Raw genomic sequence first — 72,089 nt, 5'->3', positions numbered from 1 at the left:
CCCACAACATAAGTCATACTCATCTAAGCAGATAGGACCCTGGCCTGTAAGGTCGGTACATCCAACTTATAAAACTTTGCAAATGTGGACGGCGAGGCCCAGCCGGAATCGGAGCGATCGGAGGGAATGCATAGAGGAGGAGGTTGGGCCAGTCGTGGGCCAACGCGTCCTTGACCTTCGAATTATAGGCTGGGCAGTGAGAGTTGTCTTTGGAGGCGAAAAGGTCTACCTCGGCCTTGCCAAAGATTCTCCAGATCATTCGAACCGTCTGCGGGTGGAGCATCCACTCTTCTGAGGGGACGTTGCTCCGTGATAACATATCCGCTCCTCGGTTCAATCTGCCCGGCAAATGTGCTGCTCTCAGCGAGCGCAAGTTGAGCTGAGCCCACTCCAGAAGTCGCTCTACCATAAGGAAGAGGCGCTTCGAGGAGAGACCTCCCTGGTGATTTACGTAGGACACCACTGACATGTTGTCTGAGCGGATCAGCACATGTCGTCCCTTTAGCTCTGGCAGGAAAAACTGGCAGGCTCGACACACTGCTAGCATCTCTAAGCAGTTGATGTGGAGGTTCTGCTCCGCCTTCGACCAAAGGCCAAAGGTCGGTTTGCCTTCGCACAGCGCCTCCCCAACCCATGTTGGAGGCGTCTGTCGTGACAACTTTCCTGCTGCAGACCATCCCTATGGTCACACCCCTTCTGAACCATTGTGGGTTCTTCCAGGGGGCTAGGGCTGTTACACAGGCCTGGCTCACCCTGATATGTAGGCGACCTTGTCGCCATGCGTGGGGCGGAACCCGTGGTTTCAACCAGCGCTGAAGTGGCCGCATGCGAAGCAGGCCCAACTGTAGCACCGGCGATGCTGCGGCCATGAGGCCCAGCATCCTCTGAAACGCTTTGACGGGGCGAGCGGTGCCGCTCTGGAAGGAGGCTGCGAGCTTTTGAATGGCCAGAGCGCGTTCCGGCGCTAGCACAGCTCTCATCTGAGCGGAGTCCAAAACTGTTCCCAGAAACGACACCCGTTGGCTGGGAAACAGCGCGCTCTTGGCAAAATTGACCCTGAGCCCCAGGCATTCTAAGTGGCTGAGGAGGAGGGCTCTGTGTGAGAGTAGTTGTACCTCTGACTGGGCCAGAATGAGCCAGTCGTCGAGGTAATTGAGAATGCGGATTCCCATCTGCCTGAGAGGGGAAAGAGCCGCGTCCATGCACTTCGTAAAAGTGCGTGGAGCCAGGGACAGTCCAAAGGGAAGGGCCGTGTACTGATAAGCCACTCCCTCGAATGATAAGGCGAATCTCAAGAATCGTCTGTGATGGGGGGCTATCTGGACGTGAAAGTATGCGTCTTTCAGGTCCAGGGAACAGAACCAGTCCTCTGAGCGAATTTGCGAGAGGATCTGCTTCAGTGTGATCATCCTGAACGACCTCCTCATGAGGGAGCGATTCAAGCGTCTGAGATCGAGGATGGGCCGGAGGCCGCCATCCTTCTTGGGAACGAGGAAGTAACGGCTGTAAAAGCCTGATTCGCTCTGAGCTGGAGGAACCATTTCTATGGCTTCCTTTTCCAGCAGCGTCATCACTTCTGAACGTAGAACGTGAGCGTTCTTGCCGTCTACAGAAGTGGAGACCACGCCGCTGAAGCGCGGGGGTCTGCGAGCGAATTGGAGTGAGTAACCTCGTTCTATTATCCGTACAACCCATTCTGACACTCCGGGGATGGCCCTCCAGGCCTCGGCCCGCGTGGCAAGGGGCTGGATAAACTCGAGCGATCGACTGCACGGAGGCAGGACGCTCGTGATGGAAGGAAGAGGAAATTGGTCTCTCTTTGAGAATGTTTGTGTTTTATTTTGCCTGTTATAACAACGGACGGTTGCAAGGACGCTTGTACGGGCCCTGTGTTTGCAACAGACACAATGTGCTCTGCACCCGGCGATGAGCGGAGTGACAAGAGGTTTTTTAAGAGAGGCTGCTTGGCGGGCGGTCCGGCAGCGGCGGGACTCGGCCCTCTCCTCTTCCTGGCCTGCAGATCAGGAAGATGCTGGAGGCGCAAGGTCCAACACAATCCCCTGGCGCTGCGGATGGGGGTAGCGTCTGGCCGATCGAGAACGGCCTCGCGTCTGCGGAGCCTTGGCAGGCTGAGAGGCGGAGGCAGGAGGCGGGGGCTTCGCAGGCTGCTTAGTCGGCACAGGCTTGGGGCGACTAGCGGCAGCAGAAGAGCTTGATCGCTTGGGCAGGAAGTGTCGCATGGCTTGCGACGCCTTCTGTGCTTCCGTGAAGCGTTCAGCAAAACCCTCCACCGCAGGTCCAAAGAGGCCGCTAGATGAAATCGGTGCATCAAGGAAGGAGACCTTGTCTGCGTCCTTGATCTCCATCAGTGTGGGCCACAGGTGGCGCTCGAGCACCACTAGGCTGGCCATGGACCGTCCAATCGCCTGGGCGGTGGTCTTCGTGGCGCGCAGAGCCAGGTCTGTTGCACTTCTCAGCTCCCTGAGAGTTGCAGGATCAGGTTCAGACTCGTCCATAGCAGCGAGGAGTTTGGCCTGATAGACCTGTAGAACCGCCATAGAGTGAAGCGCCGACGCCGCCTGTCCAGCTGAAGCATAGGAGCGTCCAGCGAGTGCTGAAGTGGTCCTGCATGGCTTGGACGGATGGGCGGCTTTAGCCTTCCAGCCGATGGCATTGGGTGGGCAGAGATGGGCAGCCACTGATTCATCCAGTTGAGGCATTTTCCCGTACCCCTTTTCTTCAGCGCCGTCAATTGTAGTGAGGGCGGATGAAGAGGAAGTGCGGAGGCGGGCGGAGTAGGGGGCGCGCCACGATTTCGTCAGCTCGTCGTGAACTTCAGGGAAGAACGGCGAGGGTCGCTGTAGAGGGGTCTGACGGTGCCCCGGCAGGAACCACTCACCAAGACGGCTGCGAGAGGGCTCCTCTGGTGGAGACCAATCCAGTCCCAGCTCTTCAACCGCTCTGGAGAGGACACGGAAGAGCTCGGCGTCCATCCCAGCTGTAGCGGTGCTGGGCGCTGAAGAATGCGGGAGGGCGGAGTCTACAGCAGAGCCCGACAGCTCCTCCGCATCAGAAGCTACCAATGACATGCTGTCATCGGCCAGCTCTTCGTCACTTTTCCCGAACAAGACCAGATCGCTCGCGGCAGCGGAGGGACGCTGGTCGGGCTGGGAAAAAAGGAAGGGAGAATGCTCTCTCTGTGGCGAAAGCGAGGCACGCGGGACTCGAGCCGGCGTGAGCTCGCTCTCAGCCAAGCACTGAAATCCTCTGCCCCGCCGCTTTTTCCTCACAGGTGCCTGGGAGGAAGAAAACGGGAGGGCGCGAGAGGCGGGATCGCTCTCTGAAAAGAAAGCGATCCGCGAGCGCAGAGAGGCGAGACTGAAATGCTCGCAGTGCGAGCATTCAGTGTCAGCGAGCGCGGCATCTGCATGGGATTTCCCCAAGCAGGAAACGCACTCGCTGTGGCCGTCATCAGAGTGCAGGGGAGCCCTGCACGAGCCGCAATGTCGGCCAGGCATTTGAAACAACGCCTGTAAATTTGCTCTTTTAGAGTGCGTGAATTCGCCGGATGGCGGCCGCGAACAGACCGGGGCTTCTGCGGGGCTGGAGCGCGATGAGCATCGTCTCAGCAGGCAGGAGGTCTCTGGCTCAGCTGCGAGGCGTGTCAACGGCGATGGCGGCTTCTTGGGATCAGCGAAGGCGAGATGTCGTCGCTGAAGGAGAAGAAATCTGAGGATCCTATGGCGAGACGGCTGATTATATAGCCAGATAACCCCGCCCATTCTGGCGGGATCTGGCGGGCTCCATCGCCATAGGCTCGTGCAGCTCCACTGCCGACACATTGGTTCGTTTTTAACACACTGCACGAACCAATGATCGTGCAGTTTCACTGCGTGATTGAATAAGGCTTCAGTAAAGGAGAAAAAAGGCTTTTTCCCATAGCGTCTTTAGCAAGACGCAGTGTGAGTGGAGTATCGATAGGGAACAAAAACTAAACTAAAAGGCAGGAGATAAAAAAAACAAAGAACTAGATAGCACAAAACTAATCAAAAAGGAAAAACCCTAATATAAAAAGTATAAAATAAATGCAAAGGAAACTATGCAAGACTAGACTTGACAACAGCACAAAAAGGATCACAATCAACAGAGACGAAAACCAGGTTAACTCAGCAGAGCAGAGATTTGATCTGGCACAGGACAGAAAACAAGAGGGGAATATAAAGGGAGACTAATGATCTAAAACAGGTGTTAACCCAAAACAAGATAATCAGCCAACAAGAGGTGTGGGGTAACAATAGACAATAGAGCACATGGCTAACACAAATACCAACTGACAGACATGTGCTCCAGACAAACCAGGACACAACGCAAACAAACGCGGTAGCGCGGTCTCGTGTTGTTTCCACCAGCATGGCAATTTTTTTCATCACTAATTGATGGATGTATAAAATATAAAAATAAGGTGAAACCTAAAACAGGCCCGAGGCCCGGGCCGCGTCTGAACTGAACTATGACGTGAAAATTGGCCCGAAGCCCGCCCCTAGGGGCGTAAAGAAGTCTGGGTCCGTCGGGCCCGGGCTGAAATGCAGGGCTCTAGTTGCAAACATTCACACATACCACAACGCTCTCGCTGAAGAGCAGAAGCTAACATGCTAATATGCTTCCTGGTTATAATAAGATGCTTAATATGCTTCCTGGTTCATGATGTCTCACTTGTCTATTGGACTGATTCCACATGTGATTCAGAACATGGTCATGCAGAGGTGTTTCCAAAAGCATTTTGATGCAGCTCGAGTTCCTGAAGGGGAATCACCCTTTGCCCTACATACTTACATAAATACAGCTTCATATCTATTATTTGGGCAGTGCACTGCAAGTTTGAACCAATTTACACAGCTCTTTTAAATTTGTGTATGAATTAAACACAGATGTTAATTTGATAATTAATATTAATTTGAATGAGCAGATGTGTTAGAAAAGAAACCAACAGCAATTATGTCCATCCTTGAGTCACTGCTCTGTTTCTAAATGTCTCTGTTACATCATTCACTTTTTACAGGTTAATTAACATGCAGAATATGTTTCTCAACCTGCTGGACTGATCATTCATTCATTCATTATATTAATTGTGAAAATCAGGATTTAAAATAAATGGCATAATAAACACATTCTGAATAGTAATACATTTAGAACAATATTCCCAAAAATCAAAATGCCTAATTATTTTATTTATTTATTTTCCCCACCATTTAATACATTTGTTATATCATGTTCAAGTAGCTGTATTCTGGATGTGATACCTAAGATCAGCATCTAAACAAATTAAATAAACTTAAATAAATTAAATGAGTAAAATATTACTCATTTGAACTGACAAAAAAATCTCATATCTCAATCTCAATACATACACTGTGTGAGTATATATCATATGATCCTTCAGGATTCATTCTAATATGCTGATTTAACACTTAAGAAACATACATATACATGCATGCATACACAAATATATATATATGTATATATGTGACCACTCTGCTGCGTAGAGTTTGTGTCATAAAAATATTAAATTATTTGTATATATGTCATGTATGTATATACACTATGTCTGTTTCTATTTACATGTGTATATAAGTTTAATTTAAATTACTTTAATGTGTTATAATGAGTTTGCACTGGACAGTCCAGCTGCATTTTCCGAATTCTGGTGGCAGTTGAGAGAGAGTAGAGTTACCGTGACAACTGCAGCACATCCTCAGACAACAAAGAGGACCGCTTGGGCAACCACTAACTCTTGTCTCTGTCTCTCTCATTCACTATCAAGGTTAGTTAAAAGTATTAATGTGTTAATAATTTGTTTAAACTGATCATTTGTGTAATTGTGTAATTTTAATACCTTTTTTCATAGAGAAGTTTATCCAAATCATTTGTGTTGTTTTACTTACCTGAAATACTTACCTGGGTAGTTGATCTGAGATATGTATGAGTAAATCCAGATGTGTGGAAGATCTACAACATTTCTGTATATATGATTATCTATTTATTAGTTTACTGTGATTTGATTTAAGTATATATGTGTTAATGACTACTGTGATTCAAAGTGACAAATGAAATACAATGTTTATTAAAGACAAGGATCGATTGGGCAACCACTAACTGTCTCTATCTCTCTCATTCACTGTCAAGAGAGTACTACATATACATACATACAAACATACATACATACATACATATATATATATATATATATATATATATATATATATATTTACATGGAGCGATCACATTCTCAGATGTCCTGGTGATTGATGGACGTCTCTTTTGGGATTATGTTGGGGCTGAAGCTCAGAGACCCAGTCGATCAGCAGCAGTAACTCAGCGGTTTGCTGTGAGATCAGCAGGTAATGAGTAATGCTTCTCTCTTTAGGTAATGAAACACAGCCGCCCCCTCAGGCTCCGGTCAGCACATTTGTTTGGCGTGTTCATTACTAACACTATCACTCTGGTGTTCCTCTGGATATTTTTCACAGGAACACTGTTTTTCGGAGAGTGCTGTCATGAGAAACACTGTATGTGCATCCCACAGTGACAGCAAATTAACAACTTTAATGATGCCGTGTCTCACAGTTTGTCGAATGCATATTTCTCTCTTTACTTTCTCTGTTTTGCTGGTTCCTCTCAGCTGGAGGTGTCTGACTCTGAAGTGATTTTCTACTTGTCCGAGCCTCTGGAGTGCACATACACCAGCTCACTGAAGCTACAGTCACGACTACTCTGTCTCAAGAAGACACCTGACACTCCCATGATGCCCAGGGGCTTTAAAGGCTACGCTACAATAACAGACACAAGAGAGACATCGTCAAGACAAGTGGTCCTCAAACTTTTCAGGCATCTACACAAATCAGACCATCCAAGTACCACCAAGTCACAGTGTTTCCCGTATTTGTATTTCAGAAATGTTAGATCGTGCCAACATCCTGACAACAGCACCAAAATATTAGATCTGACCCCAGATGTCAGATCCTGTCAGAAAATAACATTTTCGTCAGGTATCAAAATTCTGTTTAACACCACGCTTTATCTAGTACCCAAAATCTGTCTTTAATGCATTTTGTCTAGCACCCAAAACTGTATTAAAAATCTTTTATCAGTCCAAGAGGCAGACAGAAGAAGCCGGAGAACAGCAGAAAGCGGGAAGAAAGAGTCTGAGCACTGAAACAAAAGCAACTATGATTATCCTATAAATCCTACTCGTTTTACTGTCACCTCCTGCTTTCTGCTCTTCCCTGGCTTTACTATCAGCAGGATATCAGCCACAATCTAACAGAAGTGAACAGTTGACCTGTTTTAATTCAAGGTTTAATTCAGACTCAGAAATTCTAATTCAAATAATTTACTCGTTCCAAACCCAAATTTGAATCATTGGAACACAAATCATGTGTTTAATGTTCACTCCTCGTTTTATATCATCCATTGAAAGTCCATGCAACCAAAGTGTAATGCATCAAAAAGTACAAAAATGCATCATAAAAGTAATCCATATGAATCAAACATGTGAAATTGTCCACAAACATGAAAAAATTTAGTTACATGATGGACAAGTTCTTTATATGGTAAATATTTCCCTTTTTTTATCAAATCTAAACAATAGTTTTTCACATGCAACATTGAATTCAAACGATAATATTGAGTGAGATGAATGTATATACTGTATTCATCATATGGACATGAATGTTAAATGTGGCTTGTTAAAAAGAGGTCTGCTGTTATTTTCTCAGCAATCAGACTTATAATGTTTACCTGGCTGATATTATAATTGACAATACAATTGCGTAGACTTTGAGGGAGGGATAGAGCTAGTAAACCAGTAAAGTTCTGCACAGACAAGAACAAGAAGATTTCTTCAGAAAATGTGAAACTCTTTAATGATTGCCATATGCCATCTGTTAACACCCATTTATTAGACACATATGGCTCTGTAAAGGGTTGTTTGTGCTGAAATCTTTGCTGCAGATGTCTGGACATAATTTGAGATTGTCTGAATAATTGCCTGTGGTTATGCTATGGAATACAGTGAGACAGATTCCTTATGGCATGTGAGTAATACCCACTGGCCTGAGACCCTGTCAAATACATCACCATACGTTCTGTAGGAGATCTAGAGACCAGAGTCTTGATCAGCAGATGCTCATTTTGCTATGTTATGTTAACCTTTATGTAGTTATATAATGTCTTACTCCAATTGCTTGTCTTATTTAAGTAGCCAACATGTGCACGTATTATTCTGTAAGGTCAGTATAATAGCGGACTGAAGGATGAAGGTCTGGAATCAATGGCAGATTTCATTGGCCAGTGCCCGCCCATGAGGCTGTTTGTCAAACAACCAATCACAGTTCGTTTCGTTCAGCGTCACGTTTCAGGGCGTGGAAATGTCGCCACAATAACAGACTGGTGTGTAAAACTCAGACGTATTTTAAAGATTCTATGCCGCAAACTTTAAATATTTCACATACTTTTGAAAATACAGCGTTTATATGATCCTGATAAGCATTTGTCGTCACAGTTGTAAACTCGACGGCTTTCTTATTTCATGAAGGGGTTTGGCGTCACGGCATCTTTGTTTCCAGGTGTAACATTAAAGAGCACGACACACACGTATAACAGAAATCCTGTATAATTCAACCAATCTGACGACGACTTCGAAACTCCTGAAGTGTTTCCACTTTTGTGTGCCATATGCATCAGACGTTTAGCCAACGTTCTGTGGGCGTGACGTCTGAGGCTGAGACTACTGTTCCCCAAACAATGCTATTAAATGGCTTCAGAAGATTTAAAGTATAGCTTGCCTGTGTCATATGAACTATGTTTAATGTACTTCAGTGTGCTTTATGAGTCTTGACAGTATTGTTTTGGTTGATATTAAACTAAGGAAACAAATCTTCTAAACACCTTCTTTGGTCTGCCATGAAATTTCAAATGACATCAGTTTGGAATTTTGAGTAAAATTATAGAAGTTTCAGGGGTGAATTTAAAGTTTTCAAATAATCATGTCACCACAGAGAATATTTGCTTTAGTATTTATCTTTGAACAGTCATTAATTAAATTCCCGGGTGTATGACTGTCTCTGTGCTTTATTTGTATTACTTGCCAAACTAAACTCCTGAGGCTGGATTGAGAAAACGAAATGAGTTACTGAGGGGAAATCTTGCCAGTCCAGCATATTCTAATGAGTCTCACATCAGTGATAATGTACTGTAGATTCCCCACAGGACCAGAAAGCCTTCAGAGACCCAGAAATGACTACTTCACTGCCTCTGCAGACCTCATTTTCCCTTAACACTGATATGCTTTCTTCAAATAAAGAAGCCAGTTTACAAACTCATCTGTATCTGTAACACTGTACCATGTAACAGAAATATGACTTTGAAATGCTGGGTTGAGACTGGACACATCCACACAGCAGCAGAATACGATTGTCAGTCCTTAATACAGCTACATCCACACAGATTTCACTTCATACTTCAAGTTTATTTTTATTAAGTATACTTAAAGTTCAAATATATTTTTAAGTCTAAATCCAAGGCACTTGCATAGTGTGAAAAAAATAAAAAGCCTTTATTCACATGGCTTTAGAATTTAAAAACAATACATTTGTGCACCGACGCGTTGCGGCTAACTCGCCTTCATCAGGGTGTCAATTTACAAACACACACAGAGTTCATTTAAGTCAGGGGTCTGCAACCTTCAACGTCAAAAGAGCCATTTTGGCCCTTTTCCCACTGAATAAAATTCACGTGGAGCCACAAAATATTTGATGCCCAAATAAAGATAACACGGCATAGCTAAAGTTTTATATTCAGTTGTTACAGGGCAGGGGAGTAGCAATCATTTCAGAAGTGAGGGGGACAGAAATATCAAATGAAGTAATAATAATTATTATTATAATATTAATTTATGTATGTATAATTGACAAAAAAAATATTATCTCTTACTTTTAATTGGGTAAGAAATAAAATACACTGCTAGACAATAACCAATAATTTGTCTTCTATAATATTTTTGATCATTTTATATTATGATTGTACAATCAGTACACTACAAACACTTTTTCATTTTTTATCACAGAATAAGGCAGAAAATATCTTTGATAGCTTCTGTACTGGAGTTAATGCTGTCAAGTATCACTGTATCATTCATATTTATTACCTGGAGGAGACTTGAAAAACACACAACCCATATCGGCTTCACGTTTCATCAGTTAAGTTTTATGCTTGTTATTCAGCTTAGCCAGAGAGTATAGAAGACCAAGAGGCGAAACTCTGGTGCTTTTAGGTGGCGCTTCGGTAGCATGGCCGCCATGTTGGGGTGAAAATTCCAACTGGACAACGTTACAGATATACAGAAATAGACAGAATAACAACGAAAGAGAAGTCAAAGTGGAATAAAAGAATGCAATGTTGGGCAATCCACTGCAAAAATGATCAGTGTGACAGTAAAAATCTTGCCTTTCATCGTTTTCCCAAAGACCATGACAGGTAATTATTCACAAAAGCGTAAAAATATTGTGAGTTTGGAAATAGGAGGTAGCGCTGTATTATGCACCTGCTAACTTTAACTGTTTTTAGTCTAGTAGTAAACAATTCCTTTTAGGAAGTTCATTTATTATTTACTATTACTCCAGTAGGTCTGAAATATTGTACATTTTAATCCCTGGAACATACTACAAACATGATGATCTCTAGAGCATGATGCATTGCTGTCATAATTATATAAATCATTTTGGAGAAAGTGGCTGGACGTGTTTGTTTTGTTTGTTTGTTTACAGTCTACTTTTAACAGACATTAAGACAATACTGTAAAACCTGTTTACTGTCAAGCTGTTATATTCCTCTTATATTTATTGTCCAACATTACTCATTTTTCTGTCATTAGTTTAATTTAATATGCTTATTCAGTGTTTATAATGCTAATACTTTAACTTAGAATAATTTCAACCAAAACTGACATGGTTTCTAGAAAGCAAAGCTTTGTGAAAAAATAAACTAGTGATTGTACATTATTGTTGTCATCATTCAGGTTGTACCCTTGAACCCTCTGGCTTCGAGTATGAATGAAACATACAGCGCGTGAGAGTGTTCAGTGCTCCGTGATGATCATATCGTTCTGGATATGACTAAAACGTATCAAAAACAACGTGGCTATCTTTTCTCTTTTAATTTAAATCTAGATTTATTCACATTGGCTCTTGAAAACCTCTACTTTAACACATTTGACGAGAAAAAGTGCAGGGAAGAGTTTAGGTTGTATTAAAAGTTAGGGGGGACACCTCCCCCGCGTATTGTACACCCACGCTACAGGGAGCCACCGCAGAGGGATGAAAGAGCCTCATGCAGCTCGGGAGCCGCGGGTTGCCGACCCCTGATTTAATCAATCATTTCATCACATGACGTAGTTAGTCGCTCAAATATATTTAGACTTTTTCTAAGTATAAGTCAAGTATACTTAAATGCCATTTTAAGTATATTTCTGAGAAGTACATAAAAAGTATACTTTCCTATTTTTAGTTTAAAAGAAGTATACTAATAGCACAGTTGAACAAACTTCTTTTTCGTAAGGGTGTCCCGGAGAGAAATGGGGAGTAAGTGCAGAGGCAGAGGCACTTCCTTCAGGTTTATTCATTTCACTTTTGATTTGAAAGGGCCTTTACAGCTGTCAAAAATACATTTGTTTTTTGTAAACAAAAACTAAACCAGCAAGCCCAGCCCAGGTGACAAAATGTAACAGAAAAGCAAAGAAATGCATTACTTTTCATAAAACGTAATTAAGGACATTTTGCTGGTCCTCTCTAGTTAAAAATGCTTATAAATCTTTTTTTAAATCTAGTGTTCTGCAGGTTTCTGTGATGGGTAAGTAGGGGTTGGGTTAGGTGATAGAAAATATCTTTAACATGATAGAAAATCAATGGAAGTCTATGCAATATCCTCACTAAGATAGCAAAGCAAACTCATGTGTGTGTGTGTGTGTGTATGTGTCCTCAATAAAGTGCACTCTATAAAGGTGATTTCGAACTCAGCTCACATCTCTTTGATATTCTGGACACTATATTATATTATATTGTTGCTGAAATAAATTGTCATGAGATATCAATATGTCAGTATAGATGTCTTAATGGGAGTGCACATAATTATAAATATATTTCTCAAACTGATAAATAGCATAATAATGTGGCCACGACAGAAAGGTAAGTGCATCATTTTATAGTCAATTATAGAGGAGTCCACTTACTACAGTTACCACATCTGAGGTACCTTTTTCAAGTATTTTGTTTCAAGACATGTGAACTTCGTCCTTCCCATTCCAGGCCTCCATTGCTCCACATGCAATTCCAAAGTGTCACACACAGAGAGATAAAGATGAAGTACATATGTGCCTATATTACCTGAGTCTGTAGAAGAGTGTCGGGCCATAGCATCTCACCTCACAGTCAATATGAAAGTATAACTACTGCAAAAATAACAAGATTACAACCTCGCTACTGGGAAAAGATAGGTTGCTCTTCAGTAGGGAAATGCTTTTATTGATTATTATGAAAAAGTTGCAGGGTATGGCTGAAAATAAGTTTCTGTGTGTTTGTCTCTGCGTGTAAGTGTCTGTACAGTAAGTGTGTGCACACGGGAGAAAAAAGAGCAGAGATATTTTTTGAAATTGTTCATCATTTTGACGTTTGTCTTTGTGGTTTTTGGTTCTTTTGCTCTGGTGGGCTGCAAGGGCCTTTGAAATAAATGAAATAATTTGGTGAAGTGATAGAGAACTGTAACTGTGGTCATGGCCTGCCTGAACTTCTTTAGATGTGCAATCACTGGAAAAATAATTGTGCAACTTACAACATCAGTCAACCAATCAGAATCGAGCACTCAATGGCTCTGTGGGTGGTTAAAAAAAAATAAATGGTCCCACTTTATATTGTGTCCCTGATACCTGTGTACTTACATAGCAACTAGATATGTATGTAGTATGTAACCACAGTGTAAGTACACATTGGTACATAATATCTACAGCGCTAATGTTTGTTTAACTACACGTAACAACCCTCAAAATGGCATGTGTAAGTACAAATGTGTAACAGGACATTAGTAACAACACTTTTTTCACTTCACTAAGTACTTGTGTAACAGGAATTATTTAATTACATTTTGTAACAACAATATATATAAGAGTAATTGGAACAGTTTGATCCAGGGGTGGAGATGGGTAGGCTTAGGGATATGTAAAGTGGGAGGAGTTGGATCTCGAGTTGGTGGAGTTGGTGCACCACTGTAATACCAGTGTACTTACATGGTAACTCCTCAGGAACTGTCCACTTACTATAAGTGTAACATTCTGGACACCAACCACAATGTATATGTAAATCCTAACTTACTGGCTGCTGCTGTTGTGTAACATCAAAGTAATTACATGGTAAATCCATAGGAATTGTCTACTTAATATAAAGTGTAACACTTTATTTACCAAAAAATGCTGTTAGTCCTGTTACACATTTGTACTTTCATTATCAAAAAGTGTTGTTACCAATGTCTGTAACACATTTGTACTTACACATTCCATTCAGTGGGTTGTTACATATGTGTAGTTACACAAACATTAGAGCTGTAGATACTGTGTGTTAAGCTGGTAAATGGAGGTTTCAAAAAGTATTGAATAAAAGGGTGTCGTTAATTGTGTCCAATGTGTATTAGAGAAAAAACATTTATTTCATAAGTGCAGGCAGCCTAAGGACAGCATCCATTTTTCAACCCAGCATGACAACACTGGCCCTCGCGGCCAAAAAAAACAGACATTCCCACCGGGATCCCGGTGCTCCTGATTTGTCAATCCGGGCCTGACTCGATACTTGCTCCTTCTTGGAAATTGTCCGTGGTATATGAAGGCTTTAACAGGTCCTTCTTTTAAGCCTTTGGAGTCGAGCACAGATGAGATTCTGACACTTAAGTTGGTATTGCTTTTGACCTTGTTGTCTCTTAGAAGGATTGGAGATTTGCAGGCCCTGTTGGTCAGTCCTGCATGTCTGGATTTTGCTCTTGATTTTGTCAAGGCCTTGCTTATGCCAGGTCTGGCTTATCTTCCCAAGTATCCTTTGATTTTGTTTCACTCTCAGATTATATCTTGAGCACTGTTTTGCAGGAAAGTAAAAGTTTGCATAGTTAAAGCCTTTGTCGACTACACTTACTTCCCAGTTTCTATTTGATCTTTTCTAGTCTGTGCTGTCTAGGTTCATAAGATGATAAATTACTGGCCTTTTAAGCTACTGATGTAGTGGTCAGTGAACATATTGTTTATGTACAATATGTAACCTTGGTTTCTTGAATAGGCAACGAGATTCTGCATGGCCAGTCATACTACACAGCTCTGCTCTGCTTTCCTCCTTGATGAAATCTTAGTTGTGATGGCATGGATGCTTTTCTTTTGAGACACGAGTGACGCAATGCCTCATTGGGTGCTAATGACTTGGCATGATTCTATAGGGCTTAAGACAATCGTCACACCACGGTGTGTTTCCATAGTATCAGCTACTGACGCCACATCTTGTTCCCTATTCAGGGTACCAAGGATACATCATCAGCCTAAAATGCCATGCACACCAAGGATGATAACTACAATGTTAGCTATAACTATACATTTTTAATAATCATTCTAATTCTATAAGAATAGGGAACTTAACACAACAACTATAATGACAACATTGACAGCCAATCAGAATCCAGAGTTTAAAGAGCTTGAGCATTTAAGGCAGCAGACAACAAAACGTTGGTGGTGCGGCCGCTGATAAAGTTATCAATATAGTTATTGTTCCTAGTGTGAACAAGCCGGCTGTTTATGGTTGTGAAGCAAAGTATCAGCATGCATTACCATACTGTAGAATTGCAGTTACGGCTGAATTTTTCAAGCGACTCATTGGTTTTAAAGTCTTTTTTTCTGTTATAAATATTTATAGACCAATTCTGTTTTGAATTACAAAACTTTTCCAATATGCATACAGTCAAATCAAGTTTAGATTTTTGGAATATTAATGGATGTTTCCTAGACAGTTGGAAATGAACGCCCTAAAGAAGCCGCCCACTTCCATCGCTGAAATCAGTCCACAGGCTGATTCTACATCATTTGTCAGGTTACGTGAGGATATGGGAATATGAAATCAAACTTTCTTTCCCTTTTCCATTTTCTCCTATATATCTATGATCTCTCTCCTTTGTCCGTTTCCCCTTTCCACTCCTCTTCTGCAATCTGACATTGTATTTCACTTCACCAATTAATCAGACTGCACTTCACTGGTATACGATACGTCAGGCTTTAAACTTCAGTGCAAAAGAGAGCAGCAGAAGCACTTTAATGAGTCTACTTTAAGTCATAGCTTTCAACTAATTCTGTGATTGAATAGTAAAGCTCTTGATATCAGTGACCAAGGATGTGATGATATAGGCTAACTAACCTGTAAAACCTTTCACATTCATTTATGGTGTTGAAAGTATTTTCAATCTTTCAGTGCCCTGTCAAAACTCTCTTTTGATAGTTTTAAAGGGATAGTTCACTTTCATACAAAGTTGTAACAACATATGTGACCTTGGAGCACAAAACCAGTCAAAAAAGTCAGTGGGGTATATTTATAGCAATAGCCAAAAATACATTGTATGGGTCAAAATGATCTATTTTTCTTTTATGCCAAAAATCATTAGGATATTAAGATCATGTTCCTTGAAGATATTTTGTAAATTTCCTACTGTAAATATATCAAAACTTAAATTTTGATTAGTAATATGCATTGCTAAGAACTTCATTTGGGCAACTTTAAAGGCGATTTTCTCAGTATTTTGATTTTTTTTGTACCCTCAGATTCCAAAATTTAAGCCAAATATTATCCTATCATAACAAACCATACATCAATGGAAAGCTTATTTAGCCTATTCAGTTTCCAGATGATGTATACGTCTCAATTTGGAAAAATTGACCCTTATGACTGGTTTTGTGGTCCAGGGTCACATATAAGGTGAATATAAACAAGACGCCAGAATTTTCATTTTGAGTGAAATATTTCAAATACTTTTGAAAATCCAGCGTTTAATTGATCCTGATAAGTGCTCATCGTCATGTAAACATGACAGATTTCTTCTTTCATGAGGGGGTTTGGCATCACGCCATCTTTGTTTTGAGATGGAGCGTTAAAGAACGCAACACACACGTCTCCCAGAAATCCTATATAATTCAACCAATCCAATGACGACTTCAAAACTCCTGAAGTCTTTTAAATTGTTGTGTGCCATATGCATCAGACAGTCAGTGGCTGAGACTACTTGGAGCTGAACTCTCGACTCTTTAAAATTGTCTTTGAATTTCCATTTTTGCGGTAGCATTATAGCCTCGCTGTTGAAGAGCAATTTGCTGGTGAAGTGAATTTACTTATTTGTAATGTTCAAAGCAGATGTCATAACAAATGTCAGTAGACCGGTAAGATTTTAAAACAAGTAGTTAATCCATAAATTTGTACAAACTTACCTTCTCGCTGTGGAAATACAGAAGACAAGGAACACAGCACTGAAAAGGGGCGGAGCTACATAACGTATATACTATAGTATGCATGTGTCTAGATGGGATAGTAAAGTGTCCATCATTTGCGCACTTCAGAATCTCACCAGAAGTAAGTTAGTGGGTCATCCGGTACGTTTTGCCTACTCTTTTACGAGCAAAGCAAATTCGGATATACTTCTGTTTTTCGTCTTCAATGTAGTAGGGAAGCATGTGATTTAGGATGCAGCTCATGTGTTCTTTACAGTCAGATGGATTCTGATTGGCTGTCAGTGATAAATGTTGTAAAAGTGATTCCAGCGATCATGTAGCTAAACCTTTAAACCGATGGCAGAAGGCGTGATGACTGCGACTAGTCTCTATGTCGTTATAAGATTTGGTGTGGATGTCCCTATTCTCACAGAATTTGATTATTAAAACAGTAGTTATAGTTATCACCCTTGGTGTGAACGGGACTTAACTGTGCGAAATTTGTGAGAAAGACAGACAAAGTGGGAGAAAGACAGTATGTGGAAATCAATTAAAAATTCATGACACAGGAAAACTTCAAAATGTCATGATAGGTGGGCTGTTCATAAACATATCAATAAAGGAGCCACAATGGCATTAGCCCCTTGCAATCTTATTAACATTTCAAAAGCCTCTTGAGTGCTCATAAAAAAAAATAAGCTAGATTTAACTCTGAAACCACAGCAAACAGACACAAGTACTCCACGGTTTAAACAGAAGACTCTATAAGAACAAGGATCACCATTGCACGACCATTGCTAAATAGTGTTAAAAATATATCACATCTTATGCATTTAAATTTCTTGATGAGGCACGTATAAGAAACATGAGACAACTGATAATTCTGAGTAAATCAATAGTGCCCTCTACAGGCCCCAGGTAAATAATGCAAATGGTATAAATCCCAAAACCCCATGACATTACACCGTGGTAAATGTTAAAAACAGGGTATTTTTGAAATATTTGTTTGTGTAAGTGAACACATTAAGTACAGTTGTAAGAATCAATCAAATGAGGCTTCAAAGGAACACCGATATGTACCATGTATGAGTACACAACTAGTATGTCTTGCATAAAATAAACCCAAAAATGAACCAAACGCTGCTCACAGTTTAGTTTTAATTAACAGTGAAGTGAATGTACATGTATAAATTGAAAGACTTTAATATATCTTTACATAAAAAAGAAACTATACAGCTGTTTTGTACCGGATCATGTATCCTGTAGTCATTCTGTTTGCACCTTATAAAAACAGGATAGTGTAATACTATAATTACAATTAAAACTAATTTCTGATGTCAGGAAGACGAGATATACAATACAATCAATCTACAGCATGTCTCTATACAGTGCACAGGCCATCTGGTGGCAGACAAAACAGTGTACCATAAAACCAGCAGTGATGTGGAAAAGCTTCTCATTTTTATGTACCATTCAAAAATGCGCCAAGATTTTTACAATGACTCCATGATGTAACCATTTTGTTTTAAATTGTTCAACGTACAGTGGACTACATCATCATTTACTGCTGAAGCTCATCAAACCTGTCAGCAATATGTCCAGGTCATATTTCACCCCAAAACGAAAAGTTTTGCTTAAAGAAAATTAAGCTTTAGGTTCATTACAATTTTTGGCATTGTGGGAAAAAACAAAACAAAACAAAAAATCTAACTCCAGTATTATGAAAAAAAAAGAAAAGAAAAATGCATTCTCATTATGGTAATGTGAAAAAAAGTTGTTTTTTTATATATTGCTTTTAAACAAATGTTTATACGAAAAAAAAGTATTACAGTATTTTACTGTAATAAAATATAAAATCTATTACAGTAACAATAATTACAATTGAGAATAATGCACATGAGAAAAGCACAAAAAAAAAGTTAAATATCCAACATAAGAATAATTTAGGGGGAAAAATGTGCTTAAATTATGGAAATAATATCAAATAATAAAATCTAGTGGATTCTTATGATTTTTGGGTAAAATATGGCGTGTTCTTGTGGGATTCACCTTGAAATATCTAAAGTGAAGTGCTATGTTGTTAAAAAAAAGATGAAAAATATTAAAGCAGGTGTTTTATCTGTTTGTGAAAATGTAAATTACAGTAAACTGCACAAAGAGAAAGTGAGACCGCGCGCCAATGTCCTGAGAATGTGGAAGATGTGCTTTCAGACCCACACACATCAGTCAGTGTGTGTTCAGCGTGAGAAACAGTTACATGCATCTGTGTCAACAGACTTTCTTCTGTATTACTCGAAGGTCAGGCTAAAAAAAATCATGTACCAGTGTTAAGGCATAACTGGACAGCATATATCATCACTCTCTCTCTCTCTCTCTCTCACTCACTCACTCAACACTAAAACAGTTTATCTCCAGTGTCATAATTTCCATAAAAGTATTATTGTTGGGTACACGATCATATTCTTGATCACAGAAACGTGTGTACCATTGTGTACCATAAAGACTATTAAAACACCCCAGTCCACGCTGTGGGAATCATGGGAACTCTACGGAGTGCTGGCCCTCCAAACCCGCTCCCCAGAAGTGTCTGAAGTATCAAGTACCAGCATCCCACACACACCCGCATTACTTCCTCCTCCTCCTCCTCAGTGCAGGCTGGAGGATCATGGAAAACAGGATGCTGGAGTGAGATGGAGGCTTTTAGCTGCAGCTTTCATGCGTCTGGGGTTTCCTCTTCAGAGATGCTGATTATGGCCGATGAAACCTGCAAAAAGAATTGAAAGAAGACATGACATACTTGTTATAAAATCCAGCTGATGGTTAAAGACAATGATCACGTTCACATATATTCCATTTACTGATTTTACTCAGAAAAAAAAAAAAAAAAATCCCAAATACTTCCATTTATCACTTGACTTTTAAGGAACATGTCTTTTAATGAACACACTCAACCATTCAAATGTTGAAGTTCACCAAGTTTTTTTTTTTAAAGAAATTAGTAGTTTTATTCAGCAAAGGCACATTAAATTGATCAAAAGCAAACTTAAAGACATTTTAATGTTACAAAAGATTAGTATTTACATAAACATTGCTCTTTTAAACTTTATATTCATTTATAATATTGCTTGAGCAAATCAGTATATTAGAATGATTTCTGAAGGATCATCTGACGCTGAAGACTAGAGTAATGATGCTGAAAATTCAGCTTTGCATCAGGAAATATATATATTCACAAAAAATAGTAATTGATTTGTTACACTATTTCAAATTATCACGGTTTCTTACTGTATTTTTTGCAGGCTTGGTGAGCATGAGACTCAAAAACATGAAAAAAATTCTTACTGACACCAAACTTTTGAATGTCTCTGAAGATACAGACTATATGTACTATATTACTATATGGAAATGTAATCGTTACAGATTAAAAGTTACCCTGTTTAAAATGTAATAAGTAGTGGAATTATTTCAATTACTTTATTAAAGTAAATGTAACAGATTACATTTGATTACTTCTCTAAATTTCTAATGAATGCTTTCAACTGTTAATCATTTTGAAATATTTAAAGCACGCAGGGTTAACCTTACAGTAGTGCTCAACACTCACTGATTACCGTCAGACATCCAAAACCATTCAATTAAGATTACAAAAATTTTATTTTAAAGCACAGATACTACAAAATCAGACTTTAATAGCCCTTTTTACGTAGAGATTGTTCTGACGTTAAATACAGATTTAAAACCAAAACAAGAAATAATAGCTATGATACGGTTTTTGAGATCAAATCTTTGCATAGCTATGACAGGAAACACTGGCATCTAACAATGCCTTGGAGAGAGAGAGAGAGAGAGAGAGAGAGAGAAAGTTGATCGTAAAAAAAATAAAGCATACACACAAATAAGAAATAAAACAGTTAGTTATCGAATAAACATGTGTCCTAAACTCCAGAAACATTTGTCTCATATTTTAGTGCAGTCGATGCAATTTGGGAAAGAAATCAATCAAATCTGTATGTGTGAAAATAATCAGATGTAACCCCCTTTGTAACTGTTAACATTTTTATATGTAACAATTAATTGCACATTTTTTTCTCAGTAACTGTAACAGATTATGGTTACATTTATTTTGTAATTAAATTACGTAATTCCTTTACATGTAACTAGTTACTCCCCAACACTGGATACAGATGTAAATCAAGATCCTTGTGGATATTCTGAATGAGAATGTTCGTAAGATCCAGAATTCTGATTATTATAAACATATGCCGTCGTTTTCACATTAGTAACCTGTATATCGACTCACTGGTAATCAGGTTCACAGGAAATCAAGCGATTTCTTGTTTTCCTTTTCTTTAGTGCATGATGTACAGTAGCTGTTTGTGCATGTATAAGATCTGCAGAGTTACAAAGCTCAAAGTCTCCCACAAAATTATTTATTCTATCTAAAAGAGAAGCCTGATCCAGACTGAGCTAAAACGACTCATTAAAACATGCCCCCACATGTCTACTTCACGATGTGGAAATATTTGCGTAATGCCGCCCAAATGTTCACGCAAAGAAAGAAAGCGTGGTTTCAGTAACCGCAGTAGTGTTGATGCAGCCATGTCAGGGAGACGCTGTGTGTTCTGTGCGAAAGCAAAAGCACTTTATTTGGCCTTCCGAAAGTACATGCAATTAGAAATCAACGGTTAAGATTCGTTTACAACAGAACAGCACAACTCAAATGTTCGGATTTGTGCAACACATTTAATGGACGACAGTTTTGTGAACCTAGGACAGTACAAGGCTGGCTGTGCACAAAGGCTATTTCTAAAAAAAAAAAAAAAAAAAAAAAGGGTCAATTCCGACTTTGCTATGACAGTCTGGCGCTTCTGAATGTCAATTAATTAGTTGCTAGATGTTCTCCCAGCTGAATCTTTTAAAAATGTCTTGCTTTTTTACGTGCCAACTTTTTCTAGATCTGTAGCAGGCATTAAATTTGAAATGAGCTCATTTAGTGGACAAAAGTGTAAGATTTCTCCATTTAAACATTTATGTTCTCTATGTTCTATTGTGAATAAAATATTGGCTCTTTTGGTTTGAAAGTCTTTTAGTTTTAATTTTATTCAAATTTGAAAAACGTCCCAACATTTCCGGAATTTGGGTTGTAGCATCATATGACCCCTTTAAGGTGTTTGTTAAGTATTTTTCCAAATTCACGTTAAAATCTGACTATTCTTGTGTGTGTAAACACTTTCATTTATTCCAGTTAAGAAATTGTTAAGTCTCTCACCTGGTGTATATCCTGCTGTCCTCATGAACTTCCATTTCTGAGCTCTTATACTCATTCAGCTCTTTTCTTATGGCCGCCTGGAAGAAGACAAAGAAAGAACAACATTAACACTGGTTGTATTAAGCAAGTTATAAAACACCTTACAGTACACCTTAATTAAGATGTCATTTGGTCAAATCAACATAAAATTCTGATGCTTTAAAGTCAAGATGGTTGAGAAACAGTGTCTCTCGTTGTCCATGTGCCTTTTCAAATAAGATTTGTTTGTCAAAGAGACTTTGCTGTTTTCAATTACGTGCAAATGCCTTTTATGTAACGCTCTACAATTTACATAAGACACCATTTAAATGCTGTTATATTGGTCAACACCAGGGGGCAGCAGAGAACAGTGATTGGCTCAGACCTTGTCAGCAGGTGTGAGTTTGGTCCAGGGTTTGTCGGCGCGCCGGTCGTAGTCTTGAGCGTGAGTGCACTCCACATACTCATGAAAGCGCAGGATCTTTCTGGCCTGCAGCTCAGCCACCGTAGGCCTCTGGGACAACTGCACACAGAAACACACAACATGTAAGATTAGTATCTACTCACACCTCAATTAAAATATTTTTGCCACTAATGAAAAGAGTGCAAATCGTAACTTGGTTATTTGTAATTTCTGTCCACTTTTCATTGATAATTAAGAAGTCAAAGGAGTCAAGCATTGATATTTTAATATGTATTATATTATGATTTGAATTTTAAATCTCTAACATTAGGATTTAAGATATTTTTATTATGAAAATATAAAAGAGATAACTTACATGAGCAGAACTTAATTATTTAAATTTACCCTGATTAACAAAAATTTACACACCATTCAATTTTTTTTTTTTTAAGAAACTTAAGAAAATTTTAATTTAGCAAGGACACATTAAATTGATCAATATGACAGTAAAGACGCTTACAAGTTACATGCCTATTGCAAATAAATGCAGTTCCTTTTAAATTTATATTCATTAAAGAATCCTAACAAAAAAATCCACAGTTTACACAAAAATATGCTGCAGCGCAGCTATTTTCATATATTATCAAATGCTGAAATTATTCTTAAGCACAAAATAAGCAGACTGTAGTTAATGGCTGATAAAAATGCAGCTTTGCGATCAAGGGAAATAAAATGCATTTGAAAATATAAAAAGTTTTAAAATTTTAAATTGCAATAATATTTAATTATTTCATTTCATTTCATTAAAAAAATCTTACGGACTCCAAACATTTGAACAGTAGTGTAGTTGTCAGATAATGTCAAACAGTCAGATAATGGATGTGTGCCTCCAAACCTTTCTGGTCAGTCTGCGCTTGATTTCACTCCTTTCTGCCCGTCGGTCTGCTTCATTCTTGGCTGAAAAAAAGAATGTGCAGATGTTAAGAAAATCTTTTCTGGAAGCATCACAAAATTGGGAACTACATCAGCTATGAGTGACAATGACTATGGAGGACAAGAACACAGTTGATGTAAGACTGACCTAGTAGGATGTTTCTCTGCTCAAGCTCTTGTGCAGTGGGTCTCTGACTCAGCCTCCTATGAGAACATGCAAAATATACACAGTGTGAGTGTGGACAGTAAAAAGACCCCATAAATGCACAGTGAACACACACACAGTAGCAGACCTTGTGAGGGTGGTGCCGATCTTGTTGCGGAGAGCTTCCCACTGCTCTTTGTTGTTCCAGGGGATGTTCTCCTGGTCCTGAGACTGCTCTTCCTCCTGCTGACGCTCCAGCTTTAGAGCCAGAGTATCCTTACGCTTCACACGGCTCGCAAGACCACCTGACAAGATATACACACAATCCACATTAGCAGTTTTCACAAACTTGGTATTGATGCTGTTTAAACAAAGTTGCAACATTCATGATTTGAGCACATGGAAGAAGCACTGATAGTTTACTTGTATAAAAAAATAAAATAAAAAATCTACTGTTTAAAAGCACACTATCATTCAAATATTTGGGGTTGGAAAGATTTTTTTCATGTTTTTGAAAGAAGTCTCTTATTCTCACCAAAGCTGCATTTATTTGAATATGAATCCTGAATTCATCTTTGCTGAATAAAAGTATTACAAAAGTTAGTTCACCCAATAATGGAAATTAGCCTGTGTTTTACTCACCCTGGAGACATCCCAGGTGTAAATGACTTTCTTCTTTCAGATGAATCCAATTCAGAGTTATATTAAAAATTGTCCTGGCTATTTCAAGCGTTATTCATTGCAGTCGGCGGGTGTTTCTGTTACACAGTCCAAAACACGTCAAATAAAGTGCACGCATCCATAATAAAACGTGCCTCACACGGTTCTGGGGGGCTGAATAGAGGCCTCCTGTAGTGAATCCATGCGTTTTTGTAAGAAACATATCCATATTTCAAACGTAATAAACACTTGTCTCTCACTTCATCTAGCTGTCATAAGAGGAAGTCGTTCCGGTGGATGACGTAGGATGTATGCATTGTGTGATTAGAGACGAACGTGTAAAGAGAACAAAACAAAACGCCAGTCACGAATTAGAAGCACAAAGCGAGGATTTGTAAAGAAAAATGTAAAGATTTCGATATAAGCCAAGAGACTAGTTTTCCTTTGCTAAAGTAAAGAAAATTTTCTTCCCTTGCTCCTTGCTTCCCAAACTCGTCACACTAGCATATCTCAGAGGCGCGCAACGCATACGTCATCCTTTAAACACCCACCGATTGCAATGATAACACTTAGAATAGCCAAGACAATTTTTAATGGGGATGCACGTTATTATTGGACTGAAATCAGAATCTGCCCATAATGGCTTTAAATGTAAATATCGGCATTGGCCCGATATGAAAAAATTATGCCGATATGTCTTGCCGATAAAATGAATACATTAACTCACATGTGCTCAGGCTGTGCTAGTGATTAGATCATGTCAACAGTGTGGCTCATTCTTGAAGCAAAGTTCTGTCTGAATGATAATTAGACTGACTGTTTTGGATCGCTGCATTTAATCTGTGAAATACGGTGGCCGAGAGAGCTCAATGCGCTGCAACTTCAGGAAACACATGCAAATAGAAAAAGCACCAGCAAATCAAGAAAACATCTTCATCAGTTTGACAGCAGGTGGTGCAAATGCTCACAACACAAACAAATAAAGAAACGCACAGCAAATGCTCAAAACACAACCAAATAAATTTTATTTGCAGTGCGTTTCATTGTTCGGTTGTGTTGTGAGCATTTGCAGTGCGTGCGTTGTCAAATCGACGAAAGTTGTTTTCTTAATTTGCAGGCGTTTTTTTCTATTTGCAGTGTGTTTCTTTTTTGGTTGCGTTGTGAGCATTTGCAGCGTGTGCGTTGTAAAATTGAGGAAGTTGTTTTCTTAATTTGCAGGTGTTTTTTCTATTTGCAGCGCGTTGAGCTCTCTCGGCCACCGTAGTGAAAGCACCTATTGAGTGTGACAGAGTAAACAGTAATAGCACGTGCAGTGGAAGCCTCCCCTGGGTCCTAATGCCGGTTCGGTAAGGAGTTTTGATCTGTAGGGGGCGCTGTTGGCCTACTTCCAATTCAATTAAAAGTAAAATAGCCTACACAGGTAACATTTAGACTGTTTCTGATTAAATAAAGCAGTAATTGATGTCATAAAATAATGAGTATGTTTTGATTTAAAGGTCAGAAGCTATAGCTTGCATGAAAAAAAAAAAAAAAATCACAAACATGTAAATTACTTGTAAATTAAATAATTTTATACTGATTTATTCATTAATGTGTAATGTGTTTTATTTTTTTAAACAAATCATGAGCTCTAAAAGATTTTCAGAATTTTTACAACTCTTTTACAACTTTTGTTTTAGACCATCTACAAATGTTAAATCTTATAAATAAAATAAAATAAAATGTTACGGTTAACACTGCATCTTTCTGGGGGGGGGGGGGGGGGGGGATGCAGCAATTGATATATAGTGCATTTATAGTTATTTTCAAAGCTTCAATGTGCTGTCAAAAAAACTTTCATTATGGTTTATTTAATTCTAACAAATAAGTTCTTGTTAAAAACTAACCAAAATGAAAAATATTTTGTTTATAATTTCTGCACATGACAGACTTGGTGTTGTTTCCAAACAAAAAGGAAATATATTGGTACCGGCCAAAATTATTTGAAAAATATCGGCATATCAGAAAAATCCAATATCGTGCATCCCTGATTTTTAATATAACTCCGACTGGATTAGTCTGAAAGAAGAAAATCATATACACCTACGATGCCTCGACGGTGAGTAAAACACAGGCTAATTTCCATTTTTGGGTGAACAAACCCTTTAACTACTTCTTCAATAAATAAATAAATAATAATAAAGAATGAATGAATAGAAAAAATATATATATTGTGTACTGACAACAACATTTTGAGTAGTAATTTCTAACAAATGTAATTAGAGTTTTAACACCGTATTCATAATTTATGAACTTATTTATGCAGGACGGGTACAACATTCCACAATAACCCTCATACGGCTGGACAGACAGAATTAAAGGATCGTACTTGTGGGAACATCTTCCTCATCATCATCTTCTTCTTCATCATCATCTCTGTAATTGATGGGTCCATCAGAATCGCTATCTTCGCTCTCCTCGTCATCGCTGTTTCCATGTCCCGTGTCCTCAGGGATGACAGTGACCCGTGGGTCTCCCACCAGAGCGAGGCGGCTGCGCGGCTCCAGCTCGAGCTGGCGTATGGGCCGAGGGGCGGGCCGCATCTTCTGCAGCTCTTCTTCAATGTCAAAATCATCATCCTCCGGCCTAAACAATACACAATCATATAGACACAGTGAACATATGAATGGTGAGTGGTTGTGGACATATCTATTTACTGCAACACACAGCAAGCGCGTAACTGGTATACATCTTTGATGAGTACATTTTCAGAAAATTGTTATTGTGGGGTGAACTTTTTTTTTTTTTTTTTTTAAGAGTAGTATATTTATATTACACAGAGCTAGGTAATAACTGATTATATGTAATCTGATTTACGTCATCATTATTCCAAAAATTAAGCACTTGTAATTAGATTAAATTACATTTAAAAATACTCACAATCAGATTACAGTTAATTTTTAAGGATTACATATTTACACAATAGCAATAAATTATTCATAATTTATTGATTCTCCCAAATTCCTCTTTTAAATGTTCCTTTCTAAAAGAGCCTTCTGCTTATATATACTCAAAGTCTTCCAGTTTTGTGGAAGACACAACAATCTTTTCAGGTTTAAGAAGTGTTTCAACTACTGATGAACACATTAATACTGTTTCTTTGAATTATCACTCAATAGGTTATTTAGCCATGCATTCCTTTGTCTTTGGAATGCTTTTGTCTTTCAAACAAATTAAAATAAATTAAAAATGATTAAATTAAAATTCACAAATATTTGTGATCTGATCCTCTTTCACTAATTATATTTACTTGATGTACCCCTGAGACTTTAAAATAAATATTTTAATAATGAAGGATCACATTTGCATGTTGGTTGTTCTCTGATGTTGGTTATGGTCACATGACATGCAGGTAAACATATATACATACACACACACACACACACACACACATACAGTGCCCTCCATAAGTATTGGAACAGTAAAGACAAAATTGCTCTGTTGGCTGTGGAGTCAAGACATTTACAAATATGATTAAAAGATGAATATGAGACAATCACATTTTATTATTGGGTGATTCAACACATAGATGTTTTATCAGCTAGGAAGTTCAGCACTTTTATAGTTTCATCCCTCTATCTGATGTGAGCTTAAGTATTGGAACAGTTGCCTCACGGGTCTTTCTAAGTGATCAGCTGTGTCCTGTTGCATTAATTCTTCAGATATTAAAAGCAGGGAATGTGTTGTATCAGTTATATCCATTACTTCTGTATTCTGAATCTTGCATTCGATGATGACACACACAAACCAGGAGGAAGACGAGGGAGCTGACTTTGAGAGAAAAGCAAGCAATTTGGATGCTAAAAGAAAAGAGGAAGTCAGTTAGAGCTATAGCAAAAACAAAGGGCATGGAGAAATCAAGAGTTTGGAAACCACCAGCGAAACCAGCAACCAACAACGACCTGATCAGCTGAGAAAACAACAGTAGTTGATGACAGACAAATCATAAAAGCTGCGAAAATTAACTATAAAAGACGTGTATGTAAAATCACCAACAACTTCCAGAAAGCTGGGGTGATGCTTTGACAAACTCAGGGCTCACAAAATCGCTAGCCCGACGTCCCGGGGCTATTGTGTTTTCCAGTCGGGCTACCAAAATGTACCACTGCCCTGCCCGACGAGCTACCTTAAAATACAGGGCTCCCGCAGGTCCTTAAAACTCAATTTAGTTGTATAAAATTTAAGGCCATACAAAGGTTTAAATACGTAAAATGGTATAAGAAAAGTCTTAATTACAATTTCAAGAGGTCTTGCAGTTGGGGATGGAAAGACAAGAACCGCAATACAGCTGGATTAAACTTCAAAAGGCAATGATGTCATTGAATAAATACGAGTCAAAACGCGGCGCAGATGTTTTTATGTGAATGTGTCTCTGAAGGGAACCGTCTGTCTTCAGAAACGTGTCTTTGGCATTTTCATTTCATCTTGCCTATAATGCCTGTTAAAGCAGCGTATATATGAGCGCGGTGCTGCTTTGCTGTTAGCGTACAGGAGAAGCCGCTATTTGCTCTTATTTGCATTTACAGTGTGCCTCTTATGTTCAGATCAATGCGAATATCGACCCATGTTTTTATGCAGCTAAAAGAGTTGTAAATGTGAAAAGTTAATGTGCCTTCTAAAAATCTAAACAATTAAGACAGTAATAGTTATGTTTTAAATTAATATAATAATATGTTTGCCTTGTCCCTTTTCATAAAAATGGTTTAAAAGCTGAAAAGCCATTTTATAAGATTTCTTTCTGTGTGTGAAAACTTTACTAAACTGTAAATCATGTCATTTTATGGCTTAAAATGTTACCATAGACATTGTCCAACCCCACTCATACAGTGTTCATATTACTTGTGCAGCTCTAAAAAAAGGTTCATATATTGCTTAAACTGATTTTTTAAAATTCAGCAGATACCCTGTAAATAGTGAAATACAATTCTTTCATTGGTATTTGTGCATTGAAAATGTTTTTGATTGACATTTAGACTTATCTGATTTTCTATATTTAAAAAACTGTCTTTTTTATTTGGGCTAGTTTAATTTTCGGGCTACCAAAATCTGAAGAGTACCTGCCCGAAGGGCTACCAAGGATTTATAAATTTTGCGAGCCCCGAATCTGCTGTCCTCAGGAGACTTTGACACAGAATTACAGATGCTACACAGCAAGATGCAAACCTCTGACCAGCACCAAAAATAGAAAGGCAAGATTAGAGTTTGCAAAAAAGTACAAAGGTGAGCCAGAAGAGTTTTGGAACTGTGTTTATGGACCGATGAGACAAAGATTAACCTTTATCTAAGTGATGGGAAAGCAAAAATGTGGAGAAAAAAAAGGGAACAGCAAATGATCCCAAGCATACAGCCTCATCTGTAAAGCATGGTGGAGGTGGTGTCATGGCATGGGCATGCATGGCTGTCTCTGGAACAGGCCCTCTCAACTTTACTGATGACTTAATGTATGATGACAGTAGCAGAATGAATTTGGAAGGGTACAAAACCATCTTGCCTACCAATATTCAAGAAAATGTCACCAGATTCATTGGGAAGTGCTTCATATTGCATCAGGACAATGACCCAAAACACCCTGCCAGTTCAGTCAAGGAATTTATAAGAGCAAAGAAATGGAAAGTCTTAGATTGCCCAAGTCAATCTCCAGATTTAAATCTGATTGAACATGAATTTCACCAGCTAAAGAGGAGAGTAAAGGCAGAAACTCCCCAAAACAAGCAACAATTGAAATTGGCTGCATTAAAGGCTGGGAAAGTATTTCAAAGGATGAGAGCAAGAGTCTGGTGATGTCTATGGGTCCCAGACTCACTGCTGTGATTGTGTGCAAGGGATCTGCAACTAAATAATAGCTTTTAATCTTTTATATCTGCCTTATGTTCAACTGTCCCAATACTTATGCTCACATCAATGAGTGGGATGAACTCTAAAAGTGCTGTTCTTTTTATTTGGTAAAACATGTATGTGTTGAAACGGCTAATAATAAAATGTGACATTCTGTAGTTTTGTCTCATATTCATCTTTTAATCATATTTGCAAATGTCTTGACTCCACAGCCAACAGAGCAATTTTGTCTTTACTGTTCCAATACTTATGGAGGGGACTGTTTTAATCGCAAATTTAAAATACTAGGATTTACCTGTAAATGTGTTGAAATAAAGGAATGCATGACAAACTAGTTTAAGAGAACCTCTCACACCTCTGCCAGGTATGAGACATAATCATTTTTCTTCTTCTTTTTTTTTTCAGCCATTATGAGCCTTTATACTGGCAATAAAACGTTTACCAAGCCACATCGCTTCAATCCCAGAATACATTTACCCAACTATTATCAAAAGTATTTCTAAATAAATACAACAAAACATTTTCTTGTGACCTTACATGAAGTATTATGATAAAATGCATTATGAAGAAGAATTGGACCTGTTCTGCAGGTGCATTAGAGCTAACATTAGCATCATGCTACATAAGACAATTTATCAGATTAATAGCACACTTTTACTCAGAACTCACTTTAAACCACCATCAAGTGTTTGTAATAACTTCCTTTTGCGATCACATATATATATATACACATATATATATACACACATATATATATATATATATATATATATATATATATATATATGTATATATATATATATATATATATATATATATATATATATATATATATATATATATATATATATACATACATACACACACACACTTTGGGCGGCCGAGGTAAATTATAAAAGTAGCCCAAAAAACCGCAACCCACGGCTCTGTCATTTTTCCTGCGACTGTATTTTCAAAATAGACCAAATGTGTGAGGAAACCGCGACCCTGGCAACACTGGTTCGCTGTACCCTTATCAAATATGAGTACTCATCTCTCTCTCTCTCTCTCGGACACACTCGCTCTCTCTCACTCACTCCGCATTCGCTTCACTTTCGTCGAGCCCGGCGCCTCATAATCACGCAATCCCTGCATCCCAATGTGCATACTATTCACTCTATCTGCCCTAAATAGTATTTAAAATCACTAATCTCACAGAATTTAGGATTGATAGTGTGCACATTGGGACCAAGGCAATGATTACCTTCCGCACTGCGATGACGGCAAGAAGTTGGGGTCAAACCTAATCAAATGCTCAATTAGCGTTAAAAAGTTTAGCGTTATATATATATATATATATATACACATACATACACACACACACACACATATACAGTGGTGTGAAAAGGTGTTGGTCCCCTTCCTGATTTTATTTATTTTTTTGCATGTTTGTCACACTTTAATGTTTCAGATCATCAAACAAATTTAAATATTAATCAAAGATAACACAAGTAAACACAACATGCAGTTTTTGAATGAAGTGTTTTATTGTGAAGGGAAAACAAAATCCAAACCCACATCGCCCTGTGTGAAAAAGTGCTTGCCCCCTAAACCTAATAACTGGTTGGGCCACCCTTAGCAGCAACAACTGCAATCAAGCGTTTGCGATAACTTGCAATGAGTCTGTTACAGCGCTGTGGAGGAATTTTGGATTGTTGTAATTCAGGCACATTGGAGGGTTTTCAAGCATGAACCGCCTTTTTAAGGTCAGGCCACAGCATCTCAGTAGGATTCAGGTCAGGACTTTGACTAGGCCACTCCAAAGTCTTCATTTTGTTTTTCTTCAGCCATTCGGAGGTGGATTTGCTGGTGTGTTTTGGGTCATTGTCCTGCTGCAGAAACCAAGTTCACTTCAGCTTGAGGTCACGAACACATGGCCGGACATTGTCCTTCAGGATTTTTTGGTAGACAGCTGAATTCATGGTTCCATTTATCACAGCAAGTCTTCCAGGTCCTGAAGCAGCAAAACAGCCCCAGACCATCACACTACCACCACCATATTTTACTGTTGGTATGATGTTCTTTTTCTGAAATGCTGTGTTACTTTTACGCCAGATGTAATGGGACACACACCTTCCAAAAAGTTCAACTTTTGTCTCGTCAGTCCAGAGTATTTTCCCTTGAGTAAGAGTAAGTCTTGGGGATAATCAAGATGTTTTCTGACAAAACTGAGACGAGCCTTTATGTTTTTGTTCAGCAGCGGTTTTCGTCTTGGAACTCTGCCATGCAGGCCATTTTTGCCCAGTCTCTTTCTTATGGTGGAGTCATGAACACTGACCTTAATTGAGGCAAGTGAGGCCTGCAGTTCTTTAGATGTTGTTGTGGGGTCTTTTGTGACCTCTTGGATGAGTCGTCGCTGCGCTCTTGGGGTAATTTTGGTCGGCCGGTCACTCCTGGGAAGGTTCACCACTGTTCCATGTTTTCTCCATTTGTTGATAATGGCTCTCACTGTGGTTCGCTGGAGTCCCAAAGCTTTAGAAATGGCTTTATAACCTTTTCCAGACTGATAGATCTCAATTACTTTCTTTCTCATTTGTTCCTGAATTTCTTTGGATCTCAACATGATGTGTAGCTTTTGAGGATCTTTTGGTCTACTTCACTTTGTCAGGCAGGTCCTGTTTAAGTGATTTCTTGATTGCGAACAGGTGTGGCAGTAATCAGGCCTGGGTGTGGCTAGAGAAACTGAACTCAGGTGTGATAAACCACAGTTATGTTTTTTTTTTTTTTGGGGGGGGGGGGGGGCAAACACTTTTTCACACAAGGCCATGTGGGTTTGGATCTTGTTTTCCCTTCATAAAAAAACCCTTAATTTAAAAACTGCATGTTGTGTTTACTTGTGTTATCTTTGATTAATATTTAAATTTGTTTGATGATCTGAAACATTAAAGTGTGACAAACATGCAAAAAATCAGGAAGGGGGCCAACACTTTTTCACACCACTGTATGTATGTATGTGTGTGTGTGTATGTATATATATATATATATATATATATATATATATATACACACACATACACATTTCTTATTTTTCAAATTTTGATTGATTTTAAAAAGATTTAATTTAAAATTTTTATGATTTAATTAATTATTAGCTTTTCATTATACTCAAAAACTCCCTGCACTGCAGTTATTTCACATACCCCAGTTTGGAAAACCTTGATGTCATGTAATGTTTAATGCACTCCATGTTGCTAATTGCATAATAAATAATGGAATATAATTTCTAAATCTTTGTATTTTGATCAATATGGTACAATATAAACCTATTTAAATCAAAGTGATAAACGAGAAAGCTCAAAAGTAATCAAAAAGTAATCTAAATGTAGTCTGATTATATTACCTAAAATGAGCAATGTAATGGATTACGTTACTAACTACAATGTTGTCATATAATTTGGAATCAGTAACGGATTACAATTTGTAAGTAATCTACCCAGCTCACATAATAAGTGGCATAATACTAGGCAACATTTCTCTTCTTGGGATGTAAAAAGTAACAATCTGTTATAAATATACAAAAGCTGAGAACACTGTGTTCTGAGATAAACTGATTTGCACACTCACAGTCGCAGAGGTTCAATAGTGACTGGAAGGGAGTATCGCCCCCCTCCTGGGGCGTCAGCCAGAAAGTCCAGTGGCGACTCAAACAGAAGCGAATGAGCTCGCTGGGATCCTTCCAGGTTGGGCTGGACCGGACCAGGACTGTTCAAGGCTCTCTGGATGCGTACGTGCAGAGGTAAGGGCGGCTGCGAGGGCGGCTCTGTGGTGGGGCTGGGCGGCTGCACGTGCGGGACCTCAGGGAGCGGTTGGGCACGGGGAGGGGATGGAGGGATATGGGTTGGTGGAGGAGAGAGTGCTTCTGAGTTTTTGCTGTCATCTGATTGGGCAGGGGCCAGGGCAGAAGCAGGGGCTGGGACCGGAACAGAGGCGGGACCTGGGGGTGGAGGCTCAGGGTGATTGGTTGAAGAGTTGTCTGAGTGGCGCTTGGTCACAGGAGTCATCCTCTTTGGGGGAATGGGAGGAGATCGCTTGACTGGGACCGAGACTTGGGAGGGATCCACTGTAAAAATAAACAATACACTCTCAAAATGAACTTCACATAGAAACGAGGGTTAAAGCACATGTGGCAACAACAAATTAGTTTGTACGAAAGTGTCAAGCTAGGATGCTTAAACATTGATTTGCATGCCATGGAATTAATCAAACTGGTATTAGTACAGGATGGGGAGGGATTTCATATTCTGAGATGATAGATTATACAGATAATATTGTAAATATGAAGAGTTTCAATATTAAGGTCTAAAACATACCACTCTATGCAAGTTCATGAACATAAGCTAGAAATGAGTTACATTCTGAATGCTGCCACAAGAGACTATGTAGGACCTGTTCACACTGAAGACGGCAAATGTAACGTTAACTATAAAGTAATTGTTAACAATTGGGAAGTCCACATCACAACTTTAACAACAGCAAATTTTTTTTTTTTTTTTTCGCCAGATGAATAATAAAATCAATGACAGCCAATCAGAATCCACCCGACTTTAAAGAGCCAGAACATTTAAAGCAGTAAACAACAAAACTGCAGTGTGTGCTTAAACAGAAAATAATATACGTCTACTGGTGTATACAGTTGACATTAGTTATCGTTTTTGGTCTGAACAGGCCTTAAACATTCTACTTCAATGGATGTTTTTCTCTATCAGGCCAACTATTGTCATGACAGAGCAACAGTTTGAAGATAATCTTTCTGAGCAAGCTAGTTAAAATGAAAATAAAATCTAATATGTTCCCTAATTAGTTTCTTAATACGATGTTAATACACAGACATTAAGAAAATAACTCTTATCCTGAGTACTGCGACAGTGCAGGTAAAGTATGCACTTGCATTTTGGCCAAGCATTCATTTCTGAGATTGTGCACTTGTGTAAAGTGTGTTTCTGGGCTAAATGTCAAAAATCTTAACCTTACACGAAGACCAGTTCCATGTCAAAACCTCTGCCACTCATTATCTGCTATTCAGTGACAATTTTTTAATTCTCCAAGAGGTTGAAATGTTAGTATAAATGTACATTTTCAGATGTCATCCAGACTGATTCTGAATTTAATCTTTGTTGCCGTCTTATTCTGTTAATCCTCAATCATGGTTACCTACAATTATCATATATTTTGAATAGGATGAACTGAACTCCATTCATTAGTTCTCAATAATCACAGTGATTTGGAGCAGGATCATGGAGATCTTGAGTATGGGTGTGAAATCAAGCATGACTCTGTGAGGTTATTAAAGCATTAGGGCATGCATGCCAGCTGGTATGGGACGGGATGGCACCAGGGCTACCTGGGCAGAGCTGAGTGCCCCTTTGGCTGAGGTAGGTGGGCAGGGAGAGATAGACTCCAGACTCTGCCTGTCGTCTCCAGCTCGTCCAGTACTGAGGAGGTGGAGCTTTGTAATATCTTTGTAACGTTGAAGCTTTGGGGTGGATGAAGGGAAATGTGTTTTTAGCATCTTAAACAACAATCATACGCACTGTTGGGACACTGGTCCAGTCCAACAGGTGACACCTAATAAAACCTCCAAGTGCTTAAAGGGATAGTTCACCCAGAAATGAAAAATCTGTCAATTTCTCACCCTCGTGTTACTTCAAACGCATTAGACTTTTATAATGAAGATATTTAAAATGAAACCTGACATATTTCTGTCCAACCTTTGATAGTTGAAGTGGTTTAATCCAAGTCATCCAAAGATATGATCACTTGATGTGGTGAACAGATTTAACTTGGGCTTTTATTTACCTATAAATGCTGAGCAACACGCATACATAGAGCTCATCAAATATGGTAAATGGAAGCGCAAACATTTGTGTGAAAAACAACGAATTTGTTCTTGCATCAATGACTATATGTGAATAAAAGACTAAATCAAGTCTTTAGAAAACTTGGGATTAAACCATTCAATTCATTTGGATTTTATTACAGTGTCCTTCTGAAATATTTGAAATATCAAAGTTTTGGCAGAATGGACTTTTAGAGGTGGAATGGAAATCAATCAGGTTTCGTTAAAATGCTTTGAAGATGAGCAAAAGACTTAAGGGTTTGGAAAGACATAAGGGTGAGTAACTGATGACATTTTTATTTTTTTTGTAAGCAAGTTTATACTCCAAGTAAGAGCATCCCAACATGTCAGTCTGTGACTCAACCAATAGCAAGAGTACAATGAAAAATAGTAGGATGCGTACGATTATTTGCATCTCATGGTTTTATCTGGGGTCCAGAAAGACACACTTCAGCTTTAAACTGGTGGATATTTGTGACTTAAACTGTGTTAAGTCAAACCTACAAAACAAATGTAAAGCCTTAAAAATAATTTGAGCTAAAATGAGGTAAGAAAATATAAGTTAAATACAAGTGAATATTTTAAGCAAAATATCCAACAACGAAGCCAGTATAAACCAGTTGGGAGGAAACACTTGGGTCAATCGGTAATATGCTATATTTAACCAATCCAGTTTCCAGTTTTAAAGAGGCCATGAACTGAGAAATCAAAATTCACCTTGATTTTTTGACATATAAGAGGTAGTTGTACTATTAAAACTGGGCTGTCCAAACTCGGTCCTGGAGGGCCGGTGTCCTGCAGAGTTTAGCTCCAACCCTAATTAAACACCTGAAGCAGCTAATCAAGGTCTTACTAGGCATACTAGAAACTTCCATGCAGGTGTGTTGAGGCAAGTTGGAGCTAAACTCTGCAGGACACCGGCCCTCCAGGACCGAGTTTGGACAGCCCTGTATTAAAACATCTTGTAAGTTTCAGAACTCAAAACTTTCTTGTTTGTCTAAAAACAACTTATATTGAAGGCAGTCAGTCAAAACTACAGGTTGTGGAATGTGCCATTTTAAGATGTAATAGTGCAGCTAAACCCCACCTCTAAAGAAGATGATCAATGCCTGCTTCTACATCGCTGCCTGTTTAGCCCCGCCCACTGATTCACCGATAGTGTAAATAATGAGAGAGGAAAACGCAGGTCTACGCAGAAACCAAATGATAAAGATCATTTAAAATACGACAAGATGCTATTTAGTGCCATGCTATGAAAAAAAAAAAAAAAAACTGTCTTTGAATTGCCTTCCTTCTGATCATAACATTAGAAAAGAATGGAGGAACTTTCATTTCAATTAAGATCCAGACCGCATCAGTGAGAACTTGGTCCTTTGTTCACTTCATTTTACTGTGGATTCGTTTACAAACAAGGCACAATTCGACACAGGATTTTCAGAAGGATCAAAACTAAAAGACGATGCTACAACTAATGTTGTAACACAAGTGAGAGTAACTTTTTATTACGTGTTCACTATTACTTTGTCTGTTAAACAGATTCTTTGATTTGTACTGAGTATTTATGTGTTTATAACCTAAATCACAGCATCGTCCATCTGTGAAGGACATAGACTGTCAAACATACCTATTAGCCAATCATAGCAGTGGGCGTTTACTTCCGAGTCTACAATCCGCCACGTCTATTCAAACATAGCGATCTGATGAGGGGGGTTAAAAACTGGACAGAAAATAGCCTATTACTTCTAAATTATGATTTTTTTATGTAAAAATATTGATAACATTATAAGTGGACCTCAGAGAACAGTACAAAAAAATAATCATGTTCATGACCCCTTTAATATTTTTTATCATCTCAGACTCTCAACTGTTTTAGAACGAGAACTGAAATGACATTGTCCTGGTATCTAGGGGCATCTATAAATGGATACTGTTGGACAGGGATGGTGTGTGCTGGGTTTCTGACACTTGGGCAGCTGCTGCCTGCCTCTCATGCCACTGGCCACGACATGTCTAAAGTTATCTTCCCTCAGTGACATCAGTGTGAGCTCTCTTCTACTTTAAATCAGTTCGCAAAATCCACTGGAACAAACTATAGAAAATCAACCGCATATTACTGCAGCAAATTATGGGCTGAACTCACTGATTTAACGAATCAAACAAATTAATATATTAAATTAAAATATAAAGGTGGTTACTTTCATGACAGGTTACTTTCATTCATCATTTGGTCCATGGCTAAGAATTCTTGACTGAAGGATTTTCGGAAATGTCTATGGAGAAAATGATATGGGAAAAATATAACCGGAACCCAGGTGGCTAGAAAAGTGGGCGGTCTCTGTTTTGCTCTATTGTACTAATAACAAAAAAAAACTAAGGACAAAAGTACAGGGAGTTCTCATATCTGTGAGCAGACAGAGCATCAGCTGCTATGTAGGACAAACAGACACACTACAGTCCCACAGGAACATTACGCACACACACACTTTTTGCCATCCTTTGCCCAGGTGCAATTACTTTGGCCATTTTTGTATGATTTGTTGTGAAACGGTACATTTAAAACCTGTCAGACAGCAAACATTGCATTTCAGTGTAGCTGTCGGTGTTTCCTCAGAAGTGGCTGGAGCCGGGGCCGCTGCAGCACTCAGAGACAGGTGTGTGTGTGTGTGAGATATGAAGCTGCTCAGTGAACAGTGTGCCAGCACAGCAGCACAAACAGCACAGAGACATGTCTCAGCCTGCCCATCTCAATGGAGCGCTCATCTGTCTCTCTGCTTCAGAGGGAGGGAGCAACAGACACTAACACACCTGGCTCACTAAACACACAGGCCTTCATCTATTACTAAATGACTTGATTCTAATGAGGGAAAAATTAAGAAAAAAAGTTCTCATGTACAGCTGTGATGCCCATGTGTACACAAAGCACTTCTCCTCTCTTTTCCTCTACTTTCCTTTTCTCTTCACTGTCCTAAACATTACAAACACACATATCCCATAAAAAAAAGCTGTAAGTAGCAATTAAAAAAGTCAATGAAAGTGACACGAGTATTGCGTGTAGTTGACCTACGTCCATAATGCACCTCAATGTCTTTGCCTAATGCCATACAAATATCTACATTATGAATGTGTAAGAAATTGAATGATGAACTACAAACCACTGTTATAACAAATAGGACTTTTACCACTGCTATGGGACTGTTATATTACCCATGAAAGCTACAGTGTACATTAGTTTTTGTGAAGGTTATCAAAAGTCCTGATAAATTAAATCAGGATGATATAGCCAATGTAAGTAACACTTTTCAGTAAGGTTTTATAGATTAAAAGTAATGCAATATGAAATGTAAAATGACAATGAATAATATTTTACAACATTTATTAATTTAATGTTAATTTCTACATACACTAATAGTGTTAACAAGCTGAATAAATATATATATATATATATATATATATATATATATATATATATATATATATATATATATATATATATATATATAAATAAATGTATATTATTAATATTATAAATTAATTCATATATTTTTATAAAAAATATTAACTTTAATCTAGAAGTAAGTTTAATGTATAGTTCTAATACATTGAATAATGTTAACAGATTGAACGTTAATGTAAAGTGCTACCAGTATGTTTTTATTCGATAGAAAATTAGTATATAAACAAAATAGCTTTAAGCATAACTGCATAAGTCTGAATTACATAGTAACGGTAATGTTTTAATCTAAATCATATGTCTCTGTCATAAAATGAAGCTCTGCTGATTAAATATGAATCTGTACTGAGTCAAAACAATACACCGCGGAACAGTAAACAATATAACTGATTACTGATACAATGAAAGCACAGTATGACCACACAGGCAGGTGGTGCATGGAAAACTATCTACAGAATGGCAATCCGTGAGGAAGACAATGCACAACAGTCAGGGACATGTACACTATATATGGTTCCGGTCCAGACTCAGCTGTTTACAGTGCAGTGCTGCATGACTGGGTACTGAACAGAAGAGTCACAAATCATTCTTAAGAACAAAATAATGTTCTTAACTGATATTTTCCTCTTATTTTCTAACTTAAGAATACACTTTAGAAATATTTGTTTTCCCAAAAGCACTGTTCTTACCTTTTTTCTTAATATTGCTCTAAAGACAAAATTTGAATTCCTAAAAAATAATATACTTAAAAATAACTAAATCCTCTTAAAGCCAGAATAACCTTCAACAGGTCTTAAACCCCCTAAAGGTAAGATGTTTAAAGAATATTTTGGGTGGTTTAAAATATTAAGCATTACAACATAACACTAGCTAGCTACATAATAAATATTACTATTACTAGGGGTGGCGGTACATGAGTACTCTGAAGTGACATCAATAGTTGGTCATGTAAACAATGATCAGTCATTATGAGTATGCCTGATATTACTTTCTGTAGAGACAACTCTACAGAAATTACTCAAATAGGGAACTTGTTTTTAATTTTATAATTACAAGAGAGCCAATATACAGTTATGGCCAAAAATATTGGCACCCTTGGTAAATATGATGAAAGGCGGCTGTGAAAATTTATCTGCATTGTTAATCCTTTTGATCTTTTATTTAAATTCACAAAAATCTAACCTTTCATTGGATGATAAGAATTTAAAATGGGGGGAAATATCATTATGAAATAAATGTTTTTCTCAAATACACGTTAGACACAATTACTGGCACCCCTAGAAATCGTTATGAGTAAAATATCTCTGAAGTATATTCCCATTCATATTCACAATTTTGAGCACTCCAGGGTGATTATGAACATGAAATTATCCAGCCATGGCTTCCTGTTTCACAGAAATATAAATACGAGGGAAAACAAAGCACAAACTCCAGCATATCAGACAGTTATCAGACACGACTGGAACTTTAAATGGGACTGGCTTCTATGGTCAGATGAAACTAAAAAATGAGCTTTTTTAGCAGCAAACACTCAAGATGGGTTTGGTGAACACAGGGATAAAAGGTACCCCATGTGTACAATGAGATATACTGCAGTATTTTTGATGTCGTGGGCCTATATTTCTGCTGGAGGTCCTGGACATCTTGTTTAGACACATGGCATCATGGATTTTATCAAATACCAACAGATAAAAATTCAATAAGTGACTGACTCTGTTAGAAATCTTATAAAGGGCCATGTCTGGATCTTCCAACCGTACAATAATCCAAACACAAACCTCAAAAACAACACAAAAATGGGTCACTGAGCACAAAACCAAGCTTCTGCTGGCCATTCCAGTCCTCTGACCTGATCCCTGTAGAAAATGAGTGAGGTGAACTGAAGAGAAGAAGCACCGTCATGGAGCTGTGAATCTAAAGGATCTGGAGAGATTCTGGATGAAGGAATGGTCTCTGATCTCTTGTCAGGTGTTCTCTAATCTCATCAGGCATTATAGGAGAAGATTTAGAGCTGTTAAACTGGCAAATGGAGGTTTCAAAAAGTATTGAATAAAAGGGTGCCATTAATTGTGGCCAATGTGTATCAGAGAAAAATATTGCATAATGATATTTCCCCCCATTTTAAATTCTTATTATCCAATGAAAGGTTAGATTTTTGTGCATTTTTTAAAATAAAAGATCAAAAGGATTAACAATGCAGAATAACTTTCACAGCCTTCTTTGATCATATTTACCAAGGGTGCCGATATTTTTGGCCATGACTGTACAGGATGCGTTCACTCTAATAATACACACTCACACACAAACATACGACACATTTACTCATTCACACTTAATTTTCAGGTGAGACATGCCCCCACCGCTTCAAAGATAATTTTGTCCCCACTTTTTGAAAGCCACTGAAAAAAAGCATGCAGAAGACATAAGAAGCACATCAAATCTGTCTCCATAATATAGGCTACACGTAACACAAAATATGTTTGTGCAGACAATAGTGGCATATCCTGGGATTTATGACACATCGTAAATAGTGTGCAGTGTGCTTAATATGATTATTGTGGTAATCTGAAGGCAGCACAAAACACGGCCTTTGAGATGTATGGACTTGATCAGCAAGTCTTCAGCAACAATCACAAAACAATAATTTACTTCTTAGGAAAACAATACGATATTCTTAAGAAAATATTTGATAACTTAAGAAGTTTTCAAGAATTGCACTATGAACTTAGAAATGATTTAGAAACTTATTAAGATTTTTCTTAAGCTTTGGTGAATCTAGCACCAGTTACTCTAGATACAGTTCCCACACACCTTTAAAACGAGGATTTTCCAGTCATTCGTAATTAAAATCCTACTGCATAATGATTTTTAGAATTCAAGTCTAGTCACAAATGTTATAGCCAAGGATAACCAGAATCATAGAAAAACTGACATTGACTATAGAAAGACTGTAATTAATTTCTTCTGACTTTTCCAGGCTTTGAAATCACCATTTTAAACCCCAGCTGATAGACCCATGTTTTCCATGGGCGTGGGAAAACTGCTAGGTTATGACATTTTGAACGGGTATTGCTTTTATCATTCTGCACAGTGCAGTCTACGCAAGAAAGCAGCATGAAGCCCCATATACTTCACAGTTGCAGTTTTGGGGTGAAAGCTGACAGGACGAATACCAACTCACCTTGCAGTGTAGTGTTGCTGTTGTGATGGGCGGGTTTGGGAGGGGGCACTGGCGGCTGTTTAGGGGCAGGAGGGTTGGAGTGGGCGGGCACAGTGGGCGGGGTAGAGTGGGAGGGGGCAGTGGGATTAGTCGAGTGGGCAGAAACAGTGGGAGGAGTCGAGTGGGCAGAAACAGTGGGTGGAGCAGAGTGGGCAGGAACAGTGGGAGGAGTCGAGTGGGCAGGAAGAGTGGGAGGGGTAGAGTGGGCGGAAACAGTGGGCGGAGCTTCACGGCCTCCTGCTGTTACGGGAGGAATGGGATTACTTCGGGAGGAGTCGTCTACATTTAAAGACACAGTCCGAGGAGGCGGCTTAGCAATGGGGGGAGCAGAGGATGACGATGATGAAGATGACGATGAAGAGGAGGATGGGACTGGAGCAGTCTCAGTAGAGGAGGAGGAAGAAGCCATCAGCCATTTGGGAGGGAGAATGGCCTCTTTAGAGGGTGGCTGGGAGTCTTTAGTGGAGGCACTTGGTGCAGGTTTGGGCTCAGGAACAAACCGCACACCCATTGATCCTAATGGTGAGCACAAGACACATGCACAAACATACATAAACACAAATAACAAAACACACAAAAGTGCACAGGCATGGGTAAATCAGGCATGGCATGTGAACAGAGTGACAGTGGAGCGCTTTAAAGACCCCATGAATTCAAAATGGCAGTATTGCGTTTTGAGGGCATCTATATGCCCAATGTTGACAAAAATAACTTTTAAAAGGTATACTTAGGGCTACACGATCGACATATCCTTCAATAGCCAATACAGGAATCCAGCCGTTTCATGGGGTCTTTACCATCGCTGTGCCATGAGCAAAACAGTGCATAGTGAAGTTCTGCAGATCTAGCAATTCAACTGCATGAACTGTTTGATCAGCACTCAAACTCTTGAAATAGCGGATGTACAGCTAAGCTGTCTGACAAGAACCTGATATAAGCTGCTTTAAAGAGCTTAAGCAAATGTATTTTTGACACTACTGTAAATGTCTCCTGATAGCAAAAACAAGACTTTGATGGATACCACACTAACGTCTATTATGATCCCATTCATTTGACAGACAGGCTAAAGAGCTAATAAGAGGTGGCAGGCAATAAAAAAAAAAAAAGTTATGAAAATATGATGCCAATTAGTTTAAATGCTCTTGTTACAGACCTATACTGTAGGTCCAGGTTTATTTTGACAAATATAAAAAAACACACACTTTCAGTTTTGATCTTAGATTGTCAATACTAGAGACACACCGATACTGAACTTCTTTCATCGTGAGATTCCTACTGAAATGACTAGATTTCACCTGCAGAAATTCCCCAAAATGTGACTTCTAGTGCTGAATTCTGATTTTATTGCCAAATCCATTGTTGTTTTTGTTTTTCAATTTATTTAAGTGTTCAATATCAGATCTGATGCATGAACAAAACTTCACTAAACATTATTTGTAACACGCCACCCAGCGAATAATCGTTATAACTTTGTGCTTTGTTACTTTTGATATGAAACAAAGTCTGAACTTTCAAATTTTATTCTATTTTCCAGCGAAAAAGTATATACTTTAATAATTTATCCAGCCATAGATGTATGTGAATATTAAAACTTCTAGTAAACCTCACAGTTTTGAGTGATGCCTTTATTGCGTTTTCTGAGCCCACAAATGTAGTGTCAGGAATGAAGTGAGCTTGGAGAGAGTTTTACCTGTCCGAGCTCTTGTTTCCTCTTCTGCAGGTGTGTATCGTGGCAGTGTGCTGCTCTGAATGGCCTCTGAAACCGGCCGGATCTTCTGTCCAATGTCAGACGAGCACTTCTGAAGAATGGGCCGCATGTCCTGTTCTGACTGAGGCCGGAAGAGTTTCCCATCAGACACCTGTTTCATGGGTTCTGGCCTCCTGACATCTCTCCTTTCTCTCTCGTCTTTTCTGTCTCTCTCCTCGCGCCTATCCCGTTCCTCTCGCCTATCATTCTGCTCCTTTCGCTCGTCTATTCTCTCTGGCTCATCCCGCCTTTCGTGATCCCGGTCTCGTGGCTGTTTCCTGTCCCTGTTTTCTCTCCAGTCTTTCTCTTCCCGCTTTTCTCTGTCATTCCTCCTCTCTTTCTCACGCTCATCTTTCTCACCTTTTCCATGCCAGTCTTCTTTATCTGGCCTCCTGTCTCGTCTGTCTTTGTCATCTCTACGTTCGCCTTTTCCTTCCCTGTCATCTTTTCTATCCCGTCGTTCTCTGTCCCTACTCGCTTTCTCGTCTTTTTCGTCCCGCCGATAACGTCCCTCCTCCTGTCCTTGTCGTTCTCTCGGTAAAGATCCTGCTCGTCTCTCCACGTCTGACTCCAGTCGGCTGCGTCGGTCTGTTTCAGGCAGTAACCGCATCCGAGCGTCCACGTCCAGCGGCTGACGGTTGCGACTGACGTCGGAGGGCGCTCGGTTGCGGCGCTCTGGTTCAGGTGCGAGGCTGTTCCTCTGTTCTTCTCCTTGTGGCCGTGACGATGGTGCCTTGACCTCTGACCCTGTCTCTGACCTGCGCTCTCCAGGTACTGGAGCAGTGTGGCCGTTCTTCACTGGAGGAGCTTTGTGATTCACGTCATTACTCTCTGAAACAGATGTGGATAATGGATTTTGAGGCAGAATACAACAGAACAAAGAAAAACAATGTGTCAAACTGGATATTAAAAGTAAAAAATGATGCAAAACTCAATATTACAGACACTCAAAAGAGGGTTTCACACATTTTGACAAATTTCCAAGACTTTTCCAGGTTATGAAAAGGTCAAAGAAAATGTTGTTTCATAAGATGTTATTAGCCAGTATAATGTTCTAGAAAAATTTATTTTCTCTACACATTTTTCCATGACTATTCTTATATATTATAAGACTTTATCATTGGCTTCTCCAGGACTAAAAATCATGATTTTAAAGTCACCATGAAATCAAAATGGACTTGGTTTCTCTTGGAATGGACTATGATTTATCTGTGCATAAATAAATAATAAATACTTCTCATAATCTTTAATCAAAACATTAGCATGCCCCCTTGCTGTGACATTTCTTTTCTGATGTTGGACTGTCTCACTGACTTTACTAATCCTGGTCTTCATTGACTGTGAACCAGTTTTAAACACCACATTGCAGCTAATTATGCATTTTCAATATGGAAAAGTCAAGAGAATTACCACCATAAAGAAAAAGAATCCAGAGCATTTTTTTTATGCTTGAAAGGTTTTGTGAGATTCATTCCATCATAAACAGAGCATAATTATATGTATCGTGCTGAATTGTCATTAAAATAACGTCACAATGCAAAAACTCTTTATAACCTTACAGTAAAAGTAAGTTTTTGCATTGTGACGTTAATGATAATTCAGCACGATACATACAAATATGCTCTGTTTATGATGGAATGAATCTCACAAAACCTTTCAAGCAATTAGATTTTGATCAATGAAGTTCAAAACAATGAGACACATGACCATACTAGGTTGCCATACCATTCTCTGGGACGTCCTTCAGTAACCCTCGCTCTATCAGCTCCTCTCTGGGCTTCCTCATCGACATCTTCCTCTCCAACACTGATCATTCAGACAGACACACAATCACTTGTTTTGAAAGACACTGAGTTTAAGAGAATCCTAAATCCTAGTTTCATTAATAACAAATCAAAACTTTTTACTGTAACTTCCAAAAAATAGTTTTCAAAAGAATCAGCATTATAATATAACTGTATTCATTATAATACGACTGCATTCGATTAGTGTAGTTTGACAGTCAGTAATCGACAGACCTTCTGACGTTTCCTTGAACTTGTCACTGCTTTTCTTCTTCCTCCACTTCCAGGGTTTGAAGATATTGCCCAGGCTGGGGAACTTGCTCTTGCTCTTCGCCAAAGGGGTTCCTGCTCCTGGAGGTGCTCCATCACTGTCTGGCACACTATGATCCACTTCATCATCTGGGGAGGAGCAGGAGGAAAAAGAGAGAAGTTGGTTCCAGGCCTTTTTGTATTTTTATCATGCATTATTTGTTTGATTACATGCCATTAACTAACTGCATGATTTTTACTGTGCATTTCTGCCATATGGACATCAACTTGACCACAGCTACTAATAAATATAATGTAGAAACGTTAATTGGTAACACTATTTCGATAGTTCACTAGCAGTCATTAGAGTATTAGTAGACTGTCTGCTTAATATCTTCTAACACTTTATTTTGATGGGTCCACAACATACAACATACGGAGTATGAGAAACTTTGCAAGTATGTCAACTTATTCTACTAACCCTAAACCTACCCTACTGAGAGTTAGTAGACATGTAGTTGCAAATTACTGAGAATTAGTTGACATGTAGCTGACACGTAGTTACAAAGTTACTTATAGTTAGTAGAATGTCTAAAGTGGACTATCGAAAAAGTGTAACCCGTTAATTTTCTGGAAAGCTGCTTTGCGACGATTTGTATCGTGAAAAGCGCCATACAAATAAACTTGAATTGAAATGTGTCAGACATTAACAAGGAAAAATAAGACAAAGTCAAATTAAAATAACTAATTCTAAGATTGTGCACAGCTGTAAAATACTGTTAAACACACCTGTGACACATTCTATGTTAACGTAAAGCAGAATGTATTTAGCATTTTTGTCATTTGAATAGCATTCGAATGCTATTTAATACCAAACTGTCATATGAAAGCAGTGTTGAAACGTATTCAAATCTCAGATATGCGTCTCAAAGCATACTAGTCAGAATAAGCAAACACCACCAAAATGAATTAAACGGCTCTGTGGATTATTTGTGTTACGTGACAATATTTTCCACAATGAACCCTGTCATATATCCAATCCAAGAGTGTAAGAATACTCTAGACACAATTCAACAAACGATGCAAATCAAACTACAGGATGTCCAAGCATGATGACGGTCAAAGCACGTGTTCAATAACAGTGAGACGTTACCACTGATCATATATGTGACCCTGGACCACAAAACCAGTCATGAGATTGAGATCTGTACATCATCTGAAAGCTGAATAAATATGAACTTTCCATTGATGTATGGTTTGTTAGGATGGGACAATATTTGGCCGAGATACAACTATTTGAAAATCTGGAATCTGAAAAAAAATTTAAATATTGAGAAAATCCCCTTTAAAGTTGTTCAAATTAAGTTCTTAGCAATGCATATTTTGCAAAGTTTTGATATATTTACAGTAAGAAATGTACAAAATATCTTCATGGAACATGAGCTTTACTTGGTGTCCTAATGATTTTTGGCATAAAAGGAAAAATGTATCATTTTGACCCATACAATGTATTTTTGGCTATTGCTACAAATATACCCCAGAGACTTAAGACTGGTTTTGTGGTCCAGGGTCACATATGTGAAAATAATAACACTAGCACATTGGCCGGCCACTGTCTCACTTCAGAAACCCGAGTAACACAACACACCCACTGCACTGCTACACATTCACAGCGAGAGAAAAAGAAAGCAGACTCTGTTTCTTATGATAAGACTTCGTACATGCCTGCCACAGTAACTGTAATTGCCTAAGCATTTATAGTCTGTCGGATAACAGTGTAATACTTTGCTAAAATGGATTGACAAAACAATTACAACTTCCAACAGCCTCATGACTCACATGATACAACAGTTGATTCAGGAGAATTATATGGACACTGAAACTCTTACTCAAACAAGCCATGAGCTCAGTGCGATTTACAAACCACCAAACAGTTTACACACAGTGACACCCAGCTGATTTTTACAAGTCTTGTTGCTACTAATCCCTCTACCTGTAGTCATAAGCACAGATTACATTATGGAATGTATAAAGATGTGTTTCTGTAAATAATGCCATAACCAGACCTAATCATGGCACATCAAGCCACCAGGCCAGTTTCACGGTGTTTCACAACATCCCGCAGGAATCCTTTAATGTGCATTTCAGACATTCAGCTGGTGACAGTACAGATCTAACCAGCATATAAAGATCAACACTAACCACAGATCCTGTTGGTAAGTGGTAACTGTGGTGGCTACTGTGGTAAAACAGAGAGCTCAATACTACTTAAGGTCTATAAAATAAAATAATAATGGTCTTTAGACCTTTAGTTTATAAACAGAAACAGTAAAGGGAGTTCAGCATTGCATCAGGATACTGATAAAACCATTTCAGACATTAGCAGTTTTCAGACTTGTTTTGTTTGTTGGGTCAGAGCCCTAAACATAATACTACTTAATTAGACTACGACTACGACGACTACGACTACTACTACTACTAGTACTACTACTACTAGTACTACTACTACTACTACTAGTACTACTACTACTACTACTAGTACTACAACTACTACTACTACTACTACTACTAGTACTACTACTGGCTAAATTTAGCCTAATTGTGATAAAACATTAAGTTTAATCTGCTTAAATCTATCAAATTAAAATGAACTTAATCAGTTTGTTTTGGACTACATCAACAATTTGTTAACATAACTGGACAATGAATTTCTAGTACCCAGCATGTTTTGCATGGGACTGAATTTGGATAGTAAATTGTAAAATTAAGCATAACTAGATGTGTTTTTGAGTAAAGGGAAAAATACAAAGATGTTCTTGTTTCCTCTTTGCTTGCCCCATAGATTCCACAGTACTTGCCATTTTCCCCTTGTTTGAACAAATGCTAGGATGTTGTAACATAGGAAAGAGAAGGCTGCGTTATTCAGTGTGCAAACGATGCCTATTTAGCATGAATAATGAGACAGAGACCGTTAAACTGGTCTGAAGACACAAGACAAGGCAGGTTGTGTATGACACACGGGGTGCTTTGGAATGTTTATGGGTTTTGGCAGCTCCGTTGGCCTAGATGCTCTTAACTGATCTGGCAAGGGTTTGACAGCACACAGACCAGTTTACTTCACTCAAACGGGATTTTTCCAACAAAAACAGGAAAAACCTTTAAAGGAGATATTCAAAAACACCCTTGAGTCAAAAACTACAAACTCCTCTGAAGTCTAGCTGTGACCGTGAAAAGATCGCATATTGTTTTATGAAAATTCAGTGAAAATGTATATAATCATTCAGCCCTGTAACTCACTTATATGATGAAAGCTCACTTCTGACTGGTCAATGACATGGCATCCAAAAGCAGACTCTTATACACCTTAATTTACAAAGTCCTACACATTCCCCATTAAGTGTCTGCGCTGCAAAAAATGCTTTTCTTACTTAATTTTTTTGTTTTGTTTCCAGCCAAAATATCTTAAATTCTTAAATCAGTAAAAAGTAAAAATTATTGTTTTGTTTTCAGAGAAACAAACACGCTAAATAATCTTGTTTTCTGTTTGAAATAAGATTATTTTGCTTACCCCACTGGCAGATTATTTAGCAAAAACTCGCTTAATTTTGACTTGCTTTTTTTGAAAACAAAACAATTTTTACTTGTCTAGAAAATCCTTCTTGATTTAAGAATTTTTAGATATTTTGGCTGGAAAAAGACAAACAACATTTTTTTGCAGTGTGCCAATTAGGTCTACTTGGTCTACTTACTGGAAAAAAAACACACTGTCCTCGTGTTGTTTGGAAAAACGAAGGGCATAGTGACAAGAGAAGACAAGGTGGCTCACTGTCATGACACCACAACCTTGATAAAACAGAATACTAAAGTAATGAAAGTGAACGTAACACTACCAAAGCACAGGCCACAATTAACCCAACAACACCAAGCACTGATCTTCACCTGACAAACACACACACAATCAATGTTTCTACGAAGCACTGCCTCAGCCTCAATAAGCTCTTTGTTTCAGGAAGGCTGTGCATTCCTCTCATATCAGTGGCATGCATGAGAATCGGATCAGAGTCAACGGCCTGAACTCACTGAGTGTAATGTACAGCTATGATAATGGTAGAGGACATCACACACGGACGTCGAGGACACTGTGTGTGTAAATAAACACAGAGGTCAAGAGTCAATGGAAGAACTGATCGCGCTACTACAATGATCAAACGTTAAGTGAGAAAAGAGTATGGCACGTGATTCCATTTGAAAGAGAACAAACAGAAGATTCACGGCAACACCTTAAAACAACATAAGCCATCAGAAGGTGCTTGTCTGAAACTGAGGGATGTACAGAAATGTGTGTGTGTGTGTGCATTTAAAAATTAAAATACATTTATAATGCCGTAGTTGACTGTTGGATGTACTTGATTAGTTACATTCGGAATTGAATGCTGCTGCCATTAAAATTATTTTTAAAAACAAAACAAAACCATCTGATCCTGTGCACACTAGGCAATGGTAACATGTCAAACAGTAGAAAACTACATTGTCACACAACATCAGTACACACATTTATCAACTCTCAAATATAATTGGTTGATTTAAATCAATTTAATCATCAATCAGTCCCATCAAAAACGAGAAACAAGTCAACATTATTTCCAGTTCATTCAACACACTGTAAAGTTAAGATGAAGTTGAGCAGACTTCAATGTGTGCTAGTTCTAAATGATTTTAAAATGCACTTTTTTTGCAGTTTATAGTAATAAAAAGAAGATTGCCAGCATCTCGGCATGGAATCCTTTTTTGGATACACAGCAAATTAATTTGAAGTATTGAGTGTTTTTATTCGAACTGGCTCATTGAAATTTTGCATATACAGCAGCAACAGCGTAACAATTCAGAATCTCCTTCAGAAAGAATTTCTGCAAATCATTCATGAAAGCATTCTTACACAAGCTGATGCTTTCAATGCATTTAGGTAGGAATCATCTTATGAATGAGCTCCACAGCCTCTATCAGCGTTTTGACGCAGTACAAGAAAGACAAGGCTGCATGTTGGCTTGGATTTTCAGAGCTGGAAACGGCATCAACAAGAAACCACTTGAGTCAGTTTGAATCAACAGACAGCACAAACAGGCTTTCTCCTTTAACGCCGCTGCACACATGACATACATGGTCAAACATGATTAAAAAGATGCCATGTAGAAACTGCAATAGACAGCTACACGTTCTCATATCATCGGTAAGGTCTAATACAAGAGGAAGCATGTTTGACAGAAACATGAGAATGTCTGATTGCACAATCGCCACATTCCTTCAGCGTAGATTCACCCCACCTGCCCATGTCTGTCTCTTACTCCTTCCTTTACGTCGATAAGCGTGCACCTGCGATCGCTCAGACTAGTGCAGTTGGCATGAGTATGCATAAGCAATAAGACCAGATCCCCTCCCGTGGAAAAACCAAAACAGGTCTGGCAAGCCGTGAGAAAGCACGTTAAATGCATCCCATCATCTTCATACTCAGAAATCCATGTCCCGTCTGAAGTTACTCACCTGTAATGTAGGCAGGGTTCGGGTTTAAAGTCTGAGTGCCGGCACCCTGTCCCATAATCTTGCTCTGTACCCCTGCGTCCGGTGCGCCCGTCCTCTGCCTGTCCCGGGGCCCGCGGCAGGGACGGCAAACACAGTTCCACTATTCTCTGTAATCCTAGATGTCGGAGCTCGTGCTCGCCTCTTTCATTCGTCCCTCCTTCTTACTTCACAACTTCTGTTTTGGTGCCTCGCTCGCTCTGAGTCAACAACTCCTGAAGGTCCCTCCCTCCCAGCAGCCTTGACTTCATAAATAGCATAAGCCGCTCCTCTGAAGCACGTCAGCTGGCTGGGATGCTGCTCATTCCCAGTGCCGGGGACCGGAGGAGATGGGAGCCAGGCTTTAGGGTCTTGACCTTAGGTTGCTACACACCTTCATTTCCCAAAATGCATTAGACGGTGCAGTGTAACCTGAGAGTGGCTGCAACATGAGTAGGGGCTGAGGTGGATAGCTTGACTGGCAGGAAGTGACATCACAGAGAACTCAGGTTACAGGGAGGGAGATAGATAGTGAGGTGGCGGCACAGGCTGATTATTGATGGGTGTGTGGGAGTGAAATGAAGACCGTTCACAGTATATACTTACACTGATGCTGAACAGCTAGGCATAACCAAAGCGGGATGAAAAATTCCAGACAATTATGGTGATGAGAAATTTAATTATGCAACGCAATGTTGTAATGTGGTTGGTATAGTCATAGTCACGTCTACTGCCCCGTAACATCTAATGAGAATATGCAAAGTCATACTTTACATGTTGTGAACAGAACATTGTATTTAGCAAAGATGTCACTTTGTGTATTCGTTAGGAATGAATAAAATAAAGTCATCAGATGAGGCTGTACCTTCACATCTACTGTGGAGACTAACAAAATTTACTTATTCTGAACAATTCATGACTTTCAAATCAACAGGTGAGTCAGGGTGGATGCATGAAGTCATCCATACAGTGTGAAAAGTAACCATACATGTGAGGTTTAATCGCACAAACTATAAATACAACTATATTACTTATCGATCTAAGAAGTCATGCATTATTTTTTTTTTCATTATAATGTAACAAAATTGTTGTTTTATCATGATCATCTTTTTTTTTTTTTTATTCAAAAATTGGTTTGTTTTTTTTGGTTATGAGCAAAAAATATTTTTTAGAGTTTCTAGGCCTCCTTTACAAAAGGTTAGGAGTTACCATAATGAGAGATTGTTGTGCTAATACATTTTGACTACAACAACAAAATTGTAACAGTTATTTTTGGGCCTTTTTTTTAACATAGAAAGATGCTGTATTACTGTGCATTTAACATTTTGAAATGGTCTAGCAATGGTCCTGTCAACACAGTAACCGTATATTACCAAGTAATTTCATAATATTTGTGCATTTTATTTTTTGTTTTTCAAAAGTACAGCACTCCTAACAGCAGAGTATGAAACTTAATTAGTGCTGCTGTCAGATGACGGGTTGGGTGTTTATGACGAAATCATGAGAAGACTCTTTTATGTTGTGATAATGAGAAAAAAATATACAGTCAAGGCCAAAAATATCGGCACCCTTGGTAAATATGATCAAAGGCGGCTGTGAAAATTAATCTGCATTGTTAATGCTTTTGATCTTTTATTAAAAAAATTCACAAAAATCTAACCTTTCATTGGATAATAAGAATTTAAAATGGGGGGAAATATCATTATGAAATAAATGTTTTTCTCTAATACACGTTAGACACAATTATTGGCACCCCTAGAAATTCTTATGAATAAAATATCTCTGAAGTATATTCCCATTAATATTCACAATTTTAAGCATCCAAGGGTGATTATGAACATGAAATTATCCAGCCATGGCTTCCTGGACATCTTGTTTAGACACATGGCATCATGGATTCTATCAAATACTAACAGATAAAAAAATCAACAAGTGACTGACTCTGTTAGAAATCTTATAAAGGGCCATGTTGAGATCTTCCAACCGTACAATAATCCAAACACAAACCTCAAAAACAACACAAAAATGGGTCACTGAGCACAAAACCAAGCTTCTGCTTATCCTTGTACATCCCTGCATCTCCTTCTATTCTATCCCATTCTATCATCTTTTGCACAGCTGTATATACATCCATTTATGTTTCAATTATTATTATTGTTGCTTATTTATATTTACATGTGTATTTCGTATTTTCATCTTATTTTTACTGTCTGTGTGTCGTTGTTGTCTCTGTGAACTGGAAGCTTATGACACTAAAACATATTCCTTGGTTTAAGTACCCAGTGCTTTTTGATGGTCAGTGAAAAAAATAAACTACCGTTCAAAAGTTGGGGGTCAATAAGATCAGCAAGAAGGCATTAAATTGATCAGACATTTTATTTTTATTAATTTAACACATTTAATCAGAATCTTGAAGTAAAATATATCATGGATTTCACAAAGAGACATGAAGCAGCACAACTGTTTAATGTAATAATCATATTAAATGTTTTTTGAGCATCAAATCAGCATACAGTATTAGACTGATTTCTGAAGGATCGTGTTGACACTGAAGACTGGAATAATGATGCTGAGAATTCAGCTTTACATGGCAGGAATAAATTACATTTTAAAATATATCCAAATTAGAAAACTGTTATTTTTAAACTGTAATAATATTTCACAATATTACTGTATTTATTGTATATTTAGAAAATAACAGCAGCCTTGTGAGCGAAAGAGACTTCTTTAAAAAAAATAAAAAAAATAAATAATCCTATCAGCCCCAAACTTTTGAACGGTAGTGTATGTAGACATCGAGATAGGAAAAAAAACAAAGAGGTAAATCAAAAAGAACTCCCCGTCACGCTGTTACATTAAATCTCTCAGGATAAGGGAGTTATCCATATAGGACATGATGTGGCTCGTATTATCTGTATGTGTGGGAGTCTGGGATCAGAGAGATGGAGCACTGAGACGGACAGAAAAGGCTGTGTTAAGTGCCAGTCAGAGCCAGGTTTTGCAGTGAAACACTCACTCACTCACTCACATACAAACCCCCCCACACACACACACACACACACACACACACAAAAGTGCTGTGCTTGGATAAACTCACTTAAGCTGTCAGCAGACAAAAGCCAGACAAGGGCTGAATAAAGCAAGATAGATAAAACTGGTTCATTAAACAGGATACAAATCTTAATGCTACACATTTAATGCTCTTTGTGTATATAAACAATTTGTTTAAGTATCAGTTAAGGGATTTCCCAAGCATCCCAATAATAATGACAGAAATAAGAAAAACTCCACAGATAAACAGATCAGACAGTTTTATTCTGCCAGCGGAGCGTGTTAACAGCACTGCCCTTTAAAGCACTTGAGAGAGCCTCCAACTGCTCAACTTTCCTACAGTCAGTTTAAACTGAAAAGGGGTTCCACAGTTTTGATAAATACGCCTTCAGGAATGCTAAAGCCTTAAAATCTATCTTCTTGTGTAATGTATATACTGTTTCACATTCTTATAATGCATGCTTGAATGATTGTGTACTGTGTATAAAAAAAATAATAAAATGAATTTTGCATGCTTGCCTCAAAGGCCTTTCCTCATAGCACGAGCTGTTTTATTTAGTGATCATGGCTGTGTCAATTTCTTGTCTCACATCCTTTTGGCTGTACAATGTTTTCTAGTTATTAGCAAGACCCTTTTTCAAGACACAAGATTAAAAAATACAATAATAACAACACGAGTGGGGGATTACTGGACTATTAAATGTTACACAATAAAACATGACAATACTGTGAGCTTCTGATAACCACAGACCTTCAGGCATTTAACTATATATAAAAAAAAGACAAGCTGCTTATTAAAACAGCAGAAACTGAATGAAAAACTTGTATAGACTGCAAATAGGCCTAATAAGCTTTATTGTTCTACAGTAACAGATACTGTAACTGTAATGCAGATACAGGTTTCCAGTAGCTAAATACATAATGGTCTTTCATTTGCAAAACACCAGCGCCATCTGAAGGACACAGTGTGTTACTGAAATTTAAATCATCCAAGTACAAAACAATTTCTCCAAATAATAAAATCATTAAACCCAAAGCACAAATCTACCCGGAAACTCTGATATTCTGAGTCTGTGATAAAGAGTGTGTAGCATTATGAATAATCTTATTTCTAGCTCCAAAAAAACTACTTGGTTGTGTAAAAAAAAACATTACTAGTATTTCCACCGAAAACAAAAATGCAATATCTGCATTACTTTAGTTTATAATGACTCAGTGTGCGAGACAGAGTTGCTCATACTGTCCACTTCACTCGGTGCTGCTTTGGCTAGTTGTTCTTTTGATACACCCATGTGAGGCTTTAGATGCATTCAGCTCATTGTGCTGCTGGACTGCTGACTCACTGGACATTAGCAGATGGTTAGAATGACTGCTGACCAGTGAAAGAGCTAGAAGAACTGCTAAGAACTGAATGATCATCAGCAAAGTGTATACCTTATATCATGATGCCTTGATATAAGACTACTGTAAACCCAGTTGCCACACTTTTTGACCAATGCATTTCCATGTACTTTCCAGTCAATTGTGATAACTGAATAAACATTTTTTTACAATCATTTTGATTCAGACCAGTTCTAATGAGTCATTCAGACTGATTTATAATCCCATAAGACTGACTCATTACAAAAAAAAACTAAATTTGAAGAAATAAATCACTCAAAAGTCAGATCTCATGACATGCAAGCAAATTTAGTCTTGACAAGAGCAACAGCTAGATGAAGAAATACTTCACTTCAGAGCGAAAATAGAAAAATCTACACACATTATAAAAATGTATGACATTTCCAGATCTAGAAAACACATCTTAAAAATGAATTGATTTTAACACCATACGGAAAGAAATTTAAATAGGCCTACATTAGAATTAAATGATTTGACAGGTTTTGTCACAACAGTCTTAACTGTTATAGATATGAATTTTGCTGCTATGATATCAAGTTAATATTTTGATTCAGATAAAGTGACGGTGACGTAAGGTTTCATACAATGTATATCAGTACTGGCTACTGATGATGCTCACTTTCAAAAGGAATACAGCCATGATACACACAAATGTATCAAACACATATAATGTCCCAGCATTAGACACAACATTACCTATCTGTATCCCTGTTCTCTCCTTATATCTCTCTCGGTCCCAACGCTCAGGACAAGAGTCACCGGAAGAAACCAGGCCAAAACACTGACGTGAGTAAATCCTTTCAAGGAAATCTCTTGGACCGTTTCCAAATCCCAGCAGAAACTCGTGTAAGTAAAGAGTCACTCCACTTCCTGGCACAATCCCTGAATTTAACTTTCATCACTAACAAAAAGTGTCAACACATACAATGGTCTTCTAATGCTTTTTTTAATAAATTGGGACCGTGGTGGTGGTTCTTTTTATTTCATTTTATTGATTTTTTTTCCCCATGGTATCACAATGCCTTGTGGTTAAGACATTTTTGCTCATTTTAAATTATCCTGTGGAAAATGGATTCAAGTACAAATACATATTTAAATAAACATTTTATTTTGTATAAATATTTAATTTATTTGCATAAATAAAAAGACCATAAATAGTAATTATGAAGCAATTAACAAAGGTTTTAGATACCTGAACAAATAGCACAGGTGTATCATAGAATAGTAGAAACCTTCTGTAACATTATAAATGTCTTTACTGTCACTTTTTATCAATTAAATGTATCTTTGCTTAAGAAAAGTATCTCATGAACATGAAACAGCTGTGTAAATATTGAAGTATGATGCAGTACATGAGGTACAATCCCATACATGACACAGCACAGATCTTCAGATGATCACACATCTGCTGTTGTATGTTCTCTAAACTCAAAAAGATGCAATCTAGCACTTCAGTCGACATATTTTTTGGTACAGACAACAGATTTTTTTTGTATAAATAAACTGTTCTTAGAGTACACAGACATGTGCTGTTGAATATACACATAAACATCTAAAATAAAAGGAATAATTCCCTTTAAAAAGGAATAACCCACAATCTGAAGGAAAAAACAGTCTCTACCCACAAACCTTAAGGCCACTTCTATTTTTAAGCGTTCTTCAACGTTATCAGCAAAAACAAAGCACTTGACCTTCAATGGCAGACAACAGATATTTACCCTATTGCTCAGTCGGCAGACACTGAAGGGCAGTAAACTAACATTTCCTACCTGATGAGGCAGTCTCCTCTTCTACAGAGTTACTCTCTTTGTCCATAGAGGTGAATATCTCCACTGAAAAGCGAAGCTACACCGTGGCAAATGAAAAGCGCTGAGTTTCACCCGTGGGTGTGTCGACTGGGCAAAGCGTGATCAGATATCTGACTCAAGAGCCAACACACCTATGCGTCACATGGTCAACCTCCTTTATGAGCCTAACGCTCCTTATGAGCTCAGTGATGTTATAAAACACAGGCTCACTGATACCACCAGCTACTCTACGATTAAGAATAAAACATTGTTTTCTATGAAATATATGTGGTCAACATAAAAAAAAGGCCAAAATTCAACTATTCCAGGACTGAAACAAATAACCGAATTAAAAAAAAAAACAGCTTATAATCAATAGTGAAAATGAGTGAAAACTAATTTTGTAAAAGCCTGTATATCCTGGTCAAGATGAGAAGCATTCATTGAATCTCCACATTAACTTTGAATGATGACCATTGTGACCAATCGCAGATATTTCTTTATTATTTCTGACATCATAACCCATCAGCTTACCTCGGTTTTCCATTCCTGCGTCAAGAACACAGCAGCAGGTAGAGCTTCCTGAGGAAATAAGAGACAGAACGCTTGATTAGTCACAAACACTACATGTTATTTCACCAAAACAATGGCTGCAATGTGTTTAAAAGGTTCAGTCTGACACTGAATGACACCGCGAGAAGAGATGAATGAAGAAAGTAAAGGGTTAATGCAAAGTCAATGCATCATTGCAAAATAAACAGCAACAAGTTATAAGTCTGAAGGGGTATCCCACATATTACTTAAACAAATATGGACAGTAAACATTGATTTAATTTCTTTTTTTTGTTCAATTTGATTATGTTTAAAGGAGTGTAGAAAAAGTGTGGAGTGATACGAGTCATGAAGCAATGTAGAAAACTGTCTGCCTGTGAATGCAGCAACTGACCAATCATGCTCAAGTATCCCGTGTACAGTAAATAACTACAGCCCTTTACCTGGTAAAACATACCGTTTCTTATCCATTCAAACACATGATCAAATTCAATATACAGTAAATCTAGAAAACGTGCACGTTCAAAAGTCAATATAAGACTACAATTCATCAACTATGATACAAATAGCTTAACAGAGGTTAACTACACTTTTTGTTTCAGAAATCCATTAATATTCTTAAATTATTAGAAATTATTAAATTAATATATTTAATATTCTTAAGATTTTAATATTAAAATTCTCATATAATTATATGTTTTTAATATTCAAAATATTTGAATATTATTTTAATGTATTAATATTAAATCACTTATATTTACGTGATGCACACAATTTGATTACAGTAAGGCACACGTATTTGCTAAACCATGTCTAGATTATTATGAATAATCATTAATTGTGGTTAAGTCATCATACCTGTAGACTCTTTTGTAACCGCATATGATGTAGATATTTACTTTATTTTTCTGGACAGGATCATGTCTTACTAAGCAGCAAAGTACTTCAGGGTATTAAATGGCAGCAATTACTTTGCAAATTTTTTCCTGTTTATTACTGTGAAGTTGCTTGGAAACAATCCATATAATACATAAGCAATATAAGAAATAGAGGAATGGTGTAAATATTTCTTAGTGACCAAAATTTTCAATGTTACCAGCATTATCACGGTAATGTTAAAATGTGCTGGAAATGTAAAAAAAAAAAAAGTTTTAGATTTAAAATTAAAAAACAAATACAATTACTTTCTGTTTGCATAAACACTAAAACAATAGCATTACCAATAGGCCCTTTCGCACCGCCGGAACCTTTTCATAGTACCCAAACTAATTGTGGAACTACCCACTGTTTGGCGTGTTCGCACCGCGGGAACTAGGAACGGTTTTAGTTTGGAGGAACTAAATTAGCTCTTACTTCAGAGTAGGGTCTAAAATAGTCCCATAGGACCTATCGTGACGTAAGTGTACACTGATTGGCTAAACGCATACGAAAACGCCCTCACCTGCCATGATTTAAAACACTGTGTAAACATTCCATGTCCATTATTGTGAAACCCGCGAGACACAACAAAAACACAGCTCCGATCACAGCGTATGGCATCCTCCTGTTGTTAACGTCGTTTTTCTTTGTTTACATTGTTGAACGCCGCGCACAAATGAGGTCGCTGTCGACCGGCTCACGTCACTTCCTAGTACCCACTGTCAGTGCGAATGCAACCCTTTAAATGGTACTGGGAAATAATTCAAGCAAAATCGTCCCAGTACTTTAGTACTGTACTTTTAGTTCTGGAACTAAAGCAGTGCAAAAGGGGCTAATGAGGTCCGGATTTTAAATGACAACATGACTGACAACAGTTTATCTAATATGTGTGAAATGTCCAAATAAAACTTTTAAAATGTTTCATAAAATGGTCAAAATGGCTCACATTTCAGCCTTTAAACAAAGAAAAGGGTTAAGTCAAAATCACTCTTTTAAAACCTCCCAGCTTTCCGCCATGTTTTCACACAAAACGAAACTACACTGTGCGCTGTGCGCACATGAGACTGTTACTTAAAACTCTGCTTTATGCTGGACAAAATTTATTTATCCTTAGTTGTTAAAATCATGATAATCCAATACGTTTTTTTTTTTTTGATAATTAAAATATGAAGCGATAATACTAACCTTGTGGAATTTTATCATGATTTATCGTCAAACCAGTAATTGTTCCATCCCTAATAAGAAATAATTTTTACTTGACTTGCATATTCCTTACAGCATGAATCTACTCTCACAATAAACATTACTCAGGATGTGTTACGTAATTGTGGAATATTAAAGAGTTGCCGATGTCTTAACTGGTTTAATTGTGTCTTTAAGATGATTATTACCAAACAGTACTAAAAGCAAATTTTTTTTACATAATTTTTTAAACTATCCAAAAATATGCTAATTAAATTGTAGTGTTTTTTCCTGTATGTTTTTGTGTTACTGTATATCAGACTGGCTCAATTCTCAAACTGTTCTGTGCCTTTCCACCAAACAAAACGGGGGTTCAATCTGGAAAGATCGGTTCACCTCCGGCCATAAAAACTGCTGGTCTCGAACGGCACAGTGGAGCAGAAATGCTGGTACTGTCTATGACAGTCCCATTGAGCAAAGAATTGACCTTGCACTGCATTACTATGTATGTCTAAACATATAAAACTGAGAAAGAGAGAGATATGTGACGTGCAAGAGAGAATGAATCATCAGGTTCAGTTTCAATAGCAGCAAAGACAAAAGCAAGAGTTGATGAGAGCTGCCGGTACACATGACTCTTTATACTTTAAACAGAGGAACAGAAGTGGCAAACTGCCTGCAAAAACACAAGGATTTGTTTTTAGATTGGTTATAGTCATGTAAACAACATGTACTGTAGGAGTTAAGTTATCTTTCATTTCTCAAGTCTGTGTAAACACAGCGAGTTCATCTGGTTGAGCACCAGGGACTGGGCTGACGATATTGATTTCTCAATCATAAACGACTGTCATTTTAATGAACTGATATCAATTCTTCAAGAACGGATCTTTTAATCTACGACATTTTCAAATGCCTGAACAAAACTTCATTAAACATTATTTGTAGCAAGTCTTCCATCCAATAAATCACAAATGTTTTGTTACTTTCGACATGAAACAAAGTCATGCTGAAATTAAATAGCCATAATGTTCTTTTTACTGTTTTGTCTTGCTTTTCAAAGAAAAAAAATCAATTACAAAAGAGTGATTTAAAAATATTTACTTAACACTGATTTTTTTTTTTTTTTTTACGTTCAAGCATACATTAGGCTATACCAACAAAGCACAATTTAACTTAAAGTGAGTAAGTTAGTATAAATACTATTATTTGCCATTTTTATGACCCCTTCTTGAATTAGGCAAGTGTATTTTACTGAACAAATAAATGCAGCCTTGCTGAGCAGACGATAATTATTTTAAGACATTAGAAAATATTACAGATCCCAATTTGAACACTGTATGAAAATGTTATGGTAATATTAATTAATAATATCATTATTATTGTCTTTATTTTATTTTACAGAACAACAGTAAAATTGGAATACACCACCGCTGTTTAAATAACCCTATTTCCTGAAGATAACGTGGTTCTCAGCCTTCTTTCCCCCAAGACCCCCCCATAAGGATATATTCCAGGGTCCCCAAATAAGACTTTTTCACCTCAGAATAGCATTAAAGTGACTCAAAACAGCTTTTTCCATTGTAGAAAATGACCATTCATAGCAAACATATGAGAGTGGAGTTACATATCTAAAATCTGAGGAAACAGATGAAGACAGGTAAAGTGGTTCCCCTAAGATTACGAGCCTTTAGTGGTATTTAGCACCATCTTTTTAGAGTGCACTGTTACATATTCATTATATTTTTACTTAACGTGATGTCTTCATTAATATATGTGTGAATCTCATCTGTCATAATGTTTATATTTCAATGACGAATTGGAAAAGAAATTTGACAAATTTAAGAAATTTTATTATACAAACTGTTTTAAATGCGCAACTTAAATGTTCGTCTACAAATCTTTTTTTTTATTATTATTATTATTATTATCCAGAAACAAATAGCAATTGATTTTAATAGTTTCAAATTTGAAATGCAGGTAGCCCAGTGCTTAATTTGTAAATTGAGAGGTCCCGAAATAAAGCGGTGTAACGGATCCGGCATGTGATTAGAGGAGGGAGAGGACCAATCTTTAGTGATTGAAAGCATGCAGTTGCTTTTATAGGGTTCGTACGGTCAAAAACCTGGAAAAGCCATGACATTTTAAAACAGCAATTTCTAGGCCTGGAAAAGTTTTGTAAAAGTCATGGAATTTTCTTTCACAAATCTCTGTATAGTAGAGTTATATTTAATCAGGTCCTGAATTTGTGTGTATATAGCATAGTTTTACTCATCCCGCAGCTTTCGAGTTTATAATGAGGGAAATTCCTGCAAACATTTATTGAATACAGCAGGTAGGTTAGATGAGTATATAAATCCACACAAAATATGAGATTAAATCAGTCATTTGAAAACAGCGTGAGAGATTCAGCTGGACCGCATCTTCTCTCTTTCACCCTCTCAAAGCGGCTTCGCATCGGCGCATCTCGTCTGCACTATAAGACCTACTGCATTATCAGACTTTCGCTCGCATCTCGGGACAAAGAAAACGCATGCATCGCATTCGGTTTTGTGATAGAGGGTCCGTTCACGTTGCGTTTTTTGCGTGCTTAAGTTAATTATTTCAAATGTAGATGTGCGGCAAGTGCGCTCATAATAGAAGCAGGCTCATATATGCATGCTATAGGTCAGCACAAATATCTTTCATTGGCGAATGGTCTGTTGCTGGTGCAGATGTTCAGCCAGGCAGACAAGTTGAGAACCGTTTCGCGGGGAGATGCCAGGTGTTTGAGAAAAAAAAAAAAAAAAAAGGATATTCGAATCTCAAAATTGAAAATTGAATGCCAACCCACCGAACGAATATTGAAATAATCGAATATTCTGGTCCAGCTCTAGAACACACCATGCATGCTGTTTGTTTCTATAGAGTGCTGTTAGGCTCCCACTAATAAGCCTCTTTAAACAGAACATCGCTCTATGTTCTCTTCTCTGTACGGCTAGAGCAGCTTTAAGCACCAGACTAATGTGCCCTATGAACCCTGGGACAGCAGATGTGAAATATCCCCTTGCACCCAGAGCAGGATCAAGGACAGCAGATCTAATCTAGATCCTTCATTGGCACAGGCTGATTGAAGTGTCACACTGTCACCAGGACAGCTCAGCTGCTGCCTCACATGTGATCAAAGGCATGTTCATAGGGAATTACATGTTAAGTTTCATTAAAAGCGTTGCATTAATGGTAGTGTGTGTACACCATAACATCTTTGTTGCCAGTGACACAAAACAGACATTTCATGTGATTCCATAAAAGTATTTACAACATCTGCATAACATTGTGATTTAAAAAGGTTTTTTAAGCTTGAAAGTTGTCCTTTCAATGCAGGTGTTTCAGTAAGCATGCAGGTGTTTCATGGACACGTTGTTCACTTGGGTGATCCTGAAAAGCTCATACTGAGAAGTCAGAAACCACATTTACATGGATGATTCAAGGATCAGTCATCAGCAATGAAAAGGGATGTGCCAAACATGCATAACAACATTAAAGAAACCCTATCCTAATTAGGGGTGTAAGAAAATATCGATACACGTGAGTATCTGATTATTGCAAATGCAGATCCCAGTGTGTTCTGCAGTGTGTTGGTTAAACTATTTTTTATTTATCGTTTTGCTAAGGTTTGCATATGGTGGTGTGTTCTTAATGACAGCTTTCCTAAAAAAATATATATCCTATTCCTAAAATAAGAAATATCCCAATATATCACCTTGCTTACAATATCGCAATGTATCGCAATATATCGTATCGCCATATTCTTGCCAATACACAGCCCTAATCCTAATCTACTAATAGCAAAACAAACAGATGATCTTTTCTCTATAGCACTCCAGTGGTCATTGACAGGGGGAGCAGAGAATGTAAAAACAAAAATCAATTACCAATTAAGCACTGACTATACTGACTAAACAAAGGGCTTCTGCAAGTTTTAGGTAAATTAAAAAATTTAAGAACTTTTTTAAGAGCAAGTAAATTAAAGGAAACACAACACGTAAGTCTAGGAGCAGACAATGAGTTGTATTAAAAAGTTTCCCCAGTGTAAATGTCAAAAATTTGATATATTTACTAAGCAAAATAATAGCAATCAAAATGAAGTGACTTTATGATTCAAAACAAGAACAATTATTTGATAGTGGACTAAATTGTAAGGTTAAACATGTTTTCATTTCCCATTGACAGATATCTGTTCATATTTTAAGCAAGAAGTTTCACAAGACTAAATCCTGATTTAAAGATGTTTCGATTAATATTGGAAAACAAATTTACAGATATACAATTAATGCTAAATTTGTTTTGAGGCCTTAAATTGTGGAAGAGACAATTAAGACTTTTTTATTGACTTGCAGAAACCCTGGACACAGTCAAAAAGCAGTAATCGGAGAAGGAATAACTAAACATTACTGTTTCAATCAATGATTTCAGTCCTCCAAAAAATATTTCTGGTTGCCAACATTTTGGTGCATCACTAGTGTTATGGCCAAAGTGTACTTTTTATTATTATTTTTTTTTATGCTAAGGGTACAGCTGAACAAACAGCCTTTCAAAGTAAAGACACTTAAAAAGTTGAATCCTTGTCCAGAATCTATTGTTGTTGCAGCTCCAGTAGTTTGTTGTTGTTGTTCTGTTTCCTTTTAAGCCAATGTTGTCACCTTGTGGACAAATTACAAAAAAATTAAAATGAAGGTAAAGTTGAGCAGACGAGGTAAGTCATATCTGGCTGCACTCATACTGAGCTGAAAATCTAATGTACATCACTTGTACTGTATGCAAGCATATAAAAAATATCAAAGTATACTTTAGGCTTTAAAACTGATTGTGAGAATCAACAAAAACTGAAACACACAAGTTACAATATTTCTGCACCTTACACAAAACTTGACAGACGCGAGCCGTCATTCAGAAACAAAAGAGATGAATCAATCATTCTTTCTATAGTTTTGAAATGAGGGTAAACAAACAAATAAAAGTTTACAAAAAAGTGCAGATGGAGCACAGAATTAAGGTGGTAACAAATCTGTAAGCCACACGGTCTAACCCGTTTCGTCCAACTGGTTTGGCGGCCCATGAACACTGTACACAGTTATGAAAAAATGCAGCGCCGCTGAAGTGATCTTGAATAGTACACGCTTACAGAGGGCATGTCAAGACAAATGACCTCTGAGGAAAACCGACTGTTACAGGTCTGTGCTTTGACAATGCTCCGGCAGCCCTGCCCATATTTAAATAAAAGCTGCCTTGCTTTAAAATGCTTGGATATATATTCAAATACAGCCAATATGGCTTTTAAAAGTACAACTGATCAGAAACTCACCTTACATTTATTCAAGGCCCATTGTAATTCAATGACATTTTTCTATCTTAACAGTAAGTGAAGCAATAAAACAGTCAACACCAGCATTAAGTGCACTGACACTCCTGCAGCTTTGTAACGCTCCACCTAGACGAGGAAACATGAGCAATGCACACCTTAGGCCGCCATTTTACTGACACTAAATGCAAGAGCAAACACATGGCAGTCAGTGCTGTGTGTGTGTGTGTGTGAACAGTATAACACGGACTGCAGGGATATGTTAATCAAATTAATAATAACCATGACTAACCACATGAATGAGTGAAACGTCCTCACAGTAGAGAAACTGCCGTGCGCTGAAAGTCTGTCAGAAATAAGACAGAACTGGACTGACTGGTTGTGTAAAGTGACCCGGTGTCACTGCAGTATTTACACAGCTGTGAGAGTTTCAAGTACAAACTAGATTTTTAGCTCAAACCAGCAGCACGGCAATAAAGGAGTACTTTTTATAGAATACTTTCTTCATACGATGAGTAATGTGTGCAGTTTTCCATGCAATGAGGAAAGAGGCTGTTAGGCTACAAAAAAAAAGCTACATGAATGTATCATAAGCATGGTCCATATGTCCTGGGGCCAGTTGCATAAACTTTGCAGTAGGTAGTGATAGGAATTCAGTTATAGGAACTAGCCGTAAAGGCCTTCCCCGAGAACTACATTTTCCCCTAGAGCCATCTTCCTGGTTGCATTTGCATTTCGCACTGCCGGTAGGAACTCAGAAGTGACAAAAGCTTGTTTTCTATGTATCGTTGTTTTCCGTGTTTGTGTAGTAGAGGTTGACTGATACCAATGTGTTGCAGGGCTCTACGGTGTGAAAACCACTAAAAAATATTTAGGAGCACCTGTGGTGAGTAGGGCTTGGCAAAAAAAAGATTTTTTGAATAATTTTTTTTTTTTATGAAGTCGATTCGATATCGATTCTCAAAAGCCGCGAATCGATCTTTTCCGGGATTTATTTCAGCACACATTTAAAACAAGATCTGATTAATGTGATTCTTATCATTAGTCTTCTCTAGTAGTGCACTAGTCTAACCTACTAGACTTCATCACACTATGCGTGCACTCTGTAGGAGTGTTTATCATTTAAACCACAATCATGATATTATCGCAGACTATATATAATCGCACAATCCTAGTTGGAGCTACGTGTTTTATATCCACATCTGAAGCGTTCTGGTTTGTGAAACGCGCAACATCGCGTGTCAAAACAACTAGCAAGAGGCATCAGTGATTCACCTCTTGAGGCTGTTCTTGTACTGTATAATGACATTATCAATCACTCTGGCAATGGACAAATCTATTGTATTTTGTCATCCCGAACAATGCCTCTCGCGTGCGGTGTAGACACTGTGTAAAGGAAATGCCATGGAATTTGAGGTAATTTGTGAATTAACAGTTTAAATAAAACAATTTACAGCTAAATGGTATATGCTATAAACACCGAATTCTATTGCAACTGTATACAAAACTTCGTATTTTATGCTTGTTATGTGACGTCACACGCATTACCGCCCGCAGAGTGATGCGGTTGTCATGGTGACCGTCACAGCCCTAAGCAACACTGTCAAACATAAAATAGAATTACATTTTTACATTAAAAAAACACTGTGATGGACTCAGCAAATGATTACAATGATTCTCAAAAATTAGGTTGATAGTCATGTTGTCAATTCTTTAAAACAAGAATCGCTTCATAAAACTCATCTGCTAACAATGCAGACCATGCTAGTCGTGCTATACTACCATTCAAAAGTTTGGGGTTGATTCTGAAATAAGTCTCTTATGCTCAAAAATGCTGCATTTATTTGATTAAAAATACAATAAAAACAGTAATATTGTGAATTATTATTATAATTTCAAATAATTGTTTTCTATTGTAATATAGTGTAAAATGTCCTAATTTACTCCTAATCAAAGCCAGCGTTTTCAATTAATTCCTACGGAAGTTGACTTAAACAATTACGTGGTGCATTATGGGATTGAAAGCAGCACGGAGAAAGCATTGAGAGTGGCCGAGAGCATCAAAAAGGTTGGGCATTCCTCGACTTTTTACCGAGCAAAAAACGCCGGGTGACAACCAATCGCTGTTAAAAGAAGATGATGAAACGCAAACAGGGTGTAAAAACTGTTTTCAGAGGCATGTTCTGCCCTAAATTTGACACCCCAAAGCAGTGGCGTTGCCAGTGGCACCGAGTGCAGATTTGATGCTGTAAACGCACCGTTATTATTATCAATGCTAAAACTGTTGTGCTGCTTCATGTTTGCGTATAGAAGCAGTTTTCAGGATTATATGATTAATAGAAAGTTCAAAAGAACAGCATATATTTGAAAAAATATATATTTTTTAACATTTTGTTTTTTTCCATGGTCACATTTGGTCAATTTAATGCATCCCTGCCAATTAAAGTCAATATTTAAAATAAATAAATACTAATCTTACTGACCCCAAACGTTTGAACAGTTGTATATGTTTGCTTTTGCGATTTACAGCTCACACAGTTCAAACGCTCACTGATGCTCCAGAAGGAAAAACCATGCATTAAGAGCCGGGGCGTGAAAACTTTTGAACAGAATGAAGATGGGTACATATTTCTTGTTTTGCCTAAATATATTTTTTTCCATTTAGTAGCTACAGAAGATACTTACATGTTTTCCATAAGACAAATTAAGTTAAATTTACCTTGATCTTCAAATTCAAAAAGCTCTTAATGCATGTTTTCCTTTCCTTCTGGAGCATCAGTGAGCGTTTGAACCTTCTGTAATAGTTGCATATGAGTCCCTCGGTTGTCCTCAGTGTGAAAAGATGAATCTCAAAATCATACAGTCATTGTTGGAAAGGGTTCAATTACACAAAAATGCTGGAAAACCTGAAGGATTTTTCTGAAGAACAGCAGGCAGTTTAACTGTTCAGGACAAACAAGGGACTCATGCACAACTATCACTAAAGAATAAAAAAAACACAGCTTTGGATCGTTCAGGTAACACAGTATTAAGAATCAAGTGCTTGTAAACTTTTGAAGGGAGTCATTTTTGTTTTCTCTTGTGGACTATATGTAAACATCTTTTATGTGAAATATCTTATTCAGGTCAGTACTAAATAAACAATAACATGCATTTTGTATGATCCCTCTTATTTTGGTAAAATAATTAACATTTTGCAGATTCTGTAAAGTTTTGACTTCAACTGTATGGCAATCAAACTGTTGCATTTTCATTTTATTTTGCTGTAGTTTTATCTCACTGCAATTCTTTCTGCAAACTTGTTTAAGACAGAATTTATTTATTGAGGCACGGTGAAGGACACGCTAGATTTGATTTTTGTGGAAAAGACCAGTGTGAAGATTCGCTCAGTTTAGTTAAACTGACCTTTGTGAACAAAAACTGCAAAAAAAAAAAAAAAAAACCATGCAGCGCGAATCCTCTCATTAGCCATTAAACGCTCACAAGTTAACCATCAACTGCACAATGCTGCTAAAACATTCAAAGACAGCCTGAGCTCAGGCCACTAAAATAACATCATAGCAGTGGTTTCAGGACACTTCGTCATCCTAAAGAGCATCAAGAGCTCTGAGCTGAACGAAACAATCCTTCATTGTCTGACTCTCATTATTAGATGCACTGACAGGATGAATAGAGGTTAAATGGGACACACTCACGCTTGAACTAGGCCACTGATTGAACAAAATCACTGCAACAGGACACATTTTGATTTATGATTAACTCACTGTGCATTCAGATGGACCAAACAGCAACAAAGTCACACTGCATTCAGTTTTTACGGTGTTTGCATAAATGCAATGAAACCTCCCCTGAACTGTATTCAGCAATCAGTCAGGACAGCACCATGCTATTCCAGGTCCTGCTTAGTGTGGGTTTAATGTGTCTCCAGCAGAAAACAAACCCTGAGGTTGCTCTTTCTGTGGCTGTCTACCTGAGCACCACCTGGACCTGCTCAAACTTGCCCAGGACAACAGAAACCATGTGGGGAATGCAATGAACTCTTCCTCCCAAACTGAAGCTCATTATATACACATAGACCTTAAATCAGTGTTGATGTTGATTCAAAAGAAGTCACTTTATCATTAACCAAATTAACTTACATAACTTCATTTATACACACTTAGTTATACAGATTTGGTCTGTATATCCGGGTGTTTACGTCCTCTTTTAAACTGTTTATTGTTAGGATTTCCTTGTTTGCAGGTCATGTTTTGAAACAGAGCAACAGGTTGTTGGCTATTAGCATTTAGCGGCTAATCATTAACACCAACTCAAAACACTTCTGTTTATTATTAACCACGACATTACTGAAACTGAAAAGGCATTACCTGTGTGGGTGTGTTAATAAAATCGCTCCATAAAACTTTTCTGAATCTGTGAAGAGTTTTAAACGTTTTAACCTCGCGGCTGTCAGTCAAACTCCGTCAGGTCCACGAACTCTCAAAACGAGATGAAATAAAGAAACATCCGAAATGTCCTTGGATTAATATGTCCTAATCCAGAGCCCTCTCATGGCGCAGTTGTTAGTTCTGGTAACCCGATGTCAACTGGTGTTTAGTCGGCTCACTGTCAGGTTTCTCTGATCAAGCGCGAGATCACGGGTTGCCAGGTGTCTCACCTGGAGCTCCTCCTCTGCGATCCTGTGGCGGTTACGCTTTTCCATTGCTGGCAGCCAGGCAGGTCACGTGACAAGGAAAGCTCGAACCTGCTTGCAAGACCACACGGTTGCCAGGTTGTGACCATAAATTAATTTTTATAACTAATTTTTTTATTTTACACGATACAATAACAGTTAATAGTTGTAACATGCTACTATATAATATTAATGTTAAGTATTTTTTTTAGAATTTTATTTCAATCTTATTATTTTGCTGTACTGTAAAATTTCATAATTGCTGATAAATGAAATGGACAATTCTGAAGCCCTATCCTTTTAATTATTATTTTTTTTTCCTTTACAGTATGTATTTTTTTATTGAACTACATTTTTTTATTTTACTTATTATTATTATTATTTAATGTACTTAAACATTTTTGTCATCATTACAGAAATAAATTGAAAGTAATTTTTAAGCACTATCCTTTTACATTATACAAAAAAATGTAAATAAATTAGTGCTGTTAAATGATTAATCACGATTAATCGAATACAAAGTAAAAGTTTTTGTTTGTATAATATATGTGTGTGTGTTTTGTGTATATTTATTATTTATTTTGAAAATATTTGCATGTATATATTTATATTCATATAATTTATATTATAAATAAATATATTTAATATATAAACATAACATGTTTTTCTTAAATATATACATGCATGTGTGTGTATTTATATATACATGATAAATATACACAACAAACATACATATATAATATTATGTAAACAAAAACCTTTATTTGGGATGTGATTAATCGCAATTAATCGTTTGACAGCACTAAAATAAATATTTGGCAAAAAAAAAAAGATTTAATATCTGTACGTATGTATTTTTTTAATTTATTTTCGAATGTTGTGTTTTATTCTCTACAATTCTCGCACTCTAAATCACGCTTACAATCTTTGTTCTCCAGTCTCTGTAGTAACCAGCATTCACTGGACATCAGTGCAGGAGGGCATCAGTTCTGCCAGCTGATGTAGGACTTGATTTACTAGTCACGCATGCGCTCTAGTGGCCACATTTAATACTGCAAGTCAAACAACAATAGTAATAATAATAATTATAATAATAATTTGAGAAGTGTATTGCTTATGCAGTAGTATACCTTAAGGATATCTATAAACTCTATAAACATAAAAATAAATATTATTAGTTAAGAATTGGCAATTATAGTTGTCTATTATAATCTCTATTTTACTCATGCAATCAGATTTTTAATGAATACTACCAATAGAGGAGACTCCACTCTTGCCAGAGATTGTGGTAGGGATCTGTTTTTTTTTTTTTTTAATGTGCTTTATGCGTTTAGCGGATGCTTTTATCCAAAGCGTATCCAAAGTATCTTATAAAAAATAAAAGTTACAGAAATCTTGAATATGTATCTTGAATGTACTGTAGGATCAACACAACTACTATTTTGTGGATGAAAATGAGTG

General features: G+C 37.8%; 1 protein-coding gene across 10 annotated transcripts; it reads right to left on the bottom strand.

Moving 5' to 3' along the window:
- Positions 1-17,684: 17,684 nt before the first annotated feature.
- LOC306885313 (phosphatase and actin regulator 4A-like) lies at positions 17,685-70,662 on the bottom strand. Of its 10 annotated transcripts, XM_079441760.1 has the most exons (15): positions 70,324-70,662; positions 58,501-58,548; positions 46,160-46,324; positions 45,867-45,947; positions 44,085-44,972; positions 42,356-42,910; positions 35,229-35,360; positions 33,452-33,947; positions 26,343-26,599; positions 23,463-23,619; positions 23,318-23,373; positions 23,132-23,193; positions 22,219-22,356; positions 21,816-21,892; positions 17,686-19,310 (listed from the first exon to the last, which is right to left on the bottom strand). In XM_079441760.1, exons 2-15 carry the CDS (start codon positions 58,511-58,513, stop codon positions 19,295-19,297), a joined length of 3,093 nt encoding a protein of 1,030 aa, XP_079297886.1. In that variant the 5' UTR covers positions 58,514-58,548; positions 70,324-70,662; the 3' UTR covers positions 17,686-19,294. The 10 variants fall into 10 exon arrangements, with proteins under 10 accessions (XP_079297891.1, XP_079297890.1, XP_079297889.1 ...); XM_079441765.1 differs by lacking the exon at positions 42,356-42,910 and having other exon boundaries at positions 17,685-19,310; XM_079441762.1 differs by lacking the exon at positions 35,229-35,360.
- Positions 70,663-72,089: the final 1,427 nt, after the last annotated feature.

This window comes from Barbus barbus (genome assembly GCF_936440315.1).
Source record: "Barbus barbus genome assembly, chromosome: 19".
Classification (NCBI taxonomy): domain Eukaryota; kingdom Metazoa; phylum Chordata; class Actinopteri; order Cypriniformes; family Cyprinidae; genus Barbus; species Barbus barbus.
Note: the sequence above shows the minus strand (reverse complement) of the source record. Positions and strands in the feature narration are given on the sequence as shown.

What these genes read in the sequence shown, in the direction of transcription:
- LOC306885313 (XM_079441757.1), bottom strand. Translation starts at nt 51,767, where the DNA reads ATGGGACAGGGTGCCGGCACTCAGACTTTAAACCCGAACCCTGCCTAC. An exon ending in TGAGGAAGATGTTCCCACAA is followed by an intron (nt 23,620 to 26,342) that starts GTACGATCCTTT and finishes ATATCTTGTCAG; the next exon opens with GTGGTCTTGCGAGCCGTGTG. An exon ending in AGCGCAGACTGACCAGAAAG is followed by an intron (nt 22,357 to 23,131) that starts GTTTGGAGGCAC and finishes TTCTGTGTGCAG; the next exon opens with TTGTCCCAGAGGCCTACGGT.